The 50,782-nt window shown below is 42.2% G+C and overlaps 1 protein-coding gene across 5 annotated transcripts; it reads right to left on the bottom strand.

Annotated features, from left to right (window-relative positions):
* Positions 1–26,308: 26,308 nt before the first annotated feature.
* ZNF792 (zinc finger protein 792) lies at positions 26,309–44,908 on the bottom strand. 5 transcript variants are annotated; one of them, XM_088830727.1, is made up of 4 exons: positions 44,558–44,906; positions 35,371–35,497; positions 34,524–34,619; positions 26,309–30,667 (listed from the first exon to the last, which is right to left on the bottom strand). In XM_088830727.1, exons 1-4 carry the CDS (start codon positions 44,588–44,590, stop codon positions 30,663–30,665), a joined length of 261 nt encoding a protein of 86 aa, XP_088686853.1. In that variant the 5' UTR covers positions 44,591–44,906; the 3' UTR covers positions 26,309–30,662. The 5 variants fall into 5 exon arrangements, with proteins under 5 accessions (XP_088686853.1, XP_088686850.1, XP_088686851.1 ...); XM_088830724.1 differs by lacking the exon at positions 26,309–30,667 and adding an exon at positions 30,694–33,879 and having other exon boundaries at positions 44,558–44,901; XM_088830725.1 differs by lacking the exon at positions 26,309–30,667 and adding an exon at positions 30,694–33,879 and having other exon boundaries at positions 35,371–35,455; positions 44,558–44,901.
* Between the last annotated feature and the right edge of the window lie 5,874 nt (positions 44,909–50,782).

Genomic DNA, 50,782 nt, shown 5'->3' with positions numbered 1-50,782 from the left:
TTGTTCCTCTCAGTTAAGACCCTGAAAGCTAGTGTATGGAATCATAAATTATAAGGGTGACTGGTTCCCTTGGGGCATTAAGGCTTGTAGGTGGCCAGGGTGGATCCATCACCCACTTGGTGTCTATGCACATGGGAGAAGATCTCTCACAGTTGTAGAGTTGGCTGCCAGGCTCATATAAAAGACAACTGCATCATGCAGATGTGTTACCAACTGACAGTAGCTGTCCTACATCTCCTGAGAGACTGGAGCTCAGCGTGGCCAATGGCTGACATATGAGGTGAGCCCAAGAAGACTTTGTTATAGGCAGTGACAGTGTTCATTACAGGGATGTAATGTAATGTAACTGTACATTAAGTATCAAAAATGGAAATATATGATGTGTATGAACTCCGGGAGTTGGTGATGGACAGGGAGGCCTGGCGTGCTGTGATTCATGGGGTCGCGGAGAGTCGGACACGACTGAGCGACTGAACTGAATTGAACTGAACTGAACCTGCAGAGGAGGTACCATAGGCTGGTGCTTAAGTTTGTGAGCTCTGGAATCCGACAGCCTGAGCTCAAATTCTGGCTGAGCTACTGACCACCTATGTGACTTGCAAAACAGTCCAAGGGTTAAATGCTGTTTTACCAAATTTGTAAAACTAAAAGAAACTGCCTGCCAGGAGAGAATGTGTTGTGCAACAGCCACATCTCTGCATGAGAAACCTTCATAGTCCAGCTGGTAAGGCTCATGACTCTTGCCTCCTCTCCAGGGTGGCCACAGAAAAGGCACACCTGACTCCAGGAGCTGGAGTGGAGCTGGGAGTGGCCTCTGGAGGAGGCAGTATTTGGAGACTTGACCTACCATCACAGAAGGGGCAGGCAGGGTTGCAGGAGTTAACTGGGGGCATCTGAAAGGAAGAGGCTGGGGTAAATTCACCGCCCCCCCACCCCCACCACACACACACGTTTCAGCATGTGCCCTGCTGTAGCCGTCCACAGTGTCTGGGTACACGGTAACCACATGGGACAAGGCTAGGGCTGAGCATCCCTCCCTCCCACCCCTGTCTTCCCAACCTCGGTCTCTCTGCCCCAGCCTCCCACAGACAAGGCCCCCACGCTGGCAGGATCTAGGCTCCTCTCCTGTTCTGGCTTTGAGCAGCCTCTGCCCACTAGTGATGACAGAAAAAGGGCTGGTGGACCTTAAGGCACAGGCGGCCTCTGCTGCCCTCGAGTCAGGCACTGAAGTGTGCACAGACGCGGGGACACATACCTGGGGATGACAGGTATGCATGCTCTTGGAAGTCGCAGGACTGAACAATCTTGTCAAACCAAACACTTGTAACCAGCAGCAGAAAGTCAGAAAGCGCTAGAAGGTCCTGCTGGGGTTTGGCCTCTGGGCCTCATCCTTTGCCTTTGGCACTTTTTCCTTATGCCGTTTGCTGGTGTGTGCCCAGCTGGTGCTCTTTCTCTCTCACATGTTCCAATGCTGTGTCTCAAGCATCAGTCCGAACAGTGCATGCTTTACGTTGGAGGAGCAGGTCGCTAAGAGAACTCTCCCAAGTCGCGAACTCTACACTCCCGGGATCAGACAGTGCACAAACTACCCCTTGTGGGCAACCTGCTCAGCAAGCTTCACTCCGGCCTCTTCCCCACCCCTGGCTACACCTGTATTTCCCTTCTGGCTGAGGGAATCCTACTGCCCTGTCTCTCTCCTGGCCCTTTTCTTAGGCAGTTCTATGTGGATCCAGTGCCTCTGCCCCTCCATGTTACTTAACAGGCAGTATCAGATGAGATAGCCTGAGTGCTCCTCTCTGAGGGTCCTGAATTGGGTGGGAGGGGCTCTCTGAAGAAGCCTCTGGTGTCTACTTGTATCTCAGAGAGTCTAGTTACTGAGAAATGGCCAATATTCTCCCTCGGGGGCAAAAAATTACTCTCCTAATGGGCTATCCAATCACCCTCCAAAGCCTGACTTACGGAAGACTGAGCTGAAGACACTGGAAATGTGAAAGAAGGGAATATCTAAGGAGGAAGGAGTCACAAAGTGTCCAAAATGCAGGACTTTCAGAAAAGCGGTCCTTAGAGCAGTGAAAGTATACCACCAGCACCTAGGCTCCTGGTGACAAGTTGTCACGTATTTGGGAGCAGTCCTGAGCCTCTGAAAGGAAACCTGTATTTCAAGAAGAGAGCTTAGGTAAGGTATTACCAGCATCTTTGTGAGCTCATTTCCCAAAGGCCCTACCATCAGCAGCTCACACAGCCCTACTGGAGGCTTCTGGCCTCTTTGCAAGAGTGATCCAAGTGTAGCCAGCCTGTCTGGCCCAGCCACAGTCTGCTGTTTCCTACAGCCGGAGTGGTTGAGGAAGAGTTTGATGAAGACCACTGACTCAGTTCTTCAGCCTTACCGAAGTCAAAGAAGTAGACTCAGAGAGGAAGGCTTTCAGATACGTTGTCAAGGAGAAATTCTCCACCCACATCCGTCAGCTGTGGACTCTGTAAACAGAACACAGCAATGCCACCACTGCTGTCACCGCTGCCGCTACTACCGCTGTCGTGGGATCGAGAGGCTCTGCGTCCTACCTTCCAGTGTATGGTCATTGCTGAAGACCTGAGCTTGGAGAAGAACGCAGCACCAACAAACCCATAGGTTAGAGGATAAAACTGAGGCCGCTGCTGATAGCGGTGCCACTCAACCTAACTGTTCCTTTGCCCTGTTAGTTGCCAGGGACTGCAGTTCCATTGCCACTGGCCACTCTCCCCTTGCAGATTCCAGAGACTACCCCATTAGTAGCCACTGATTTGACTGACCTGTCTGCTCCCATGCCCATCCCCCACACCAGGTATCAGTCATGAAATGAGATGCACAATTTCAAACTCTTCTTTTGCTGTTGCTGCTGTCCCTCACTTCAGATTCCAACCCATATTTGGGGTTCCATGTACTAACGAGAATGAATAGATGCTATCAGCAATCCAGTCCCTCAGTCATAGTTTCACAGGATCTTCTGCTCTCACTATACCTTCTGGCACCTCCCTTCTCTCCTCAAAGCCTACCGTCTGTAGAACTGAATCACCTTCACCTAGGTGGGTGGATTCTCCTCCCTTTTTTTACAGACTTCTCTTCAAATCCCTTTCATGAGCATCCCAGACTTTGTCAGTCAGCCCATCACTGCTTCTGCAATCACTGCCTCTATCCGTCAGCCCGTCTGCAGACTCGACCTCTCAGGGGCTTTTGGACTTTGGTATAACTGACATGGACACCACTCTGCCTTCCCAAGCTTTCATTTTCAGGTCTCCATCAGGATCCTGTGTGAGCTCCCTGGCATTTTACCAAGTCTATCCCCGTATGGAGCAGATATGCCCTGCAAAGGCCAGTCACCACTTGCCCACCTGCTTTTATGGTCCACAGCCCTACCTGAATTTCAACCTTCCCTTTGGGGCAGGAACCATCATTTAGCTGGGGACCTATATGGGCAGCAGAAAGGGCCACTCTCCCCAATATACCTTGTCTTTTCTGGCTCACCTACCACTGATTTTGCAGTCACCTCAATCCAATAAGCAGCACCTCTTCAGACATGGCATCCAAGCCTGCCTTTGACTCTGATGAAATTGATGTGGATACCATAACCAATTCCCAGTCTATTATCTTCTTGCCTCCTCTTGACAGCTTTAAGAGCTCTGTCCCTTTGGGAAACCTGGCTGCCCCAGTTAATCCTCCCACTTAGCATCTACTGCATCCCTGGAACCCCAGAGTAGCACAACTCAGCTTTGGAGAGTTTGACATCCCGTGTTCCAACTCTGGCATCCCTGTGGGCACCAAGCCAGCCTTTGGTGGCACTTCACCTCATTTCACTCTTTCTTGCTCTGGAGCTGCCACCAGAATGCACAGTACTGAGGCCTTTGGCTCACTTTTTGCCAATATCCCTTGAGACCCATTTGCATTTCAGGGATTTTCAGCACCTGTGGGTAGTGGCAGCTTTGGGGTCATTGTGTATGTCCCAGGCCCCAGTTCCATGTCTGAAACACTCAGCTTTGGAGCAAGGCCAAGTGGGACACCTAGAACCACAGCTAATTTGGGGGAAGAAGGCTTAGACCTGAGCACCAGGGTCCTGTCAGCCTACTACACTCCTGTTACAATTGGAGAAGCCAGTACTACTGAGAGCAAATCTATCTTGGGAGACACTTTCCTTCCTGCCTATAATAAGAACACCCAGAGTCAGCCCAGCCACCTGCTACCACAGGGTAAGATAGCATCATTGAGAAGGAACATGTGCCAGAAGACACTTCTGTCCTTCCATGTGTCCAGATTGCCTGGGACCCATCCAGCCAGGGTACCTCTGTTGCAGATAAGGATTTAGAACCATAACTGTGCTGGAGACACTTCTTTTTGTGCCTATAGTCGATAGCCATTGGAAGGGTGAGCACTTCACCTATGCTTAGAGGTCTTTATGTCCCTACCTACAGTGAGAACTCCTAGGTCCCACCTGGACAGAGCACATGTTTTGCAACAGGGAGGGCCAACACCATCCCAGCGTTTAGCATCTTCTCTTTTTGCATCTGATGTGAATACTTGTGCCCACCCAGTAAGAGCAAATCCGTTACTCCAGGAGAAGCCTGCACCACTGAGAAGAAACACATGCCAGAGACACTGCTGTTCCTGCCTTCCACCAGACACCTCGTGCCCATCTGGACACAGCACAACTTTTGCTGTCTGATGGGCCAGCATCATATCTGTGATTGGAAGGGCTACTGGCAAGAGTACTTGGGGCACACAGTTCAGAGCACAGGTTATATGATGGGAGAAGGCAGCACCATACCTGTGCTTCTGGATATTTATGTTCCCGCCACCATTCAGACTGGCTGGGTGCTTATGGTCAGACCACAGTCTAATGGGACAACACCATACACTTTTAGGAAGCTACTTCTATTCTCACCGTCACTCAGAATACCTGGGCCCCACCCAGAGCACTTCCCCTGATGTGGAGGTGTGAATACCACTAAGGAAACACAAATGTCAGTACCTTTGCTGGTATCTTTCAGAGCAAACGTAGCTCTGAAATGGCCACAGCAAGCAGCAATCTCATCTTGGGGCATGTTTCTTTGGAGATAGAAGTATTGGGTCACCAACCCACTTATTTTCTTCTGATGAAAGAAACAATGGCTCAGCAACCAGAAGCAAATGCTATCTAGAAATGGTGGGTGATGGTAGTTGCCATGAATGGACTTTGCTCTTCTGGGAAGAGGCTCAGCCCCTCCTAGTTATGTCAAACAAACTTAACCTGCCCTCTGTCCTCCTAGAGTAAGCTGGAGGCCCAGCACCTCAGAGTTTTCATGTACGTGTAAAAGGGTGTGGTTTCGGATGAGACTGGCCAGAAGTCAGCACACTGGCCTTGCGAAGTTCCACTGTAGAGAGAAGAAAGAGATCAGTAAGTATCAACCATGTCATTCATACCTGGTTTCAATTGTTAGCCTGGCCAGTTCAAGCTAAAGGCTAGTTTTCCAAGATACTGTCTTCGATGGACAGTATCCCCTTGCAGCTTAAAGCTGCTCCCACCTTTTCCTTACCCATTTGCCTCAATATGTCCTTTTCTTTCTTAGATTATATATGTGTGTGTGTATATATATATATATATATATATTATAATCTTCCTGACCCAAGGATCAAACCCACGTCTCCTGTGGTCCTGCATTGCAGGTAGATTCTTTACCACCAAGCCACCAAGGAAGCCTATATACACATATATAAAGCCAGTCATATATATTTAAAAAAGTGTATATAAAACCAGTTATATATCTATATTATATGACTGGTTTTATATAAACACACAGGGATTAAACCCAGGTCTTCCCCATTGCAGGCAGATTCTTTACCAGCTGAGCCACAAGGGAAGCCCAAGAATACTGGAGTGGGTAGCCTATCCCTTCTCTAGTGAATCTTCCCAACCCAGGAATCAAACCAGGGTCTCCTGCATTGCAGGTGGATTCTTTACCAACTGAGCTATCAGGGAAGCCCCTATAAACACACACACACACATATATATATGGTGTGGCTATACTGCATGCTATTTGCTGAACTACAGAACTCTGAAAAGTCAAATCAGGCTCAACACATCACCAGTCATACAAGGGAATTTCTCCTCCACAGTTGGGTAAAAGAGCAAAGATATATGAGCAAAGGTTCAATTAATAAGAACAAGACTATAATATTAAGTTTATATACGAAATATATATAAATATCTATACTAAAAATAAGATGTGGTATAGCCATACTCTACAACTGCACATGCTGAATCTGAAATCTTCATATTTTATCGAAAAATCTAAAAATTTTGGCCGCTCTCCATGGCATGTGGAGTCTCAGTTCCCAGACCAGGGATCCAACCTGCATCCCCTACACTGGCAGTGCCAAGCCTTAACCACTGGACTACCAGGGAAGTCCCTGAAATCTAAATGTTCTAAATGTGAGGGATGACAACCCATGAGGAACTGAAGCTCAGAGAAGAGAAAGGGTGGTGAGCCTCTCTTGCCTCTTCCCTCTGCGCTCCTCTCCCATCCCTCTGATTTCACTGAAGTGTGAAATCACACTGAAGTGTGTTTCAGGGAAACACACTTAACAATTCTGGCCTTTTAAAGATAATCAAATGTCTCATCTGTGTCTTTCTCTTTCATTTCAGTCAGTTCAGTTCAGTTCAGTCGCTCAGTCGTGTCTGACTCTTTGCGACCCCATGAATCACAGCACACCAGGCCTCCCTGTCTATCACCAACTCCCGGAGTTCACTCAAACTCATGTCCATCGAGTTGGTGATGCCATCCATCCATCTCATTCTCTGTCGTCCCCGTCTCCTCCCGCCCCCAATCCCTCCCAGCTAGACTTAGGCAATTCATCCCCACATATTCATAACTCTGCCAGAGAGGATGGATGTGGCATGGAGGCTCTCACAGCCACTCTGTAAGCATTGCAGTTTTAGGTTTAGGATATCACATATTATACTGGAAATGTCTTCATGCTCCATAAAAATCAGAAAAGTTCCTTCTTTCAAGGAAATAACTGGAAAAGACCAATTTGGGAAAATAATTGGTTTCTGGCATTACTCTAAAGGCCTAAAATAGCAAATCCGAATAGTAATAATTTCACAGGGAAGCCTGACATGCTGCAGTCCATGGGGTCACAAAGAGTCGGACACAACTGAGCGACTGAACAGCAACGACACCCAGATCTGGCTGACTGTATAATCCTGCTGTCTCCACTAGACTTATTTCTTGAAAATATTTATTGTCTAAGACAATTTATCTGTTATAAGAACTATCCGAAGCTGGGAGAAAAAGAAAAACACGAACATTTTCCTCAACTGTTATATGTTTTGTTAAACATTTATCCAGTGATGATTCTATACTAAACATTCTGCTAGGGCCAAATGATACAGAGTTTAAAGACATCTCTTGCCCCAAAGGAATTTACAATACAGAAGGAAAGACAAAGCCTATATGTTAAAGCTGAAAGGCTTATTAGGGATGTGGGAGCAGATAAGGACAGATAAAGAGCAGATAAAACTTAGAATTAATAAGCAATTCTTCAGAAACTCCTTCCAAAAACGGAGACAAGGAAATTATGTCGTGGTTGGGTGTTTGGGATTCCGCACTTTTATTGCTGAGGGCCCAGGTTTGATCTACGGTTGGGGAACTAAGATCCCACAAGCCATTTGGTGCAGCAAAATAAAATAAAATAACCATAGTCCCATGCCTGGATGGCCAGACTATGGAATATTTTTTAAAAAAGAAGAAGACAAGGAGACTTCAAGTTCCACACTTAAGGAGCTTGGGGGTTGCCACTCTGTCCTAACAAGGAAAGAGCTAAACAGACTGAACAATCAACAGCTCTTCTTCGACCTGGGAAACAGGTGAGCACACAGGGCAAACCGCTGCCCCTGAGACTGGAGACACAGGTGACTCTGAGGAGTCACAGCTTACCAGAACAAAGACTCAGGAGCAGAAACCACTGTGGGAACCAGTGCCAGAGAAGGAAAACCTGAACTATCATTGACAAGCTTCTGGAAGCTCAGTGTGGACAAATCTGAAAAGTCAACAATTCTATGGAGACCCATTCAGTAGGAGGCCTCCCCAGAGACATACCAGAAATAAAAGAGGAAACATTGTTAAGATTACATGGTCATTGAAAGGATAATAAAGGAATACCATAAACAAATCTAGGCCCACAAATTTGATAAGCTAGATGAAATGGACCGATTATTCAAGAGACACGATTAGCCAAAATTCACACAAGAAGAAACCGACCATTTGCATAAGCCTAAATCTCTTCAGGAAATGAATTCAATAGTTACTTTCCAAAACACAAAGCCTGAAGCCCAAATGGGTTCACTTGGAATTCTGCCAGACATTTAAGGAAGAAATTACATCAATTCTCTACAATCTATTTTAGAGGACAGAAGCAGAGAAAAGAATTCCTCAATCCACTCTCTGATGCCAGCATCCCGAACACCAAAACCAGACACCTATGACAAGAAAATTTCAGAGCAATGTCTCATGAACATAGCCCTAAAAATCCTCAACAAACTATAAGCAAACCACATTCAACAACGTATATAAAGTACTGGACTTCCTAGGTGGTGCTACTGCAGAAGCACCAGCCAATGCAGAAGACATGAGATGCAGGTTTGATTCCTGGATCAGGAAAATCCCTTGGAGAAGGGCATGGCAACCCACTCCAGTACTCTTTCTTGGAGAGTCCCATGGACAGAGGAGCCTGGAGGGCTACACTCCAAGCTGTTGCAAAGAGCTGGACATGACTGAAGCAACTTAACATGCATGTAAAGTATTACACACCATGACCAAGTGGGATTTAGCCCAGTCATGGAAGGCTGGTTCAACATATAAAGGAGTGACATCAGCATCATGATAGTGAGAGCTGTTCTTTTTTTCTCTCCCCTTTGATTTACAACACATCAGATCTCTAAAACTGAGGAAAAAATGCTTCTGCCCAGCATACCAGGACATCTGAGCAATCCATCCATCTGTGCACCCAAAAGTGGGTAGACTGGACCATGGAGCAGGTGACAGAGCAAAGGAAGTGGCAGCAGAGCAGACGCAGCAGAGGTCATGACGGGAGAGATGGCAACAACCAGTCCAGCAGCAAAATGAAAATCAAGTAATACAATCCATCACATCAACAGGCTAAAAAAGAAAAATCAAATGATCAGGTCCATAGATGCAGGAGAAGCACTGGACAAACTCTGACACCCATTTGAAATCAGAACTCTCAGCAAACGGGATTTCCTGGTGGCTCAGACAGTAAAGAATCTGCCTGCAATGCGGGAGACCCAAGTTCGATGCCTAGGTCGGGAAGATCCCCTGAAGAAGGAAATAGTGACCCACTCCAGGATTCTTGCCTGGGAAATCCCATGGATGGAGGAGCCTGGCGGGCTACAGCCCATAGGGTCGCAAAGAGTCAGACAAGACTGAGCAACTACACTTTCTTTTAGTAAACTAAGAACAGAAAGGACCTTCCTAAATCAGGTAAAGAATATCTACAAAACTTAAAGCTATTGGTATAGGTATATCTGCATACCTAACAGTGAGAAACCTGAAGTTTTTTCACTAAGATCAGAAACAAGGTAAAGATTTCCCTTCCCACCACTCCATCTCAACACCATACTGAAATACTAGTTAATGCAGCAAGACAACAAAATAAAATAAAAGGTATACAGATTAAGAAGAGAGATAAACTGTTTTTGTTTAGAGACATGATCATCTGTATACAAAAATCAAAGAATCATCATATAAAACTCCTGGAAAATACATGTAATTTTTTTTTTCAATTTCCATGCTGAGGTTTTTTTTTTTTGGAGGCAAATTACTTTACATTAATATATTGGTTGGTTTTGCCTACATTGACACGAATCCACCCCAGGTGTACATGTAATTATAGCATAGTTGCAAATGATGATTAAATGCTTTTAAAAAGCATTTAAAAATCAAAACGGTGTAACTGGTTCAGGCATCCAAAATGGAGTTGGGTGGCCATTGTGAAAGTCAATTTAAACACATTCTTGCATCACTGGGAATTTAAATGTTCTCTGAACTATATCAAACTCAGGGACACCACTAGACTTTTTCAAAACAATATCTACTAAAAGCTACTAGCTGCAACCTTGTAGTTTCAAAGTCTCTCTCCATGCCAACCCCCCAACTTTTGCAACTGGGTAATCATTTCAGACCTCAATCTATTCTAGCTTTACAAACACCCTCACTTTGTGCCAGGTCCAATCTTAATTCTTGGCACATAATTTTTGTAATCTTTTTTCTTTTTTGCCTTTATAAATCTCCTCAAGGGCTGCAGTCATAACAAACCACAAATAAAAGCTTATTTATTTCAATTAGGTCTCCATTTCTGAAATTTTGGTTAACATTAGATAGATTTAGATAGATAAATATATGTTCTCTGTACTACCAATGAACTACTTTAAAGACATTGTTTAACATTTACAAATCCTGGAAAACACTTAGGAATAAGCTAGCAAAAAGCCAAGCAAGACCTGTATACAGAAAACTATAACACATGCAAGCTTTCTATGAAATGGCCAGATAAAAAATAACATAAATTTTGTGGTGAACATTTTAATCTCAGGCTTCCTAGTGGCTCAGTGGTAAAGAATTCACCTGCCAATGCAGAAGAGCCAGGAGACATGGGTTCGATCCCTAGGTCAGGAAGATCTCCTAGAGGAGGAAATGACAACCAACTCCAAAAGTCTTTCCTGGAAATCCCATGGAAAGAGGAGCCTGGTGGGCTACAGTCCATGGGGTCACAAAGAGTTGGACGCAACTGAGCACGAACACGTTCAAACATATGATCTCATATATTCTTCTTTTAGGTTGTAATTAACTGACCTTTACTACAAACATTGCTGAAAGAAAAGTTTTGCTGTTGTTCAGTTGCTAAGTCAAGTCCAACTCTTTGTGACCCCGTGGACTGCAGCACACCAGACTTCCCTGTCCTTCACTATCTCCCAGAGTTTGCTCAAACTCATGTCCATTGAGTCAAAGATGCTATCCACCCATCCCATCCTCTGTTGCCCCCTTCTCCTCCTGCCCTCAATCTTTTCCAGCATCAGTCTTTTCCAATGAGATGGCTCTTCCCAGCAGGTGGCCAAAATATTGGAGCTTCAGCATCAGTATTTCCAATGAATATTCAGGGTTGACTTCCTTTAGGATTGACTGGTTTGATCTCCTGGCTGTCCAAGGGACTCTCAAGAATCTTTCCCAGCACCACAATTCAAAAGCATCAATTCTTCGGTGCTAAGCCTTCTTTATGGTCCAACTCTCATATCTGTACATGACTACCACAGCTTTGACTACACAGACATTTGTTGGCAAAATGACATCTCTGCTTTTTAATATGCTGTCTAGGTTTGTCACAGCTTTTCTTCAAATGAGCGTCTTTTAATTTCATGGCTGCAGTCACCATCTGCAGTGATTTTGGAACCTGCCAAAATAAAGTCTCTCACTGTTTCTATTTTTTCCCCATCTATTTGTCATAAAGTGATGAGACCAGAGGCCATGATCTTGGTTTTTTGAATGTTGAGTTTTAAACTAGCCTTTTCACTCTCCTCTTTCAACTTTATCAAGAGGCTCTTTAGTTCTTTTTTGCTTTCTTCCATTAGAGTGGTGTTATCTGCGTATCTGAGGTTATTGATATTTCTCCTGGGAATCATGATTCCAGCTTGAGCTTCATCCAGCCCAGCATTTTACATGGTGTTCTCTGCATATAAGTTAAATAAGCAGGGTGACAACATACAGCCTTGACGTACTCCTTTCCCAATTTTGAACCAGTACATTGTTCACAATAAATTGTGGAAAATTCTGGAAGAGATGGGAATACCAGACCACCTGACCTGCCTCTTGAGAAACCCATAGGCAGATCAGGAAGCAACAGTCAGAACTGGCACTGGAACAACAGACTGGTTCCAAATAGGAAAAGGAGTACGTCAAGGCTGTATATTGTCACCCTGCTTATTTAACTTATATGCAGAGTACATCACTAGAAACGCTGGGCTAGTTGAAGCACAAGCTGGAATCAAGATTGCTGGGAGAAATATCAATAACCTCAGATATGCAGATGACACTACCCTTATGGCAGAAAATGAAGAGGAACTAAAAAGCCTCTTGATGAAAGTGAAAGAGGAGAGTGAAAAGTTTGGCTTAAAGCTCAACATTCAGAAAACTAAGATCATGGCATCTGGCCCCATCACTTACAGATGGGGAAACAGTGGAAACAGTGTCAGACTTTATTTTGGGGGCTCCAAAATCACTGCGGATGCTGATTGCAGCCATGAAATTAAAAGACACTTACTCCTTGGAAGGAAAGTTATGACCAACCTAGACAGCATATTAAAAAGCAGAGACATTACTTTGCCAACAAAGGTCCGCCTAGTGAAGGCTATGGTTTTTCCCGTGGTCATGTATGGATGTGAGAGTTGGACTGTGAAGAAAGCCGATCACCGAAGAATTGATGCTTTTGAACTGTGGTGTTGGAGAAGACTCTTGAGAGTCCCCTGGACTGCAAGGAGATCCAACCAGTCCATTCTAAAGGAGATCAATCCTGGGTATTCATTGGAAGGACTGATGCTAAGGGTGAAACTGCAATACTTTGGCCACCTCATGCGAAGAGTTGACTCATTGGAAATGACCCTGATGTTGGGAGGGATTGGGGGCAGGAGAAGAAGGGGACGACAGAGGATGAGATGGCTGGATGGCATCACCAACTCTATGGACATGAGTTTGAGTGAACTCTGGGAGTTGGTGATGGACAGGGAGGCCTGGCATGCTGCGATTCATGGGGTCACAAAGAGTCAGACACAACTGAGTGACTGAACTGAACTGAACATTGTTCCATGTATGGTTTTGACTGTTGCTTCTTGACCTGCATACAGGTTTGTCAGGAGACAGGTAAGGTGGTCTGGCATTCTCATCTCTAAGAATTTTCCAGTTTGTTGTGATCCACACAATCAAAGGTTTTAGCATAGTCAATGAAGCAGGAGTAGATGTTTTCCTGAAATTCCCTTGAATTTCTATGATCCATTGGAAGTTGGTAATTTGATCTCTGGTTCCTTTGCCTTTTCTAAATCCAGCTTGGACATTTGGAACTTCTTGGTTCATATACATTAAAGCCTAGCTTGAAGGATTTTGAGCATTACACCTTGCTATCATGTAAAATGAGCACAACTGTGCAGTAGTTTGAACATTCTTTGGCATTGCCTTTCTTTGGGATTGGAATGAAAATTGACCTTTTCCAGTATTGAGGCCACTGCCTAGTTTTCCAAATTTGCTGGCATACTGAGTGCAGCACTTTAACAGCATCATCTTTTAGGATTTGAAATAGCTCAGCTGGAATTCCATTATCTCCACTAGCTTTGTTAGCAGTTAGTAATGCTTAAAGCTCATTTAACTTCACATTCCAAGATGTCTGGCTCTAGGTGAGACATCATACCATTATGGTTATCTGGGTCATGAAGATATTTTTTTGTATAGTTCTTCTGTGTATTCTTGACACCTCTTCTTAATCTCTTCTGCTTCTGTTAGGTCCTTGTGGTTTCTGTGGTTTCATGCAAATATCATGCCCATATTGCCACCTCATGCGACGAGTTGACTCACTGGAAAAGACTCTGATGCTGGGAAAGGTTGAGGGCGGGAGGAGAAGGGGACGACCGAGAATGAGATGGCTGGATGGCATCACCGACTCTGTGGACATGAGTTTGAGTGTACTCCGGGAGTTGGTGATGGACAGGGAGGCCTGGCGTGCTGTGATTCATGGGGTCGCGGAGAGTCGGACACGACTGAGCGACTGAACTGAACTGAACTGAACTGATTTGCATGAAATGTTCCTTTGGTATCTCCAATTTTCCTAAAGAGATCTCTAGTCTTTCTCATTCTACTATTTTCCTCTATTTCTTTGCACTGTTTGCTTCAGAAGGCTTTCTTATCTCTCCTTGCTATTCTCTGGAATCCTGCATTAGTTGGGCATATTTCCCCCTTTTTCCTTTGCCTTTTGCTTCTCTTGTTTTCTCAGCTGTTTGTAAAACCTCCTCAAACAACCATTTTGCCTTGCTGCATTTCTTTTTCTTTGGGATGATTTTGGTCACTGCCTCTTGTACAATGTTATGAACCTCTGTCCAGAGTTTTTCAGGCACTCTGTCTACCAGGTCTAATCCCCTGAATCTACTTGTCACGTCCACTGTATAATCATAAGGGATTGGATTTAGGTCATACCTGAATGGCCTAGTGGTTTTCCCTAGTGTCCTCAATTTAAGCCTGAATTTTGCAATAAGTACCATAAAGACTAATTTCTTTAATTGTAAGTGATGCTGGCATGATGAGGTGCCACAGCCCAGGTGGTTAAATTCAAGAGCTTTAGAATCAGATGGACTGGGTTCAAATTCTGGGCTGCTGCTATCATCTATACCGCCTAAGAAAAAAGTATAAGGCTTATATGCTTTTTTACCAAATTTAAAGGAAGGAATTCATGGGGTCGCGGAGAGTCGGACACGACTGAGCGACTGAACTGAACTGAACTGAAGGAAGGAAAAGAGACCATGGTTACCAGGAAAAGATGCTGTGGAAAGCAGCGTCCCAGCGTCCTCAGAAAGCTTCAGTGCCCAGATGGTAATGCTGCTGGCTCATACCTTTCCCTGGCACCAGGGCATGGAGAGGGGCTGGAGACCGCCAGGGAGGAGGTAGTGTCGGGAGCTCTGAATTACTGTATGAGGAGGAGAGGAAGGAAAAACGTGTCCTTTATAGCACCTGCCTGAAAGGAAGACGCTGAGGGGTCTTAACGCCCCTGCTGCCCTGGTCTCTCCTCCCCACCTCAGCGCCCCGCCCTCTGCGACCTCCAGGGCTGCCTGGGCGGACGCTGGTTTCCCCAGGAGCTTCAAGACTCTCGCCCTCCCGCTACCAGGGGCTCCCTGTGCTGGGAGGATCAGAGTGGCTCCAGCCTCCGCCTCCGGAGACAGGGACCAAGGGGAAAGGCTGGCGGCTCACAGATGCTGGTTGCCAAGTGAGCCTCCGCTGTCCTGCCCAGGCAGTCTCCACACCTGGAGGGGCGCGTTTGGTAGCAAACGCCTGTAACCTGGTCAGGGAAGGCCCGAAGCTCAGAGTGTTCAGCCGGGGTTGGGCCGTTGGACCTCGCCCTTTGCCTTTTGTTGTCATAATCCTCGCGCCCTTGCGCACGCACTTTCTCTGTTGCCCGTTTTGCCCGTTCCTAAGATGGCACCCAGCATCAGTTGAAGAACGAGTGCTTCCGGGAGGAAGGCCCAGGCAGATGGAACGTCTGAGGTTCCCCGCCCACTCCAAGGATCCCACGACGCGCACACTGCGCTTCTCAGCAACCTTGGCGCTCGGCCCTCCTGCCCCCAGGCCTCTCCTCAGTCTCAGACCATTAGCGTCTCCACAGTCTGGGATCACCCCCTGCCCCGACCAACCCACACCTTTCCTCGAGACTGCACCCCACCTTCGCCCCTGTTCAAATACAGTTCTGCAATTGCAGGTCGTGATGACGTTGGTTTCCAGTTTTTCCTTCGCCCCTAAGGAGCAGTTTCTGATCCCAAAGGCTCAGAATGCCTCCCTCTGGAGTCCTTTCCTCCGGGTCCAGGCAGGACTCTCAAAAGAAGCCAGTGCTGTCTCCTGGCAGTTCCAAGATGTTCAGCCACTCAGAAAAGTTAAGACCCGTTGTCCAGGGTGCAAATTGACTCTCTAATTGCCATCTGAGCAGGCAGTCTCCCAGATCAGACTGGGTGCCATCAAGACCCAAAGGAGGATGAGCTGAGCACCCTCGGAAAGACTAGGAAGGGATAGTGAAGGTCAAGGAAGATTAAACAGTGGTTGAAGGTCAGGACAACCCAGAAGGGGCCTCATCAAAACAGTGGGAGTGTACCATTGACATCTACCCTTGGACACAATGAAATCTTAACTTCTTTCCCATGCAGTCCTGGGCTTCCCAGGTGTGCTGGTAGTAAAGAACCCACCTGCCAATACAGGAGACAGACACCGGTTCAATTCCTGAGTCAAAAAGATTTCCTGGAGGAGGACATGGCAACCTACTCTGGTATTCTTGCCTAGAGAATCCCATGGACAGAGGAGCTGGGTGGGCTGCAGTCCATAGGGTCTTGTCAGGTTGGTTTATTTCTCTTCCTCAGTTGTCTCCTAGGTACAAAAACTTGAAGTAATGGACCAAAAGATGTAGAACAATAGATAAGTTATAGCCGAGTTCAATTGAAACAGATTTTTTATTAGTCTGACATTCCCAAAGGAGTCCTCTTCATCCTTTGTATTGATCCTGCTTGGCTTCCTCCTTTTATACTTCCATTCTCCTCCTTTTGGTTATGCCCAGTGCAAAGTAGGGCTTGCACCCACCACCAGTCAATGGAAGAGAATGCAAACAGGCATATACTCAAGGCTAACTGACAATTATAAGTTATATAACAGCAAGTTGTATTGTTTGTGTCTTCCCATAATTCTGTCTGTTATAATTAAATGTAGAATATTCATGAGCCCTTAATGGACACCTAACTGCCTAAGGTTACTTGTGGAAGTCCCTGTGGTCATTGTGTATCTTGTGTGCAGGAGTTGAAAAGTCTCTATGGTTATTTTGTGGCACATCTGTGAGCTCTCCGGGGTGTGTCTGGGATGGAGTTTAGAGATCTGCTTGCATCCCTTTCAGCCAGGCCTCCCCTTGTTGCTCATGCCTAACTTCCTAACTAACAGTCTCAAAGAGACGCTACTGAAGTGGCTTTTTATGCATGCAGTCCTGGGCTTCTGAAGGGAAATTTCCATTCCAACCACCCAGAAGACATCTTGAGTTACAAAGTGAAAGCATCTTAAATGAGCTCATTAATTTCAGGCCTAGCCATCATACTAGAGGATCCCTGTGTGGTAGGAAATAACCAGTAAGCAATCTATAATAAAAACAGAGTTGTTTTTTTAATTGGAGTACAGTTGTTTTAAAATGTTGTGTTAGTTTCTGCTATGTAGCAAAGTGAATCAAATATACATTTATTTCCTCTTTTTCAGATTTCATTTTGATTACCACAGAGCATTGAGTAGAGCTCCCTGTGCTCTACAGTAGGGTCTCATTAGTTATCTATTTTATACAAAATAGTGTATATATGTCAATCTCAATCTCCCACGCCCCAGGATCCATACATTTGTTCTTTATGTCTGTGTCTCTATTTCTGCTTTGCAAGCACGTTCATCTATACCATTTTCCTAGATTCCACATATATGTGTTTGTTGTTGTTCTGTTGTTCAGTCATGTCTGACTCTTTGTGACCCTACGGACTGCAGCACATCAGGTTTTCCTGTCCTTCAGCATCTCCTGGAGCTTGCGCAAACTCGTGTCCACTGAGCCGGCAATGCCATCCAACCCAGCCATTTGACCTCTGTTATCCCCTTCTCCTCCTGCCTTCTATCTTTCCCAGCATCAGGGTCTTTTCCAATGAGTTGCCTCTTTGCATCAGGTAGTCAAAATATTGGAGCTTCAGCATCAGTCCTTCCAATAAGTATTCAGGGTTGATTTCCTTAAGGTTTGATCTCCTTGCAATCCAAGGGATTCTCAAGAGTCTTCTCCAGCACCACAATTCAAAAGCATCAATTCTTTGTCACTCAGCCCTCTTTATGGTCCAACTCTCACATCTGTACATGGCTACTGGAAAAACCAAACTTAGACTATATAGACCTTTGTCTGCAAAGTGATGTGTCTGCTTTTTAATACACTGTCTAGGTTTGGCATAGCTTTTCTTCCAAGGAGCAAGTGTCTTTTAATTTCATGGCTGCAGTCCCATCTGCAGTGATTTTGGAGCCCAAGAAAATAAAGTCTGTCACTGTTTTCATTGTTTCCCCATCTATTTGCCTGAAGTGATGGGACCAGATGCCATGATCTTAGTTTTTTGAATGTTGAGTTTTAAGCCAGGTTTTTCACTCTCTTCTTTCACCTCTTCACTTTCTGCCATAAGGGTGGTGTCATCTGCATATCTGAGGTGATTGATATTTCTCCCAGCAATCTTGATTCCAGCTCATGCTTCATCCAGCCCGGCATTTTGCATGATGTACTCTGAATATAAATAAGCAGGGTGGCAGTATACAGCCCTGACATACTCCTTCCCCAATTTTGAACCAGTCCATTGTTCCCTGTCTAGATCTAATATTATTGCAGAATATTAGTTCTGCAAAAATAATAGGTAGCCCATGTTAAGCAATTATTCTGTCCTAGTGTTTTAACTGAATTTTCTTCTTATTCTTCAAGGAAACCGTATATAGTAGCTGGTATTCTTTAAAATCCTTATTTTAATGATGAGAAAACTGAGCCACTGAGATGTTTGTAAATGCCAGATGAATATTGTTTATATTTTCCTTCTCCCATGGTTTAATTTTATCCTGAAGCCACAAAGTAAGTTCTGGTTTGGGTGATATGGTCTCTTTTTTCAATTAAAATGTAGGGATGGAGGAAGGAGAATCTGTTCACAGCAGAACTGTGCAGCCTAGTTTACATTCAGACAAGCAGGTTCAATCCAATGGAGTAGAAAATGGAAACCCACTCCAGTATTCTTGTCCGGGAAAACTTTTAGCCAGAGGAGCCTGGTGGGCTATATACAGTCCATGGGGTCCCAAAGAGTCCAACATGACTGAGCGACTAACATACTACGCTTACCCTAAAGGATATTATTTAGTTTAATGAGATAACATATCTGGTCCAAGTTTCCAGTCAACTTTTGTGTACAAACTCAGTGCTTATCTTTATTGGTCATCCGAGTGGCCTGATTTTGGTCAAAATGCCCTTAAGGGTTTATCACATAGCATGACAGTATTTTTTAAAATGCAAACTTAAAAAAAAAAAAACTTTTTTGTTTACTTGAAGTATAGTTGATTTATAATGTTTCAGGTATACAGCAAAGTGTTTCAGTTGTGCATATATATATATCTAATTATTTTCCAGATTCTTTTCCATTATAGGTTATTAGAAGATATTGAATTTAGTTCTCTGTGCTATATTCCCTGTTGTTAAAGGTAAGTGTTTTTGTCTGGAATACATCACAGGAGGTGATACGTACTTTTAAGAAGACATCTGGTTGTGTTCATTATTACAACTGACCACAGGAATAGAATGAAAACAGTCCATGCCTGCTTTAGTTCAGATAATTTTTCTCCCTGTGACTAAAGAGTAATCTATGTTTTTACTATGTTGTCAAGGAGTATTCATTTCTTTAGCAACTTGTCATAATTATTTTAACAATGACTGTTAATCCTCATCAGAAAAAAATATCATTATTTATAGTAAGATATTGTTACTATTGTTTTTTCTATTCCTATTTCTTGGGCTTCCCTGGTGGCTCAGCGGTAAAAAATCCATCTGCAATGCAAGAGATACAAGAGACATGGGTTCAATTGCTGGGTGGGGAAGATCCCCTGAAGGAGGGCATGGCAACCCACTCTAGTATTCTTGCCTGGAGAATCCCATGGACAGAGGAGCCTGGCGGGATACTGTCCACTTGGTTGCAAACAGTGAGACACCACTGAAGCAACTGAGCTTTCTGTTACAATTGTTTCTTCTGTAACTATTTCTTATCTCTTAAACTAGCACTTTTTGGTTATCTTGAAAACATGGTACCAGTGAAAAGCAGAAGAGAAAGTATTTGATTCTTTACTAGTAGTTAAATACTAAGTACAAGGCTATTCAATAATGAAAAGGATTAAAAATTACTTTTTCTATCCTTTTACAGAAGTTATCATGGATTTGTCTTTTATTCTCATAGATTAAGAATGTATAATTCAAAATAATCATGTATGCTTCTTTTGCTATTGTATTTGCCATACAGAGCTTCATGTTGTCTTCTCTGATTCTTGGCCAAAGCCATGAATCTTTGAAATTTTCCTCACTTTCTCAGGCTCACCTTGTATTTTCCCTGCCTCATTCCAGAGACTGTTTATTTTTTCAAGGATTCCCTATTTCATATTAATGGATTATCAGTTAATTATTTTTGTAATAGTGTGTTTTTAATAATATCCTAATTCATTTCTTCAGTATAGGTATTTGGTTCTATTTTGTTTTTGTAATCAGTTCCTACTTTGTGCTAGAGCGTTATCTGTCCACTCAGTGCTGAATGAAACAGGGGTTGGGCTTGCTCTTGGGAAGTATTTTATCTGTCTACCACTATGTAACAAACTACCAGAAACTAGTAGCTTAAAACTACACTTACTTATTATCACATAGTTCTGTAGATCAGAAGCTCAGCATGTGATGGCTAAACAAAGTACCAGCTGTGGCTGCAGTTCTTTAGCACATGGAGTCCTCTTTCAACCTCTTTTTGGTTATTGGCAGAATTTATTTTCCTAGCTTTCCATGTGGTCCACTCTGTCTTCAAGCCAACAGCCAGCAAAGTTTCGTCCTCTCACTTTGAATTTCTCTGATTCCCCTTCTTTCCTGAGACAAGAGAAAGCTCTTTGAAGGGCTTTCCCAGAGAATCCAGGATAATCACCTTGTGATATGTCAGCTAATGGGGTAAACTTGATTCTATACCTTTTTCCATGTGATGCAATATCTTCATAGGCATGATGAAAGCAAAGGTCATGAAGGCCTTAATACTACCTACTAGAGGGAGGTTTGGGGGAAATAAAAATCATAACAAAGAGAAATAATTGTGTAATCGAAACAGGTAGGAATGACAAGAATGAAGCATTAGAACTGAAAAGGAAAGCATGGACATCCTTAGACAAGGTTAGCAGTTTTCAGTATTCCTGATGAAGTGATGCTTTTATGGCTCAAACATTGTTTAGCATCAGAGAATTTGTGCTAGTGAGAATCTTTTGAATATAAAATATTTTGGTAGGCTTTTAGAAAATATTCTCATCTTTTATTAGAGAATTCATGATATATAATTCAGAAAAGGTAAGAAAGCCTTCACTTGTCATTCCTGTGTTTAGATTATCAGAATATCATCATCATACTGGTGGCCAATTCAGAGAAAGTGGGAAACATTATTAATGCTCATAATATTGACAGCATTTATGACATGTTCTAATATGATTGAATAAGTGAATTAAAAAGCCTCCCAGTTGCTTTTAAATTATTTGGAACATCAGATAATTCATCCTAATTTTTAAAAACCAGTTGGAGAAGACTCTTGAGAGTCCCTTGGACTGCAAGGAGATCCAGCCAGTCCATCCTAAAGGAAATCAGTCCTGAATATTCATTGGAAAGACTGACACTGGAGCCGAAACTCCAATACTTTGGCCACCTGATGCGAAGAACTGACTCATTGGAAAAGACCCTGATGCTGGGAAAGATTGAAGGCAGGAGAAGAGGACAACAGAGGATGAGATGGTTGGATGGCATCACTGACTCTAAGGACATGAGTTTGAGTAAGCTCCAGAAGTTGGTGATGGACAGGGAAGCCTGGCATGCTGCAGTCCTTGGGGTTGCAAAGAGTTGGACACGACTGAGCAACTGAATTGAACTGAACTGAATGTGATACATATTAGAAAGCCTTTAGCCATGTCACCGGAGAGGGCAATGGCAAGCCACTCCAGTACTCTTGCCTAGAAAATCCCATGGATGGAGGAGCCTGATAGGCTGCAGTCCATGGGGTCGCTAAGGGTCGGCCACGACTGAGCGACTTCACTTTCACTTTTCACTTTCACACATTGGAGAAGGAAATGGCAACCCACTCCAGTGTTCTTGCCTGGAGAATCCCAGGGATGGGGGAGCCTGGTGGGCTTCCATCTATGGGGTCGCACAGAGTCGGACACAACTGAAGTGACTTAGCAGCAGCAGCAGCAGCCATGTCACACATTAACTCTCATCATTGTCATTCTACACCTAACAACCTATTTGACACCAAGCACCATACTTTCTCAGGGCATTGTTTTAAGATGGTGATGACAATAGAATCTACATACTTGTAAAAACCTATTTTCAAAATTTATTAGTTTTATTATTATTGTAGTTTTTAGCTGGTAGTGAAATTTTGAGAGTAAAACCCTACAGGTGTAATTAATTTAGAAATGCCTGTCGCTCCATGCATCCATTTTAGAATGTTAGATAAATCTTCCTGGATAATACTTTGTAAAAAGAAAGAAACATGAGACGACATTCATTTAGAACTCACCTCTTAAGTTGAATCAAACAATTCATGAAAGACACCCAACCTTTTAATGTGTGTAAAGTTGTTGAGAATAGCTTATAGTCTGCATTCTTTGTCCAAAATTCAGGATATGATGGAAATTAATAGTACGAAGGAAAACTAAACTGTCCATTTGGAAATTTCTTTTGTAACTTTTTTTAAATGAAAATTTCAACATAGAGAAAAATAGAAGGAATAGTGAAATTGCTGACATTATTGGTAACATTTTATTTCTATCTCCTTTACTATTTGTATGTAGTTATTTCTGCATGTAAGAGGAAGCTACAGATTTTGCCCCTGAATATTACTCTTTTGCACTTAAACCCCACCTTTTTCTTGAAGGAAGTTTTTTACTGAATGCCTCACTTTCTATATTTGCTTCCTCACACTGTTATTTAACTTTTTCCTCAACTTTTTTCTATATTGTAAGTTAAAAAGATTTCACTGGATTCTGAAGAACACTTCCAAGGTAATACTACATATATTTGCAAACGAGTAATATCAGAGTTTCCCATAATTAGTAATACTAATTGCTAAATTACTGATAGTAATTAGTAATACTAATTGGAATTGGTAGAGGTAATCACTGCTGGAGTTTTCTATCATACAGTTCCTGTTTTGTAATTAGTGATCTGAATAGGGATATTTTTAACATCTCCATTTGGGAAGTGATCACATGTGTGTATGTATAAATTTGAAATTGTAGCCTATTCAGGAAAGAATAATAATGAGATACCTATGTAGCAGAACTTTTGCTATGAAGAAAGAACTGTAATTGGAACATTAATTTTAAGATAACAAAATTAATTAGAAAAATAATGCCTGCGGGAAACCAGGATTAAAAGCCAGAATTTGATAGTTCACTTCTTTATCCCTACCACTTGTGCAATAATTGTCATAGTGTATGCAATCAATATATCCGTTAAAAGAAGGAATATTCATTTATTCTAGGGCCATTTCTTGAATAGATTACCTTTCTCCATTGAGTTGCTTTGTTCAAAATCAGCAAAATATATAAATATACTCTTATTTCTGAAAACTCCCCAATGCCATGGTACCATGTGTCTCTTGTTCTTCTAATACCGAGAAGTATTAATTGCTGCTCATCTCAAATTGCTTTGTTGAAGGTCCTTTTCACTTATACATTTTAAAATCAGCTTGTCAATTTCTATAGGGCAAAATGGATTTGAGGATTATAACATGGAATGCATTGAATCTATAGATCAATATGGAGATAATTCATATGTTAACACTGTTGGGTCCACAAGTCCATAAACATATATATATATCCTTTTATTTAGGCCTTTAATTTTTCTTAGCAATGCCTTATAATATTCAGTGCTCAGGTTTTCTACATATTTTGTTAAACTTAGCCTTAAGTATGTCATAATTTTTAATATTATGATAAATTCTATTGCTGAATAACTGGAAAATTATATATATAATTTTCCTGCATATTGACTTTCTTTCCTATGATATCATTGGAGTTCTAATAAGTTTTTTAGACTTCTTAGAATTTTCTGCATACAAAACCATGTCATTTGTGAATAAAGACACTTTTACTACTTCCTGTCTAGTCTGAATTTCCTTCTCTTACTGCATTTCCTAGGGCATTTAGTATAATGTAGAATAGAAGGGATGAGCATGGACATCTTGGCTCTTGTCTAATCTTAGGAAGCAAACATATAGTTCTTTACCATTAAATATAATCTTAGCTTTTGATCTTTCATCTACGTCATTTACCATGGTGAAAGATTGCCCTTTGATCTCTAAAGTGAACTGCTTTCGGGAATTCCCTTGTGGTCGAGTAGTGAAGACTCCAAGCTCTCACTGCTGAGGGCTCGGATTCAATCACTAGTTGAGGAATTCAGATCCCACAAACCTCTGGACCAAAACTACTGAACCCATGCCCTCTAGAGCCCATGCACTGCAAGAAGAGAAAGCCCTAGCACCACAACAAAGATAAGCACAGTCAAAAAGAAAAAGAAATCACAGTCAAAACAGAGATGAAGAACCTTGAAAGAAATGATAGAGAAGTGACTTGTCACATTCAAAAGATACACAATAAGATTATACACAAGAGTTTTTTCATCAGAAGACTTGGAAGCCTGAAGGCAATGGGCATGTTATGTTCAAACTGCTGAAGGAAAGAAACCTGTTAATCGAGAATCTTACATTTGGCAAAATTGTCTTTCAGAAGGGAGTGAAGATTAATACATTCCTAAATTTAATAAAGCTAAGGGAGTTTGTTACCACTAGACATGCCTAGCAAGAAATGCTGAAGGGAATACTTCAGGTTGAAATAAAGGGACATTAGAATAACTCAAAGCTATATGAAGGAATAAAGATCTCTGGTAAAGGTACATACATTGGCAATTTTTTAAACTACTATTATTGTAACTTTGGTCTGTAACTCCAGTTAAAAATTTGTACATTTGAGAAACTAATGCATTAAAAAGAATTATTATTAGTCTATGTTTTTGGATATACAAAATACAAAGATGTAATTTTGTGACATCAGTAACTGAAAAGGCTGGAGATGGAACTGTATAGAAGCAGAGTTCTTATATGTTATTGAAGTTAGGCTGGTATAAATTCAAATTATAGTGTTATAACTTTAGGATGGTAACCACAGGATAACTACAAAGAAGATAGCTATAGAATATATGTAAAAGGAAATGAGGGAATTAAAATAATTCACATTAAAATTTAAAAAGACAGTCAAACAAGAAATGGGGGACAAAAAAAAGCTATATGGCATATAGAAAACTAATAGCAAATAACAGAAGTAAATCCTTATCAGTAATTACTTTAAATGTAAATGAATTAAGCTATCCAATCAACAGACAGAGATTGACAGAATAGATTTTTAAAAAATAAACCAACTATAGTACGTTGAGAGTGAAGGATGGAAAAACATATTCCAAGCAAATAATAACTAAAGAGAGTCAGAGTAGCTATACTAATAGCAAACAAAGCAGACTTTATAGGGGAAAAAAAGGTTACAAAAGCCAAAGGAGACTTCACATGGCAGTAAAAGGTTCTACACAGCAAGAAGATATAACAATTATAAACATTTAAGCACCTAATAATACATCAAGAAAATATGCAAAGCAAAAAATGACAGAATCAAAAGAGTTCTACAATAATACTTGGAGACTTGAATACTTACTCTCAGTAATGGATAGAACAACCAGACAAAAATAATCAATAAAGAAACAGAAGACCTGATGACACAATTAACCAATTAACTCTAACAGAAATGTACATAATATTATACCGGACAACAGCAGAAAACACATTCTTCTCAAGCGCACAAGGGACAGTTCGATAATAGATCATGTTATGCCACAAATTAAGGCTTAGTTGATTTTAAGAGGTAGGTATCACACAAAGTGTCTTCTCCAATCTCAACCAGATGATGGTAGAAATCGATAATAAGAGGCAAACTGAAAAATTCACAAATTTGTGGAAATTAAACAATACACCCTTAAACAGTCAATGGAACAAAGAAGAAATCACAGAGAATATTAGAGACTAGTTAGAGATGGAAGAAAACAAAAACATACCACACCAAAACTATGAGGTGCAGCATAAGCAGTATTAAGAAGGAAGTTTACAGCTTTAAAGCATGTACTAAAAAAGAAGAAAGATCTCAAATCAATAACCCAACTGTACAACTTAAGGAACTAGAATAAAAAACAAACTAAACTAAAAGCTATAAGGAAAGAAATAGTAAGATTTAAAGATAAATCAAATAAAGAATAGAAAAACAATAGAGAAAAATCAATGAATCCAGAAGATGGTGTTTCAGAAAGATTAACAAAATTGACAAGCTGTTAGCTAAAATGACTGAAGACTCAAGTTACTAAAAACAAAAATAAAAGTGGAAACATTACAACTGATTCTACAGAAATTAAAATGATTACAAGAGTACTATGAACAGATGTATGCAAAAAGTGGATAACTTAAATGGAATAGACAAATTCCTGGAAACAAAATCTATCAAGACAGAGTCATGAAAAAAAAGAATATCTGAATAAAACTCTTAAGTACTAAGCAAAATGAAAGAGTGATCAAAAATCTCCCAACAACACACAAAGCTGTGAACCTGAAGGCTTTATTGGTGAATTTTATCAAGCATTTAAGGAAAAGTTAACACCAATCCTTGTCAAAAATTTCCAAAAGCTTGAAAGAGAACACCAATTCGTTTACTTTGACAGCAAAGCCAGAAAAAGATATACTAGAGCAAAAGTACAGACCAATATTTCTTATGAACACTGATTCAAATATCCTTAACAAAATATTAGCAGACAGAATTCAGGAACATACTAAAAGGACTAAACACCATGTTCAAGTGGGATTTATCCCTGGAATGCAAGGATCATTCAACATCTGAAAATCATCTAACATCACATTAACAAGATAAAGGGGGAAAACAACATGATCATCTACTTGCCACAGAAAAAGTATTTGACAAAATTCAACAATATTTCACAATAAAAACACTCAACAAATTAGGAATAGAAGAAAACTACCTCAACATAATAAAAGATACATGTGTGAAACCCACAGCTAACATCATACTCAACAGTGAAGAACTAATAGCTTTTCAAACAGGAATAAGGAAAGAATGCCCACTGTCACCACTTCTATTCAACATAGTATTGGAAGTTCTAGCCAGAGCAATCAGGCAAGAAAAAGAGATAAAAGGCATCCAAACTGGAGAGGAATAAGTAAAATTATATTTGTTCACAGATGAAATAATCTTAAATCTAGAAAACCTTCAAGACTCTACAAAATTACCATTAGAGTAAATTAAATCAACAAAGTAGGGTACAAAACCAATGCTGGAAACTCAGTTACATTTCTATATACTAACAATGAACAATCTGAGTAGAAAATGATGAAAACAGTTTTATTTTGTTTTTTTACAATAGCATCAATGATAAAACACTTAGTTATTAGCCAAGGAGGTAAAAACTTTACTATAGAAACTATAAAACATCACTGAAAAAAAGTTAAAGACATAAATAAATAGAAATATCCCACGTTCAGGCTTCCTAGGTGGCACTAGTGATAAAGAACCTGCCTACCAATGCAGGAGACATAAGAGATGTGGATTCAATCCCTGGGTCAAGAAGATCCCCTGGAGGAGGGCATGGCAACACACTCCAGTATTCTTGTCTGGAGAATTCCGTGGACAGAAGAGTCTGGTGAGCTACAGCCCATGGGGTTGCAAAGTCGGACATGACTGAAACAACTTAGCAGGCACAGATAACCCATGTTCATGGATTGGATAACTGATTGTTGTAAGATGTTGATTCTACCCAACACAATCTAAAGATTTCATGAATCCCAATCAAAAACCCAGTAAGAAACAAAAATCTATACAAAAATTCATATGGATTCTCAAGGGACATTGACTAGCTAAAACATTCTTGATAAAGGAGATCAAAGGACTTCCCCGGTGGTCTGGTGGTTAAAAAATCACCTGCCAATGCAGGGAACACAGATTCCTGTTCCTGGTCCAGGAAGATCACACATGCCTCAGGGCAACTAACCCCATGTTCCACAACTACTGAGCCTGCACTCTAGAACCCACAAGCTGCACTACTGAAGCCCGTGCACCCAGGAGTACATGCTTCACAACAGGAGAAACCACTGCAATGAGAATCCCACACAACAAAACCAGAGCATAGCTCCCTCTTGCCACAACTAGAGAAAACCCAGGCGTACCAATGAAAACCCAGCACTGACAATTAGAAGAAAAAAAAAAAAGTTTTTTAAAGAAAAAGAATATCAATATTGGAGGACTCAACATTTTCCAATTTCAAAACTTACCGTAATACAAAGCCACATTAGTGAAAACAGTGAGTTACTGGCATAGAGATAAAAGTACAGACTAATGGAATAGAACAGAGTCCAGAAATAAACTCTTCAGTATATGGTCAAATAATTTTTGACAAGATCAACCAATGGGAAAACTTGAATATCCACCTGCAAAAGAATGAAGTTGGACCCTTACCTAACACCTTACACAAAAACTAACTCAAAGTTGATCAAAGACTGAATATAAGTAAGACCCAAAAATATAAAACTCTGGGAAGGAAACTTGGGGCAAAAGTTTCATAACATTGAATTTGGCAATGATTTCCTGGATATGACACCAAAGGCATAGGCAACAACAACAACAAAAAGACAAACTGAATCTCATGAGAGATTAAAAACGTTTGTGCATTAAACGACACTATCAACTGAGTAATAAGGTAACCCACAGAATGGGAGAAATTATATGCAAATCACACACCTAATAAATTAATAGCCAGCATATATAGAGACCTCCTTAATCTCAACAACAAAACACAAACAATCCTATTCAAAAAATGGAAAGGACTTGAGATGACATTTTTCTAAAGAAGACCAAGAAGCATATGAATCATTAACAGAAATACAAATCGAAATGACAATGAGATACTGTAGAGCTCGGCAGAGATGCCTCTGAAAAGAGGACACGGCCAGCCTTCTTGGAAACTGACAATTTGCTTTATTTTGCAAGCGCTATTATATCGTTTAACAAGGAAGTAAGACTTTAACAGCTATAGCAGCAGGACAAAAACCAGGACACCTGCGGAGTGTTGATAAACTCAGATTTACATAGCTTTACTAGACATGCTGGCTCCACTTCTAAGCATAATCAGTTTCCTAAGCCTCAAGTCAGCTATCAATCAAGGCTACCAGCAGGGCTTTTGATTACCTCAAGGACTGTGTGCTCCGGGAGTATTTCTAAGGCTAATTTAAAAGAGAACAAAGAAAGTGTTTCTTAGGCTAAGGAGTGTTTCTTCAGCTGCATGCCAGGGATTGTTAAGGGCTGAGTGAAACAGCTTCAAGGGACAAGATGTTTATGAGAACGTTGGAGACACGCAGAGCGAGGCCAGCCCTCCGCCAAGGCCTCTGGTGAGGACCTTCTCCTCAGGCAACCTCTTCCTCAGTTTCTCAACAAGATACCACCTCATTCTCATCAGGATAGATATTATTTAAAAAGAAAAAACAAGCGTCAGTAGAGATGTGGAAAAATTAGAACCCTTGTTGAAAATGTAAATTGGTATAGACACTGTGGGAAACATTACAGAGATTCCTCAAAAAATTAAACATATAATTACTATATGATCCAGTAATCCCACTTTCAGGTATATACCCAAAAGAATAGAAAGCAGGTTTCAAAGAGATATTTGTACACCCATGTTCATAGCAGCATTAGTTGCAATAACCAAAAGGTGGAAACAAATTAAGTATCTATTAAAGGATGAATGAATAAGCAAAATATGATATATACATACAATGGTATATTATTCAGTTTAAAAGGAAAGTAATTCTTCAGTTCAGTTCAGTTCAGTTCAGTCTCTCAGTTGTGTCCGACTCTTTGCGACCCCATGAATCACAGCACACCAGGCCTCCCTGTGCATCACCAACTCCCGGAGTTCACTCAAACTCTTGTCCATTGAGTCGGTGATGCCATCCAGCCATCTCATTCTCTGTCGTCCCCGTCTCCTCCCACCCCCAATCCCTCCCAGCATCAGACTCTTTTCCAGTGAGTCAACTCGTCGCATGAGGTGGCCAAAGTATTGGAGTTTCAGCTTTAGCATCAGTCCTTCCAATGAACACCCAGGGTTGATCTCCTTTAGAATGGCACATGCTATAACATAGATGAACCTTGAGGACATTATGCTAAGTGAAATAAGCCAATCAAAAAAGACAAATAATATATAGCTCCATTTATATGAGGTAAATAGAGTAGTCAAACTCCATTACAGAAAGTTAGATATTGGTTTTTAGGGGCTTGGGGCAGGGGTGGGGGGATAAGAAGTTATTGTTTAACGAATATAGTTTCAGTTTTGCAAAATGAAAAGAATTCTGGAGATGCATAGTAGTGATAGTTGCACAATGTGACTATACTTAATACCATTAAACTGTACACCTAAAACGGAGAAGGCAATGGCAACCCACTCCAGTACTCTTGCCTGGAGAATCCCAGGGACAGAAAAACCTGTTGGGCTGCCATCTATGAGGTCGCAGAGTTGGACATGACTGACACAACTTAGCAGCAGCAGCAGTACACCTAACAATGCTTAAGATAGGAAAATTTATGCTGTGTATTTTATGAGATATTTTTAATTAAAAAAACAAAAGTTAAGATATTCACTCATCAGAGAACTCTGTGTGTGTGTGTGCGTACTCAGTCATGTACAATTCTTTGCGACCCCATGGATGGATGGCTGCCAGGCTCCACAATCCATGTAATTTTCCAGGCAAGAATACTGGAGTGGGTTGCTTTTTCCTGCTTGAGGGGATCTTCCTGACCCTGCAATCAAACCCACATCTCTTGCATTACAGATGGATTCTTTACTAACTCTGCTACCTGGGAAGGTCCCAGGAGAGGATTACTCAGCAGTAAAAAGAATGAACTCTTCATGTATACAGAATGGATGATTCTCAAGATGATTATGCTGTATGAAAGAAAACAGACCAAAAACAGAGCATAAATACTTTATGTTTCCAATTGTACAAAATTCTAGGAAAGGCAAACAAATTCACAGTGAATAAAAGGTAAATCAGTGGTTTCCTTGGGATGTAGCTAACAGTTATCTGGGGAAGGCAAGGATGGATTGTCAAGGGCCATGAGGTAGCCGTGTGGGTGATGGATGGGTTCATTATTATGGTTGTGGTGTTGGTTTCCTGAGTGTACACATATTAACTTATCAAAGTGTACACATTAAATATGTAAAGTCAATTATTGCATAGAAATTATTTTTCAACAAAGCATTAAAAGAAATTATTGCAAGTAAAAATCTGCTCTCCCACTCATTTTAGAAAATTTAAGATTTGGCATCCCCATATTGACTCTACTCCCTCTCCTCATATGCTGGCACCAAAAATGGTTGGCTGTGTCACAAATGCCTCGTCCCTGGCTTACAAGATCTACCTTCTCTTAGTCTCCATTTCTCTGCCAACACAACACTGGTTTTGACATGAATAATGCAGACAGCCTGCAATAATCCAAACCTTTGGCTGATTTCCTCTGCCAGTGGCCTTAGTCATAGGACAGAGGTCTGGAGGGCCTGAGAATTTCTGCAAGTCCTGAATCCTGCATAGTTACATTTAAGGGAACATTTGTGGATGCACTTTTGTAACAGATACATTCCCTCTAATCTGCCAATTGGACCCAGTAAGTCTTACAGTAGGTGACATATACTGGATTTTAGACATCAAGGCATATGACTCCTTGGCAGAGGCCAGGTAAACAATGTCTACTTGACAGTGCTAAGGAATAGGAGGCATCCTCAGGATAAAAAAAGGGGCCTAAATCAGGCTGCTTCCAGATGCACTGGCTGTTGCACAACCTCCCCTTCCTCAAAGTAATCTCTGATCTACAAAAATTCATGTCCTTTAGGTCACAACGTTAGGCCCACCAAGCCCTACAATCTTTCTTAGGAGACCTCAGGTAGCAACACAAATGAGGGCAACTCTGGACTGAGAACTGTTCTCTGCCACCCCACTCTTCACTGAGGCAATAAATTTGGAGACTTGTTTGGTTTGGAAAACCTTCATTCTGTTCTCAACCCACTCCACACAGTTATCAGATACAGGAGATTAAAGGTGATTTTATCAATAAGGCCCTTATCACCCAAACCAGAGCAATGTAAAGTCAAGGATGGATAATATGGAAGCTGGATGAATCTATCACGAGTATCATACAAGATCAACAATGTCCTTGGAAAAGGGAAACCTCTGCAAGCTGCCAGTAGGACCCAGATCAGGTCTTCATAGCAAAGATGAGTCATGATCACAGCTAAAGCAGTCACAGAGGAAGGGAAGACATCTTCTTATGGCCTCAGGCTACTCACAATTCCCTCTTGAAAGAGGAAACAGAGGCCTGTCTTCCCTGAGAACAGGAAGTGGCTGGCACACACTCTGGAGACCTGCCAGTGGATACAGCTAAGATGACTTCTACCACAGACACTAGCAGTGACAAAAACTCTGACAAAGTTTGGGATCAGAAAATGTAGCCTTTCTCCATAAAGCTTCCAATTTATTCAGCATCCATTGGGAATCTCTCCAGCATAGATATTTGGATCAGCAAGGTCCAACTTCTGGCTGACAGTTCCTCCATAAAGACCACTCTCAGAGTTCATATCTAGGAGGTGCTGTTGTGCTGATGAAGGCGGGAGAACATCCTTTGTACTCTTTCCTCTAGTGTGAATTTTCTGATGCCGGATGAGAGTAGACCTTTGGCTGAAGGCTTTTCCACATTCATTGCACTTATATGGCTTATCTGGTTTGTGAACTTTCTGATGCTGCCTCAGATTAGAACTTTGTCTGAAGGTTTTCCCACATTCAAGGCATTCATAAGGCCGCTCACCAGTGTGAAGTCTTCGATGGTTATTAAAGCTGGAGCGTTGGCTAAAGAATTTCCCACATTCAGGGCACTGATAAGGCCGTTCACCCGTGTGAAGTCTCCGATGGCTATTGAGACTGGAGCTTTGGCTAAACAATTTCCCACATTCACTGCACTCATAAGGCTTTTCACCAGTGTGGACTCGCTGATGTTTCATGAGGTCAGAGCTTCGGCTGAAGGCTTTCCCACATACGCTGCATCTGTACGGTCGTTCACCTGTATGAACTATCTGATGTTGAACAAGTCCATCAAAGTGGCTAAAGAATTTTCCACATTCATTGCACTTGTAAGGTTTTTCTCCAGTGTGAACTCTCCAGTGTTTAATTAGGCTGGAGTTGCAGTTGAAGGATTTCCCACATTCACTGCACTCATGAGCACTTTTACCAGTATGAACTCTCTTATGATGAATGAGGTTGGAGCGTTGACTGAAGAACTTCCCACACTCACTGCATTCATAAGGCTTTTCTCCAGTGTGAACCCTCTTATGTTGAATAAGATTAGAACTTCGACTAAAGAATTTGCCACACTCGCTGCACACATGAGGGCTTTCACCAGTGTGAACTCTCTGATGTTTGATGAGACTGGAGCGCTGGCTGAAGAATTTCCCACATTCGCCACACTCATAAGGCTTTCCTTGATTATGATCTCTCTGGTGTTGATAGAGGCCAGCAGCATAGCTGAAGAATATCCCACATTTGTTGCACTCATAAGGCCTTTCTCCAGTGTGGGTTCTTTGCTGAACAAGCGAAAGTTTGTCACTGAGAGCATTCTCAAATTCACTGTACTTCTTATGGAGTTGCACAGTGGGAAAATCCACCACAATTTCAGAGCTCTGCTCTAGCTCCCCCACAGTGGTAGTGACCTGATGCTGGAGGAAACCACACCTGTCCACAAAGGCCTTCCCATCCTCCCTGAATGCAAAAGATTTCTTTGATGTGTCATATCTGAAGCTCTTCACAAGTAAGGCCCTGCCTTCATTCCTTCCAATAGAACTGTCCACATTCTGCTGCATCTGTGGCTGGTGAAAGTGGGCGTTGAACTTGAATTCTTCTCTATGTGCCTCATGCACGTGTGGTTTCTGCTTGGAATGTGTTGCCTGATGTTCAGCCAGATGCAGAATGTCTTTCAAGTGGAGGCCATGCAGGTTACAGGGGTAGCCCTTCTGGGTGGATGGAACTGCCTTGGAGTTCAAGTTCTGTGACACTTCTACAGAAACACTGAGCTCAGCAGGTGATTCCTCACCTTCTGTTCCACAGTAAAAATCTGAAAGTAGAGAAATGCTGGTGATATTCATGCTAATTTTCATGGAAGGAAACAATCCAATCACAAATGCAAGTCTGACCCAGGAATGAGTCCATGGGACTGGTGGCAAGATGAGAGGCCTAAGGTCAAGATAAGGAATGGTCTTCCCAGCATTCCTGTGCTGGTAAGGTCATGAAATAAGGGAGGCCATACCAGGAGCCAGGACACAAAGATGGGCACAATATCAGATGGAAAGGCAGGTCTTCAGCTCTGTTCTCAACAAAGGCTTTTCTTGGGGGCTCCAGCTGCTGATAATCTGTGAGGGCTGTGCAGAAGGGTATGTCCAGATCTGGAAAAACCTGATTGCAACTGGTTTACTGTTGTTCAAGGACTATCAGAGGAAATGTGCACATCTTATGACACATGAAGTGCAGGCCCATGCTGAAGAGTGCTGCAGAGAGAACTGTGGAAAAAGTGAGGGGCACAGACAGAATCCCCAATCAGAGAAGAAATGACCAGTGGTCAACATACCAAAAATAGGAAAGGCAAGGTAGAAGAGATAAAAGACCATTGGCTTGGCACCAAAAGAATGATGAACACAAGAAAAGTGGCAGGTTTGATTTGAAGTCAGTAGTGATGTCACATGCTCCTCCATCCACACTTACCTGAGCCAGGCCTTCTATACATCCCTCTTGCCATGGCTGAAGTCATGTCCACTTGGTCAGGCACCCAGGGCTCTGCCCCCATCTCCAGCTGGGCAACTATGTGAGACATGAAAGATGTAAGTCCTAAGGGGAAGATGGGGTAGGTAAGGGACCAGCACTTGCCCAGGTGAATTATCCCACAATAGAACACAGGAAAGGAAACATAATTACAAAAGGAACACACAAGGGAGATCTGGCAGGAACATCCCAGTGGTCATGGCAAACAGTGACTACATCAGTGCCGAGAATTCCTGGCAGTCAGGCCTTAGGGAATATTAGCTAAAGCAAAGGAGCCAAACAGAACTGTCAGAGATCTGAACAATCACCCAGGAGATCAGTGGCTGAATCAGACAAGATCTGCTGGGCTGACTGCAAGACTCCTCCTTCTAGGACACTTCCCCACAAGGCTTTGAGACAGTAGGTATTGAGGATGCTTGGGGACAGCATGGGACCCTGCACACAGCTCAGCTTTGGACCCACAGCACATACACCTGAAGAGGTGGGGGGACTTCCCTGGTGGTCCAGTGGTTAAGAATCTACCTCCTAATGCAGGGGACTTGGGTTCAATCCTTGGTCAGGGAACTAAGAACCCACATGCTGCACACCATAACTAGAGAAACCTACTCACTGAAACTAGAGAAGCCTGCACATTTCAACGAAGACCCAGCACAGCCCAAAAAACAAAGGCAGGGTGGAAGGGAGGAAGCAGTGCCCACAGCCCAGCTGTGGGAAGGAAAGAACCACCTCTTGGGAAAAGGGAATGGACAGAGATGAGCTCAGGACACCTGGGTGGGTGTAAAAGCCTTACCAAGTGAGGCAATCAGTGCAAAGTTCTCCAGCATCACATCACAGTACAGGAGTCTCTGAGCCTCATCAAGGAGTCCCCACTCCTCCTGGGAGAAGTAAATGGTCACGTCCTCAAAGGTCACACAGCCCTGCCATGATGATGGGGACAGTTCATTCCATGATCAGCTTCTTTCCTCAGGACTCCCTCTCTGTTCACTGTTCACCCTCCTCCCCAGCTCCCCAACACAGAGGAGATCTCAGATCCCGGTTCCACACCTTCTATGACTGCTGTGTCAGCCCAAAGCAATGCCCACAGGCAGGTAGGCAGAGAGATACCAGTTGAGCTCTGGGTCTGAAATGCAGGTCCCCTAATAATTACCCTAAGGCATATGATAATGGACAAAGATACTCCAAAACTCCTAGGAGAAAGCATATTTTCTTTTTCTGTCTCTTCAAGTTATAAACCTTATCATGTTTTTTTGAATGTAAACACAGCCCACTGAGCCTGAGCCTGGATTAGCTCAATCAGTAGAACTTGAAATTGAAAAGAGAGAGAGAAAGAGACTTCTTAAAACACCAACTGCTAAAAATCCTCTCTTGCTGAAACTCTAAGTCACAGCCTCCTTAAAATTGTTTGCCAAGGGCAAATCATATCTTATTTGTCTTCTCCTCAAAGAACAAAATCTGAACAAATAATATAACTTATTCCAACTGTTACTTATAAACTAGTAAATTTTATATGCATCTCCAGTGGTGCAGTGGTAAAGAATTCACCTGCCAATGCAGGAAACTCAAGTCTCTTGGGTTTGATCCCTGGATCGAGAAGATCCCCTGGAGTAAGAAATGGTAACCCTTTTCAGTATTCTTGCCTGGAAAATTCCATGGACAGAGGAACCTGGCAGACCCCAGTCCGTGAAGTTGCAGAGAGTCAGACATGACTGATAGACTGAGCACACATGTGTAAGTTTTATGTTGTACTTGATTCATGATTAAAGTTTTAAAATGAGAACTATGAGTTCTTTGGTTGTATCTGTCTGTAAGTCCATATGTGTATGCTATCTCTGGATGGCACTGCCAAAATTAACTTGTAAAAGACCTCTGTTTAATTGGCTTATAAAAATAAGCACATATAAAAATTCTCAAATATGTAATAAAAAACCAAATATTTTTCAAGTTCATATATCTAGGATAATCTTTAGTAAATAAGAGCTACTTTCAAACTTGTTGGTTAAATTAATACAGGTATATCTCAGATTTAACATTAAATATAATGTAGATAAATAACTTTTGTTCTACCTGGGTTTATTAGTCAAATGGGCTCATTTTGTCTCTGTTGCAAAGTTTGTCACCAAACAAACAAACTTAGGATAATGATTATTTTAAAGTCTGATGAGATTTTTATGAGTAATCTAAGTATGATTGTTAAAAACAAACAAATTAGGGAATTCCCTGGCAGCCCAGTCATTAGGATTTGTTGCCATGGCCCCGGGCCAATCCTTGATCAGGGAACTAAGATCCTGTAAACCATGCAACTTGGAAGGAAAAATAAATAAAAATATTATATAAAATATATGTAAATGTGATGAGTTTTTAGGTAGATTTTTAAACAATAATTGTGTTACAGTATGTCCACTTAAATAACTCCATAAATCCATTTGTAAGTTATACCCTATGTTTTTGCTATGTTAAATTAAATGATGGGAATTTGTTGGATGCCTAGATCATTTCCAAGTAAGATAAAGTACTGAAACATTAATTGCTAAAGTCTAAGTTTATATGTACTTTTGGCCTCTCATTACAGAGAGATTAAGTATGTTTGGCTCTAGTGAATATATCTTGCGATTTATTGAAAGACTGTACTAGGAAATAGCATATATTTCTAGAAAGTATACAATGTACTTATAAATTTGCCAAGCCACAAAATGTTAACAAAATTTACAATGTTTACTTCTTTATTTTCACTAAAAAATTAAGATTTCAAAGGATTAAGGATTCTAATTAATATATGTGGTTAAAGCTACCAGATACAATAATAGAAATAGAATGTGTTTTGGGATGAGAAAAAATAAGGTGTGGAGATGTTTTTGTTAAGGAAAATGAAAGTAATTTTGTCTTAAAGCTAGTTAGTTCTAAATGGGAAAGAAAACAAGGGATAAACTAAAATGAAATTCTGTAGGATTGTGAATAAGGAGTCTTTAGAAAGGAATTTTATATGTGGTCATGATTGAATAAGATTGGAATGGATTTAGTTAAGCAAATGTATTTTAATATCAAAGTAAAGTAGTAAAAATTGGGATTTGGTTTTCTCTCTATTAAAAGAACAAAGTTTTGTTTTCCAGTTGGTCTGCTCTTGATAATAAGAGATTATGAAAGGCTTTTCTTTACCTTTAAATAATATACTTAGGAAAAAAACAAAGATCATCTGTCTTGTCAAAATAAGTACTTACGTTCTGTTGTCTTTATCAGTTCTTTGATTCATTAAGTAACTCTAGTTCTATTAATACTAAAAGTGCTAAATTTTGCTCAGAACTATATAACCATCTATATATGCCTAAGATTTTAATTGTTAGTTTTGTTGAATGGATACCAAAGCATTGCTGTGAAGATCTATTTGACAAAGTCGAATTTTTAAAAATATTTTTGACAAACTTCCCTCAAATCAAATTGTAAATGAAATCTTTTTGATTTACAACTTTGAGAGATGAGATAGTTTGGGGGCCCTCTAAAATACCTCAAAGATTTATTCTTTCTCCTTATAAAAAGATATTAAATTATGTGGAATCTGTTATCATCTTCTTTATGTTGTGTCTATATATGTATGTGCTCTAAGTGTTCCGGAAATTAGGTGAAATTCCTGAAGTCATATATGTCCTGGCATAAAATGTTATCTGTCATCAAAATGGAGGTTCAGACTAAAGGAATTGAACCCAAGTATCAGAGACATGTCCTAACTGATCTTCAGGCAAAGGCAGTAGCAACAGAATTTATAAAGACTGTGGCACATGTGAACAAAATCCATTCTGCTTCTGCAAAAATCCTGACCCCTTCTTGCCAGACTTTTGCCATCCTGATATCCTTGCAACAGTATGCTACTGAATAAGAGAAACTAAAATAGGTAAACAATAGTTGCAAACTAAACAAACAGTCAGGGCTATGGGAAAACCAAGATGGCTACTTAGTTTTCCCCAGCTCCCTGGCAAATCTCATTTATCCCCCCTGCATTCCTTCACTCACCATCGTGCATTTAAGGTGCATTTAAATAGACATTGGCAGAGAGATTTCTATAAAACTGAAAAAACAGCCTATGAGTGATGTCTGACCTTTCAGGTCCATAAGCCTGGGAAAAACTATTTTTGCCCCAGATGCCTCAAACCTCTTCTCTCTGGAAGAGGGAGCACCTGCAGCTGGACATCATTCAACTTCCACTAAGTATGGTTTATCATAATGTTCTTATTATTACATGTATGCTTTCCAGATGGGTTGAAGCCTTCCCTTGCTACAAGAAGGATGACATCACAGGGGCAAAGAAACAATTTTTTTTTAAATGTGTTTTCTATTTAGGGTATACCTTCCATAATCTCCAGTGATCAAGGCACCCACCTCACTGGGCAAATCATTCAAGCCTTAACAAAAATCTCACAAACTCCTTGGAATATCACAGTTACTCTCATGCTTGATCATCAGGCAAAGTCAACAGAACTAATGGAGGAACTAGACTCAGAGCGGAACAAGAATTAATTACACAGAATTGAATGAACTGATGAATATGATTATAGTTTTTATGACTTTACTGATTTTTTAATCTTTTCTTTTCCAAATGCAAGGAATTCTTTTAAAAAGATTTACAGCAGTTTGGTGAATTGGACTTCCTTGGTAGCTCAGCTGGTAAAGAATCCACCTGCAATGCAGGAGATCCTGGTTCTATTCCTGGGTCAGAAATTTCCCCTGGAGAAGGGATAAGCTACCCACTCCAGTATTCTTGGACTTCCCTAGTGGCTTAGATAGTAAAGAATCCTCCTGCAATGTGGGAGACCTGGGTTCCTCCCTGGGTTGGGAAGATCCCCTGGAGAAGGAAATGGCAACCCACTCCAGTAGTCTTGCCAGGAGAATAACCATAGAAAGAGAAGCCTGGCCGGCTATAGTCCACAGGGTCTCAAAGAGTCGGACACGACTAAGTGACTAAACATGGCACAGCATACCTTTGTAAGCAAAAATGAAACATTTATTTTTTTCTCCCCACCTGATTGCTCCAGAATTCAGAAACTCTCATGAGTATTCTTATTTTCTTAATAATATAGTTACATTTGGAAAAGTTCAACAAGAATCTATAGAACACAATTAGAAATATTGGATATCTTATCAAGGCTTTTGACTGGAAAGTCATATTTGAGAGATACAAACAGACTCAGATACGACCAAACAATCTGAAAGGACTTGACTTTATTTCATTATTTTTCTTTTTAGCTGCACCATAGCTTGCAGGATCTTAGTTCCCTGACCAGGGATTAAACCCTGGTTCTAAACTGAACCCTTGTATGTATGATTCTAGCACTGTTAGTTTCATTGAGGTTTTGTTGTTTACCTGAAATCTGGACTAGATCCTGAAGTGTTCTAATTTCCTCCAATATCTGGCTACAGCTCTTTAATGTTTCCAATTTTCTCCCACCCTTTTGACTTGGAATCATTGAAAACTAAAATTGCCCTTTTCCTGATGCCTTGAAAATTGAAGCTAGATGACTTGATACAAATTTCAGAGAAACTGCCACAACTGCTTATATTTAAACAATCCTCATGTTTGCTGCTGTATGAGCCACTAAGAAAGTTTTCTTGAACACCTGGTGACATCAGAGACATTTCAAACTGCAAAAGATGTGTCGACCCTGACATCTAGAAATCTTCTTGACTGAATCCTGATGTCAGAAACTGGTTTATAATTGGCTCCAAACATTAACCCTTTGTTTTCTTTTGTTTTCCTAGAAATGTCTCGTTAACTTCCTGATTGCTTGTACCATAGGCCTAGCTTCTGGAGCCCATCTATATCACTGCCTTAACTGACCTCTTCTCAGAGCTAACAATTTGCTCAGACGCTCAGTTGAGTCCAGCTGTTTGTGATCCCATGGGCTGTAGCCTGCCAGACTCCTCTCTCCATGGAATTATCAAGGCAAGAATACTGGTGTGGAGTGGCATTTTCTACTCCAGTGGCTCTTCCCCACCCAGCAACTGAACCCACCTCTCTTATGTCTCCTGCATTGGCAGGTGGATTCTTTAACATTAGCACCACCTGGGAAGCCCTTAATAAGCTGGAGGACTCCTCTTACCTGTTCTCTTTCCACAGAGGAAGTTCCAGAGGAGGGAACTACTGGAGCCTAGCGTAGGCCTCCCTAAAATATGCCTCAATGGCCTATTGATTATTTTGAATTAAAGTTACTGAAGAAACAGCCAACGCAAGAGGGACACTGTGACTCACATTTCTGTCTCCCTGAAAACAGAAAATAAATTTCTACATAAAAAGTGCACTCCCTGGAGGTCCAATGGTTAAGACTCTGCACTTCCACTGCAGGGGGCGCAGGTTCCCTTGGTCAGGGAACTAAGATCCCACATGTCACGCATGGCCAAAAAGTACAAATAAATAAATACATAAAATAAACTGGGCCAAGATATTTTTTTAAAAAAACAAAACTATTTAAAAGTGCACCCCCTGTATCTGGAGGTAAAGCACACCCTTATTGCCAAAGGGAGGGAATTTGGACCAAGAAACCTATATAAATAAACCTTGTTACTTCTTTAATTTACTACCTGAAGCCCAAACTTTATTTAGATTCTTCACTAATTGGGCACCCAAAATCTAAGTTTCTTTGTCCAGTTGATTACTCACAAAGGTATTGTTTGTCTAATAAGTAAAAGATGCTGACTTTGGCCACTTTTTAGGTCCCATTTCTGACTTCACTTACATTTTTCTCCTGTTAACGTGTCTTATGCTAATTTTTTATTAGTTTAATTATTTATTAGTGCAGCCACGAGAACTCAAACAAGAGGTATCCAGAGAATTCTAGGCAAATACAACCACGATCCCACCCTGCCCCAAACCTTCTATGACTCCCACTGCCAAGGGCAACATCCACCCTTGAGGTGAAGGCCTCCTGACCTGGCAATGATCCTGGCTTCAATCCAAGCTACCCTGCTGCTGCTGCTGCGTCTCTTCAGTCGTGTCCAACTCTGTGCGACCCCATAGATGACAGCCCACCAGCCTCCCCCGTCCCTGGGATTCTCCAGGTAAGAACACTGGAGTGGGTTGCCATTTCCTTCTCCAATGCATGAAAGTGAAAAGTGGAAGTGAAGTCACTCAGTCATGCCTGACTCTTCGTGACCCCATGGACTGCAGCCCACCAGGCTCCTCCATCCATGGGATTTTCCAGGCAAGAGTACTGGAGTGGGGTGCCATTGTCTTCTCCCCAGGCTACCCAGTTGGCCTCAAATAACCAGGACTTAATAACTGACAACTGCTCTCGTTTTTGTTCCAACTTAAGACCAACCAGAAATAACCAAATATGCACCTCTAACTGATCACTTAGGATGCTCTGCTTCTAGTTAGTTTGCCTACAGCTTTCCCAGGCCAACAGGGCATACCTGAAGCCTTCCATTTTTTTTTCCCCCACTTATACCTCGCTTCTCTGTATGGCACATTCTGTCCCTTCACCAATCACTCATTCAAAGCCAACCTCTCTGGTGCTCCTGCCCCACCCACCAGGGTCTAATAGCTCTCCCAGCTTGCCCCATTTGCCCCTTGGTTCTCCAGCCTGACTGAAAATCCCAGGGCTCCCTCAAGGGTCCACAAAGGACTGGTGAGAACGCAGATGGCCAAATGAGCACCAGCCCAGGCCTCAATGAAAAACTATTTCCATCACTACTAAGCCTCAGACGTCCTTTCATATCTATGCCCCCAGGAAAATTTGGCCAGCTGCCAGACACACTTTTCCCTACACACAGACCCCCTCCCCCCACCCAGCTACTACCACAAACACTAACTCTCCCTCATCTGTCTCTATGATGCCAAACAAGCCAGCCAAAGTACCGAAGCAAGATGCCCAGTTCTCAGGCTCCACTTTCCTTCCTCCTTCCCCCTAAGGTCACTGCCACCCTCCTAAATCAGACACACAGTTACACCTTTGTCCACACACCTGATGCTACATTTTGGATGCTTCTCTTTTTTTTTTTTTTTGTCACACAGGTTTCGCCAATGGCTCAGCAGTAAAGAATTAGACTGCAATGCAGGAGACACAGGAGATGTGGGTTCAATCTCTGGGTTGGGAAGATCCCCTGGAGGAGGAAATGGCAACCCACTCCAGTGTTCTTGCCTGGAAAAAATCCCCTGGACAGAGGAGTCTGACGGGCTACGGTCCATGGGGGTTATAAAAGAATCAGACATGACTGAGCGACTAAGCACTCAGTGCAGCTTGTGGGATCTTAGTTCCTGGACCAGGGATCAAACCCAAGCCCCCTGCAGTGAAAGCCTGGAATCCTAACCACTGGACTGCCAGGGAAGTCCCTGGTGTTTCTCACTGTGAAAATAAACAAAGACCAACCGAACAAGAAAAGCAAAGGCTATTTATTCTGAGTTTGTTATAGAAAGGGAGTTAGCCACTTAAGTTTTATTTTTTTTTAATTCATGTGCCTTTATTTTTAAATATTTTTATTAAAAATAATTTTATTGGCAATAGTTGCTTTACAATGTTTAGTTTCTACCATACAACAAAGTAAATCAGCTATATGTATACATATATCCCCTCTTATTTGGATTTCCTTTCCATTTAGGTCACTACAGAGCACTGAGTAGAGTTCCCTGTGCTATACAGTAGATTCTCATTAGTTATCAATTTTATACATAGTATCAATAGTGCATATGTGTCAATCCCCATCTCCCAACCACCTATGTTGGCAGAGACTCAAAGGCAGGCAGAGGAATGGGAAAGCTTTATAAGTGGAAAAAAGAAAAAATGGAAGGCTTCAGGTACGCCCTGTTGGCCTGGGAAAGCTGTAGGCAAACTAACTAGAAGCAGAGCATCCTAAGTGATCAGTTAGAGGTGCATATTTGGCTATTTCTGGTTGGTCTTAAGTTGGAACAAAAACGAGAGCAGTTGTCAGTTATTAAGTCCTGGTTATTTGAGGCCAACTGTTATAGAAATTATTGTTTAACTTCCTGGATTGTCACTAGAGATAGAAATCTGGGTTCCTGCAAGTCTAACTTACAGCAGAATGGCTTCCTGGGTTGTTTATTGTAGATAAGGAGGTATGTTTCCTGGGTAGGTTGCTGCAGGTTGTGGGTCAGAGTTCTATTTTATGTATAGTCTGCCAATGTCCCTTTATATATTCAGTGTCTCTTAACCTAAACTAAGCCTCCCCCAAACTCCATAACTGTGTGTCTAGCTGCTCAAGCTTCAACTCCAATCAGGGGTCCCTGGAACATCAGAACATGGCCCAAATGTAACTTCTGCTATTTCCAGTGAAAATTCCTCCCACAAACAAGTTCCCTTCTCAGTCGATGGTTCATCCATCCTTCCAGCTGCTAATACCAAATCCATCGAGTTGCTGCTTTTCTTTCTCAGTTTCCACCTCAGAAAATCTGGTCAGCCTCACTTAGAAGACCCATCTAGAATCCAATCGCTTCTTCTACCACCATCACCTGCCCTCCTCACCTGGCCAGCAGTACTGCAGCAGCTACTGGTTGCTCTCCCCACCTTCACCCTCAGCCAAGTTTTCCACTTGGCATCCAGGTGGCCCTGTTAGAATGTAAGTCATATCACCTTCCTCCCATGCTCTGTGGCTTCTGTGGCTCCCAACACTCTCAGAATAGACGCCCGGCTTCTCAGCCGGCCATTCCAGGCTGACTTCAGCCCACCTGCTCTCTGAACACTCCCAGCTCCGTCCTGTACTTGCATACTGCTGGTTCCTATTGCCTAGGAAACCGTTTCCCACCTTATCCACTAGAGTTCAGAAATGGGACCCGCTCTCTATGATCCCTGCCCTGGATTCAGGACCCGAGGCTGGAAGTGACCACTTGCTCCTTCTCAAACCCTCAGGACCCCAGACTCAAAAGCAGAGAGATGAAAAAGACGTCAAGTCTTAGAGCAAGGCCCATCTTTGACTCCCCGGCTCCGAATACGTGAGGATGAAGGGCTGAGCGGCTGCGGGCCTGAAGCCCAACCACTCACCTGCGCCGTGTCCATCAGCGCCGCCGCCGCCATCGCAGCCCCTGGACGCAGGAACCCTCAGAGGCGGGTGACCAAGGCGGGTGTCGCGGGCTCAGCGTAGCGCCACGGCGCCTGGCCCCGGGCGAGGTGGGGCTTCAGTCTCCTCGGGGTCAAGTGCGCCCAGGGCCGGCTGCAGCGGAGAGCGCGCGGCGCTGCGGGACCCTGGTGGACACCGCGTTCCAGGGGGGTCACTGCTAGTTCAAAGGCGCAGAGGAGGGTCCTGGCCTCCGTGTCCTTCCCCCTCCCGTTCCCGAAAACCGCCTGGGAAGCTGTACCCGCCCAGCCCCACCCCCAGCCCCGGACCCACGGCTCGGGGCGCACCGACCCAGCTCGGGGAAATGACTAGCTGGGCAGAAACGCAGGAAGTTCCGGCCCCCACCTCCCCGGCCAGAAGAAACGACACTCTCCCGGGCTGTCATTGGCCCAGCGCCAGCCGGTGACGCACCGGCACAGCCTCCTGGACAGTGTTTTCTGTCCTGCATCCGGCAGGGCGGGTCAGGGGCGGCAGGGAGGAGCGGGAGGGAGGCGGGCGGGGGAGGAGAGTGGACCTTGCGGCTAGTCGTTGACATTGGCCGGGAGGCACCGCGAGCTTTTCCTCCTTACGGGGCGGTCTCCAGACCTCTGGGACTGCCTGGGTCAAGTGCCGCCTGCCCTCAAAAGTCTGTAATATGAGACCCACACGTGTCTGTGTGGGTGTAGGCTGGTCTCTTGATCCGGCAGGTTCCCGGGGACCTAGATTAACTTTAAAAAACGAAGATAATATCTAATAAATGGGTTCTTTGTGTACTGACATATAAAGTTGCTTCGATTCGGTGCTTCTCAAAACGGTAACGTCAGCATCACCTGGGAATTCGTTAAAAACGCAAGTTCTCCGTCAGCAATCTAAACCTTGATTTCTAGTCTTTCCCGTTCTATTGTTTTCCTGTATTTCTTTGCATTGTTCATTAAAGAAGGTTTTCTTATCTCTCCTTGCCATTCTCTGGAACTCTGCATTCAGTTGGATATATCTTTCCCTTTCTCCTTTGCCTTTCTTTTCTCAGCTATTTGTAAAGTCCCCTCAGACAACCATTTTTGCCTTGTTGCATTTCTTTTTCTTGGGGATGGTTTTGGTCACCACGTCCTGTACAATGTTACGAACCTCTCCATATTTCTTCAGGCACTCTATCTACCAGATCTAATCCCTTGAATATGCCTGTCACCTCCATTATATAATCATAAGGGACTCGATCTAGGTCATACCTGAATGGCCTTAAATCCTTCCATTTAAGCCTGAATTTTGCAATAAGGAGCTGATAATCTGAGCCACAGTCAGCTCCAGGTCTTGTTTTTGCTGACTATATAGAGCTTCTCCATCTTTGGCTGCAAAGAATATAATCAGTCTGATTTTGGTATTGACCATCTGGTGATGTCCATATGTAAAGTCGTCTCTTGTGATACTGGAAGAAGGTGTTTGCTATGATCAGTGTGTTCTCTTGGCAAAATTCTGTTAGACTTTGTCTTCCTTCATTTTGTACCCCAAAGTGAAACTTGCTTATCATTCCAGGTGTCTCTATACTTCCAATGTTTGCATTCCAATCCACTATGATGAAAAGGACATCTTTCTTTGGTGTTAATTCTAGAAGGTGTTGTAGGTCTTCATAGAACCATTCAACTTCAGCTTCTTTGGCATTAATGGTGGGGCATAGACTTGGATTACTATGATGCTGAATGGTTTGCCTTGGAAACGAACCAAGATCATTCTGTCATTTTTGAGATTGCACCCAGGTACTGCATTTTAGACTCTTTTGTTGATTATGAAGGCTACTCCATTTCTTCTAAGGGATCCTTGCCCTGAGTAGTAGATATATGGTCATCTGAATTAAATTCTCCCATTTCCATCCATTTTAGTTCACTGATTCCTAAAATGCCAATGTTCACTCTTGCAATCTCCTGCTTGACCATGCTCAATTTACCTTGATTCCTGGACTTAACATTCCAGGTTCCTATGCAATATTGTTCTTTACAGCATTGGACTTTACTTGCACCACCAGACACATTCACAACTGAGAAGAGATTAAGACGAGGTAGCAAGGATACACAGAGGAAATATACCACACACAAAAAAGTCTTAATTACCTTGATAACCATGACAGTGTGGTCACTCACCACAGAGCCAAATGTCCTAAAGTGTGAAGTGGGCCTTAGAAAGCATTACTGCAGACAAAGCTAATAGAGGTGATAGAATTCCAGCTGAGCTGTTTCAAATCCTAAAAGATGATGCTATCAAAGTGCTGCACTCACTATGTCAGCAAATTTAAAAAACTCAGCAGTGGCCACAATACTGGAAAAGTCAGTTTTCATTTCAATCCCAAAGAAAGGCAATGCCAAAGAATGTCCAAACTACCATATAATTGCACTCATTTCACATGTTAGCAAAGTTATACTCAAAATCTTTCAGACTAGGCTTCAGCAGTACATGAACCGAGAACTTCCAGATGTCCAAGCTGGACTTAGAAAAGGCAGAGGAACAAGAGATCAAAATGCCAATACCCATTAGATCATAGAAAAAGCAAGGGAATGCCAGAAAACATCTACTTCTGCTTCATTGACTATGCTAAAGCCTTTGTGTGGATCCCAACAAACTGGAAAATTTTTAAAGAAATGGGAATACTAGACCACCTTACCGGTCTCCTGAGAAACCGATATGCAGGTCAAGAAGCAACAGTTGGAACTGGACATGGAACAATGGACTGAGCCAATATTGAGAAAGGAGTTCGTCAAGGCTGTATATTATCACCCTACTTATTTAACTTATATTCAGAGTTCAGTTCAGTTCAGTCGCTCAGTCATGTCCAACTCTCCGCGACCCCATGAATCACAGCACGCCAGGACTCCCTGTCCATCACCAACTCCCGGAGTTCACTCAAACTCATGTCTACAGAGTCGGTGATGCCATCCAGCCATCTCATTCTCGGTCGTCCCCTTCTTCTCCCACCCCCAACCTTTCCCAGCATCAGAGTCTTTTCCAGTGAGTCAACTCGTTGCATGAGGTGGCCAAAGTATTGCAGTTTCAGCTTCAGCATCAGTCCCTCCAATGAACACCCAGGATCAATCTCCCTTAGAATGGACTGGTTGGATCTCCTTGCGGTACAAGGGACTCTCAAGAGTCTTCTCCAACACCGCAGTTCAAAAGCATCAATTCTTCGGCGATCAGCCTTCTTCACAGTCCAACTCTCACATCCATACATGACCATGGGAAAAACCATAGCCTTGACTAGACGGACCTTGGTTGGCAAAGTAATGTCTCTGCTTTTTAATATGCTATCTAGGTTGGTCTTAACTTTCCTTCCAAGGAGTAAGCATCTTTTAATTTCATGGCTGCAATCAGCATCCGCAGTGATTTTGGAGCCCAAAAAAATAAAGTCTGACACTGTTTCCATTGTTTTTCCATCTATTTCCCATGAAGTGATGGGACCAGATGCCATGATCTTTGTTTTCTGAATGTTGAGCTTCAAGCCAACCTTTTCACTCTCCTCTTTCACTTTCATCAAGAGGCTTTTGAGTTCCTCTTCACTTTCTGCCATAAGGGTAGTGTCATCTGCATATCTGAGGTTATTGATATTTCTCTCAGCAATCTTGATTCCAGTTTGTGCTTCTTCCAGCCCAGCGTTCCTCATGATGTACTCTGCATATAAGTTAAATAAGCAAGGTGACAATATACAGCCTTGACGCACTCCTTTTCCTATTTGGAACCAGTCTGTTGTTCCATGTCCAGTTCTGACTGTTGCTTCCTGACCTGCATACAGGTTTCTCAAGAGGCAGGTCAGGTGGTCTGGGATTCCCATCTCTTTCAGAATGTTCCACAGTTTATTGTGATCCACACAGTCAAAGGCTTTGGCATAGTCAATGAAGCAGAAATAGATGCTCTTCTGGAACACTCTTGCTTTCTCCATGATCCAGCGGATGGTGGCAATTTGATCTCTGGTGCCTCTGCCTTTTCTAAAACCTGCTTGAACATCTGGGAGTTCACGGTTCACATATTGCTGAAGCCTGGCTTGGAGAATTTTGAGCATGACTTTACTAGCATGTGAGATGAGTGCAATTGTGCGGTAGTTTGAGCATTCTTTGGCATTCCCTTTCTTTGGGATTGGAATGAAGACTGACCTTTTCCAGTCCAGTGGCCACTGCTGAGTTTTCCAAATTTGCTGGCATATTGAGTGCAGCACTTTTACAGCATCATCTTATTCAGAGTACATCATGCAAAATGCCAGGCTGGATGAATCCCAACCTGGAATCAAGATTGCCAGGAGAAATATCAACAATCTCAGATATGCAGATGATACCACCCTAATGGCAGAAAATAAAGAGGAACTAAAGAGCGGGTAAAAGAGGAGACTGAAAAAGCTGGCTTAAAACTCAACATTCAAAAAACTAAGATTATGGCATCTGGTCCTATCACTTCATGGCAAATAGATGGGGAAAAAGTGGAAACAGTGACAGATTTTATATTCTTGGGCTCCAAAATCACTGCAGATGGTGACTGAAGGCTTGAAATTAAAAGACGCTTGCTCCTTGGAAGAAAAGCTATGCCAAACCTAGACAGCGTATTAAAAAACAGAGACATCACTTTGCCAACAAAGGTCCATGGAGTTGAAGCTTTGTTTTTCCCAGTAGTCATGTACGGATGTGAGAGTTGGACCATAAAGAAGGCTGAGCACTGAAGAACTGACACTTTCGAATTGTGGTATGGAGAAGATTCCTGAGAGTCCCTTGAACAGCAAGATCAAACCAGTCAATCCTAAAGGAAATCAACCCTGAATATTTATTGGAAGGACTGATGCTGAAGCTTAATCTCCAATACTTTGGCCACCTGATGTGAAGAGCCAACTCATTAGAAAAGACCCTGATGCTGGGAAAGATTGAGGGCAGGAGGAAAAGGGGATTACAGAGGATGAGATGGTTGGATGGCATCACTGACTCAATGGACATGAGTTTGAGCAAACTTGGAGAGACAGTGAAGGACAGGGAATCGGGAATGCTTCAGTCCATGAGGTCACAAAGTGTCAAACATGACTTAGTGACTGAACAACAACATTGTGACAGTTCCAAGACTGACTGTAAAAGATCAAAAAGTGGGTGGTGGCCCAATTCCTGGAAATCTTTGCCCCTTCTCCTGGAAAGAATTATTCCCAGAGAGGTGGAATGATCTCATTCAGTTCAGTCGCTCAGTCATTGATCATCACCAACTTCTGGAGCTTGCTCAAACTGATGTCCATTGGTCGGACATGTCAACTCATTTCCTCTCATTAGCCTATGAAATTACCCAGCCCTTATGAACTAACTAATCACCCCACATTTGAGGGCCTTTTGCCTTCTGAGATGGCTCACACTCTGTCTATGGAGTGTGTTCCTCCCAAAGCCATTCTGACCTTTTGAGATGACTGCATTCTGTCTTTGGAATGTGTATCTCTCTAAATAAGTCCACTTCTTACCTATCACTTTGTTTCTCACTGAATTCTTTCTGTGATGAGACATACAGAACCTGAGCTTCATTAAGTCCTGAGACCAGGTGTGTGATATCAATTAAAAGACAGTGAGTTCATGTCCCAATCTGAGATGCGCAATTTCAAATCTATATATCAAGTTGGGAAGAACTGACATTTTGACAAAACTGAGTCTTCCTATCCATGAACATGGAGTATCTCTACATTTATTTCTTCTTTGATTTCTTTCGTCAGAGTTTTGTAGTTTTCCTCATGTAGATCTTATACATATTTTGCTAGGTATCTTATCTATTTCATTTTTCTTGGTGCTAATATAAATGGTATTCATTTTAATTTCAAATTCCAATTGTTCATTTCTAGTGTATCAGTTCAGTTCAGTCGCTCAGTCATGTCCGACTCTTTGCGACCCCATGAATCACAGCACGCCAGGCCTCCCTGTCCATCACCAACTCCCAGAGTTATAGGAAAGCAATTTATTTTTGTATATTTTGTGTATTAACCATGTGCCTTGCTGGAATTGATGTGAGGGGACATCCTTGCCTTATTCCTGTCTTAGTGGGAAGGAATCTATTTTCGCACCATTAAGTAAGTTGTTAGCTATAGGGTTTGGGGGTGTTTTTTTATTTGCTAAGTTTTAAAAAAACTTTATTTTTGGCTGTGCTTGGTCTTTATTGCTGCACAAGGGCTTTCTCTAGTTTTGGAG

Source organism: Moschus berezovskii, chromosome 22 (genome assembly GCF_049115385.1).
Source record: "Moschus berezovskii isolate FMDL1 chromosome 22, NW_MosBer_1.0, whole genome shotgun sequence".
NCBI classification, from domain to species: Eukaryota; Metazoa; Chordata; class Mammalia; order Artiodactyla; family Moschidae; genus Moschus; species Moschus berezovskii.
This window is presented reverse-complemented; position numbering and strand designations above follow the sequence as displayed.

Bases quoted from the DNA above. Each gene is read 5' to 3' on its own strand.
- ZNF792 (XM_088830724.1), bottom strand. From the start codon at position 44,590: ATGGCGGCGGCGGCGCTGATGGACACGGCGCAG. The intron at 35,498-44,557 runs GTGAGTGGTTGG...TCATCATGGCAG, and splicing joins CGCTGATGGACACGGCGCAG to GGCTGTGTGACCTTTGAGGA. The intron at 34,620-35,370 runs GTAAGGCTTTTA...TGTCTCACATAG, and splicing joins TGCACTGATTGCCTCACTTG to TTGCCCAGCTGGAGATGGGG.